The sequence below is a fragment of the Agelaius phoeniceus genome, chromosome 2, assembly GCF_051311805.1.
Source record: "Agelaius phoeniceus isolate bAgePho1 chromosome 2, bAgePho1.hap1, whole genome shotgun sequence".
Classification (NCBI taxonomy): Eukaryota; Metazoa; Chordata; class Aves; order Passeriformes; family Icteridae; genus Agelaius; species Agelaius phoeniceus.
The window spans coordinates 29,801,468-29,873,556 of NC_135266.1; the positions used below are offsets into that span (position 1 = coordinate 29,801,468).

Genomic DNA, 72,089 nt, shown 5'->3' on the forward strand with positions numbered 1-72,089 from the left:
AATAGAGTAACTCAGCTTTAACTGTAGTTGAATTACTTGAACATTTTTTTAATGTACTGTTTTAAAAACTTTCACTCATATATCCATTTCTCCTTTCCTTCTTGTCTCAAAAAGGACTTATACAGACTTTCCAAATTTAAAATTTTATTTGCCCTCTGTAAAAGCTCAGATAATCTTCAATGATAACTGTCACAGGTTTATTGCTCCAGTAATCTCTGAAGTCAGTTTTTGCTGTCCAAGTGCAAGGGATAGCAAATGAACTGAGGGACATCTATCACCTGATACATGACTCTGACTAGCTTTTACTGTAAATTCTGTGTAGAGTCCTCAGATGGCAGAATGCCTGATGAAGTCCCACTTATTTGCCCATCTATATGCCCACAGGCATCGTATACGTGTATTTCAGAGACCTTTCAGCAAGCCTACTCAATAAAATTTCAGTCCATTCCAAGTTTATAAGGGTTCAATCAGGCAGATGTTAATCAGTGAACTATGCATAAAAAAAGGAGCAGCCGTTTCCACCGTCTCCAAGATACTTGCCATAGAATCTATTATTCCAGTACCACAATTGAAAAAGAGCTTAGGTTTCAATTGAATCTCTTTTGCAGCCTCAAAGAAATTAGGGCTCCTCTAGGCTGATACTTACTCTAATGAGCCTGAATACTGTGAAACTCTCCCTTTCCTTCCCCAAAAAGGCTTCTCTGACCATAAACAAGACTGTATCTCTGGAGGATTTCCTATGCTCTATTGATCTAAAGGTATGCTTTATAGTCTCTCAAGAATGGTATTTGTCTTTATATCAAGTTCAGAACCAGTAAAATTGCCCCAGACAATTTTATTAAGCTGATAAAGAACTGCTCATTTTAGGAAGAGAGAAGGACTTTTGCTTTGTTGGCCAGTTAATCAGAAGCTTTTTATTTATTTCCTGTGAAAATTCTTTTTTTTTTTCAGAAATCAGAAAGAATTTCACACAATCTGAGAGTTATTTTGCTTTCTGGCATGTTTAAAACAAGAGCATTCAAAGAGCCCTTTCCATATAGGCTTTTGTATTTTATTTTTAAAAATCTATTATATTTGATACCTAAATTAACTCACATAAATGTCAATGGAGAACTTGTTATTAACTTTACTGGAACTCAAGAAAGCCACATTTCTGGTGGGGGTTTTGAAGGGATTTTGATTTCTGAACACTTGCATAGTTCAATTCTTTGGAAACAGACAGGTATATTCTGGAGTTACAGGACACCTGTATGAATATACACAGGAATCCAAGTTGACTGGAATTTACCTATGCTATCTATCTTATCTGCTTATCTACCCATAAAATGACAGGAGTGATGCTTCAACAAGCATGCAATCTAAATTAGTCAGGTAAAGGAAAAGAATAAAGAGAGAAGGAGTAGGACATGAAGAGTACACAAGGACAATAGAAGCCAGGGAAACACAATTCTCTTTCAAGTGTAACTAAAGATTATCTCTCACTTCCTCCCTGGAGGTGATAGAGGTACCAACAGGTATTAAGAAGACATTCAAAACAAGTGGCATGCAACTGTAAGTGAAGACCTAAAGTTTGCCTAAATTTTGAAGTAGTTTTCTTACTTGCTGCAATGTTGAAAGTGCACTCAAGATGTTGCTCCGCTGAAAAAGGTAACATATGGAGCAGAACTGTGAAATCTACTATGTGAAATCTACTAAGTTGATAGGTTTGATAGATATTGTCAGTATTTGCATGATAGAACAGATATTCTATTAAGGATGAACTGATGTAATTCTGCTAGGACCTAAGTTACTTAAGAATAAAGTATAGAGGTAAACATATTAATGTATAAGAGACAGAAAGAAAGAAAATTCATTGGAATAGGGGCAATTGAAAAAAGAAAGTAGAAGAACAATCCTAATTGCATCTGTATTTACCAGCATATTGTTATGCCCATCATAAAAATTAAGGAAAAAAAGAAAGTTCAGTACAACATAGAAATTGTCCTTACTCTTAATTTCTTCACTGTCCTCTCCTTGTGGCTGACAGGACTTCCTTTAGGTATGAAGAAGAGTAAAGGGTGTTAAATTCATGAGTCCTAACTTTTGATCATTCTAGTTCATTCTAAATATATTTTTTTTTCTGGCATGTCTAAACAGAGATGCTTGTTTCTTATAGGTTTTTAGGATTTTTGGTGCTTTTTTTAAAAAAAACAAAAAACCTTTTCTTCTTAAAATCATATGGTTAATTCAAAAAATTTGGGAAATGCATGAATATGATTTTGATTTCTGTGTTAACTTTTATTTTAAATAAATCTGCTTTTAAATGATGTTCCAAGTATGACTAGTGCTTGCTTTTTGGTATCAAAGTGATTTCCTCCTTTGTTTATTGGTTTACCAAATATTTCAGTTATTTTAGTTCTCTTCACAGTCCCTTTCAGCCAATCTTTCAAGGAAAAGCTCAGGATCCAACCAGCAGGACACCAGCACCACTGCATCCCAGAACCAGCAAACATTCAGAAACTCAGTGGAGAAATGGAATTGCTTACTACAGGTTGTTTGATCATGTGGCATTAAGAGTTTAAATCACTAAAGGGCAAAACACAATTTATATAACCTTTCTCTGAGTGTCTGTGAAGGCAACAGAACTGCCAAATACTGAGTAAAGTGAGCAGTGCTGTATTTTAAAGACCATCTGAGGTCTCCAGTTAATTCCCTGAGTTTTTAGAGAACCATGAGATCTTTGACAGTCCACTGGAAAAAAAAAATTGCTTTTCTGTTATTTTATAAGACTTTCCTTGATCATGGGATAGAAAATGTAGGTTTTCTTTGTTTTCTAGGTTTCGCTTTTTCCTTGTTTTCATTATCTCCACAAGTTGATGAGTTTTGCTGGTGACATTCCTTTTTTCTACTGTGAGAAAAGGACCTGTAAACTGTTTTTTTTTTTTTTTGCTTTGATTCAAGAAACACCATTGTCTTTCTCTTGATGTGATATATCATTGCCAGCTATTTGACCCAACTAAATAAAAAAAGGAAAATTTCCTACAAAGGAAATTTAGCAGGGTTTCAGGACACTTGGCACAGAAGAGGATTGAGCTGCACTTTAAATTTGGAGTTTTACAGATATACCATTCAAAACACAAAAAACCCCATGACATAAACTCAGGAGGGATAAAATAGTGGTCTCAGCTCTAGGCTTCTGAAGCCAGAGCACCAGGGAGGAGATGGCTGACAATTCCTACAAGAGTCAAAGCATTCCATCACTCTCATTGTATCTTACCAGACAGAAACCAGGAAAGCTTTATACCACAAGAGTTTTAGGACTTCTGCTTGAAGAGTACAAACAGAAATACTACAAATTAGGTAGCAAAGCTTGACTAAAGATGACTTCTGGTTGAAGGATGCTGCAGGCCATGGTTGGTTAGCTTTGTTCTTTGGCCACGTTTGATGTTACTTGTCAAGTCTCAGACACAGAGAACTGGGGAGGGGAAGGAGACAGAGAGAGAAAGAGAGAGCTGCAATTAAAAATAGGTATTTTCTAAACTGCAGACTTGTATTTTTATAGCAGGTATATTCCTCAGTTCAGACCTTTCCCAGGGTGAAAGGAGTTGGTTATTTCTTGTACAATTTAGCCCATGTCAGGAGGGCTATTTTAACTGCAAAGAGAAATATGTGAAACTGTCATCCACAGACCTTTAATTCCCAGGCTCATTTTTGTAAACAATGATGCCATATTTTTACGGCACACTCCCTTTCACAGAGATATAAAGATCAAACATGAATGTTTCATTTTCCATAACTCTTCCAGACAAATATAGCTCTTCCAGAAAAATAATAATAAAACCCCCAAAGAGGTAAACAACGTTCACAGAGGGAATATAGTTTAAGTAATTCACACAGTATACAAACATGTAATGGTACAAAACCTGCAACATGAGTTTTTTGTTACATTTTAACAGTGTTTCCTCAAATCTTCAAAGCTTGCTTGATGGTTTGCTGAAGTAATTGAACCACTCTTGAGTTGCTTTATATAGGACATCTTATCTTTCTTTCATTACCCAGTCCGTGGCTTCTTTTCTATTCCCATGAAATCCATGTACACACTTTAGAAGCCCTCCTGAACAAGCTTGCTTCTAACTTTCACAGAGCCCTTAGCACAATTTGAATACGAAAGAGATACTGAATAAAAAGCTTTAATCTCTTGTCTGCTATTCTTCTTTCTTGCCTCTTCATCTCCCCCCACCTCCTCTGCCCCCCTCCCCCTTCTTCCAAGAGCTTTTCTGTGTTAGTAAAGTGAACACTTTCTGTTTTAAGTAAGTGTAATGCTGCAAAAGATGCATTGGGAGAGTGAAACCAAAAGCCTGGCCTGTGAAGCCTCTTTGCCACAATTTAGCAATAATTGTGCTGCATTTACTTGCTCTTGAGCTTTTTGCAGGTAAAAGATTAGTAAAGAGCTCTCCTTAACGAAATCATTCAATCAGTAGCAAGCATAGGTAGTATCAAATGTGCCCTCTACCTCAAATACTGTGGGGCTCTTTCTTCTGATACCTCTTCCCTCAGTTAACTGGAACTGCTTTGAAAGGGCTTTCTGTTCTCTGCTCTCTTGTCAATTTGAATGCCAGGAAATGAGCCCCCTTTGTGAGATTAATTAATAGCAGGAGCTGATCGGCCCAAGCCCAATTGCCACGCAACAGAGCTGTAATTGCTACTTTGTGGAAAGGAAAGAAAAAGTTTTGGTTGCAGTTTAAGAAGAGGGTTTAAGGAAAGTTCTTTGAACTAGAGGTCTCAGTGCACTGGATTAAGGCAAGAAGCAAGGAGGCCTTTGAAGTTTGTTAAGAGGTTTTGGAGGAGAAAAAAGTTGGGTGGCAAATGGGAGCTGGCAACATCAAAAGCATTTAACACCATTCCTCACCTGCCTGTATTCAGAGCAGGGACCACAGGCTGGAAGCATCATTTGCTTGCAGTTTAAATGGTCACTTTGGGGCTCTATTTGTTTTGATCGGAAACTGTACCATGTATACATCGTTATGTGTATAAGGGTTGTTACACCTGGATGTACAAGAGCTGCATGTACCCTGTTACGTGAACATGCATATGCATTACACATAGAGGGATCCGCAATCATGGAGCTGAAGGTAATAATTGACATCTGTCACTTTTCTTCCTACCACGTCTCGAATTGCCACTTTGTTCATTATTTGTGCATTGACATAGTAGTAGTCGTGGGTTACTGATATTGCTGATCCCTCATTTGATTAAAAGACTGAATAGACACAGGTTTTTCTAAATTATTCCAAGCATTACAGACATATATACTTGGCAATATTTCAAAAGTTAAGGTCATCTTCTGACAAAATTTGACCAACAGAGAGAGGACAGAAGTACCTTGCAAATGCCAAGGCCAAAAAGAGGCATGGCAGAAATCTTTTCATGATCTGGAAATACAAACTCTGTGACAAATTAACATCCCTTAATCTTTTTAACATGTAATGGCAAGGGTGAGACTTTACAAGCAGAACACAGCTCTGAGTCCAGCAGGGCAAAGATCCTGGAAAACTGCCCTAATAGAGGCTGGAGGATTACCTTGGAGCCAGGGGATCCTCAAGAGCAGCAGAGACAAGGATCTATTTCAACTCCACTGCACTGCAGACCCCATGGACAGAGCCCATATATGCTGGTAATATTCTCAGTGGCACAAAACTACCTTGGAGGATGCTACAAGCCAGTAGAGCTTAGAGCAGCCTTGAGGTGTTCTGAATTACACAGATGAGCCACTGTCAGCCCTGAAAATGCAGAAAGGGCAAAGCTGGGGAAAATCTGCATTTCTTCAGCATTTGCCATTTACATCACCACAGTCCACAGGTCAAATTCACATCTTGTGGGATCTGAACAAAGCCAGGGCCTTCTGGAGGATGAATTTGGCCCTGTATCTATATTCTCTTAGCAATAGGACAGGGCTGCAAATTAGGCCACTCATGTCTTGTCACAAACTTGGTGAAGTTCTTTAAACCATTTCCTTTTACTGGATGGTGACAGGGTTTTTTTGCTTTCTGTTTCTACAGAAGCCAGTAGAAAGGACTTCTACCACTGAAACAGTGTTTCTAGTCAAACATGCAATCCTCTCAACAAGTAGGTCTTTATGCTGTTAATTTGGGTGGTAGAACGAAATTTCAGAGTGGCATCAGTTTTAAAGTCATTCAGGTCTCAACTACCTTCCTTATAGTTTAGGAATAATAGGAAAAAAAGGGGTTTATTACATTTTTAAAATTCCCAGGGTCTGCAGTTTTGTATATTTTTCCCTTTTTAATCTTGCATATAAAAATAAAACAGAAAACTAAATGTTCCTTCAAACAAATGTCAGTAGGTATTTGAACTCTGTCTACACCTCTCAGCCCAACCCTTTGAGATGGTATTTGATCAGCAATGTTTCTTCTCTAACCTTCCAGTTCACTGCAGTTTTCAAAAAGGTACAATTGAAAGACAATGCGAAATGAAGCCTTGCTAAAACAAAAATCCAGACAGAAAAACAGTTTAATGATGAGGGCTTTAGTAAGATTACAAATGAAATCTTGAAAAACCAAAAATAACAAACAAAAAAAAAAACCCACAAAAAAAACCCCCAAAACAACAATAAAAAAGACAAGCCATTTTAGGCAGGATTCATCTCTCCTAAGCCTTTGCCTTCTCCAGTCTCAACTGGACTCCCGCTGCCTCTGAAGCACAGATCTGCCCCTCTAAGATAGGTGGGACAATTTTCATAGCTGTCTCTTTCCAGTGTCTGTAGAGGCAGCCCATCCACCCGACTTAGGGCAGTATGTCTTGAGGCAGTTAAGGCTGGGCAGTGGAAAGCTTCCACATCATGGCTAAGAGAGAGTTTGCCAAACACTGGCAGATGCACTGGAAAGAGGCATTCTGTGATTTGTCTTCATTAATGGCCAATATATTTTAGTTTATTTTTGTAACTGTTTAGAAGAACACCCTAGAGTCAGATGTAGCATAAACAGTATCACCAGACAGAGCGCAGTAGACCATGTTCTTCATGTTGTAGTCCATTTCCAATGGATCCAGGCATCAGTCTATCTATCTATCTATCTATCTATCTATCTATCTATCTATCTATCTATTCATCTATCTATCAATCATTTTTTACATCAAAGTACTTCACAACATAGGGAAGCCCTCTTGAGCAGCAATGATAATTGGCCCATCTTAAACTCATAGTAATTGTCCCATTCTAAACTCCAAAATATTTATAGTGGGTAGTTGAGTGATTCTACATCATCTCTTCTCCACTTGCTTTTTCCTGTTTTATCATTGCACAGTCTTCCCACTGTCCTGCCATCCTCTCCCCAGAGTGATTAGAATCTACAGCTTCTCTATAAGCTTATCTGCTTATACATCTCATCAGAAGACAGTTTCTTTCTCTTATAATAACCAAGAAGGAAACAAATATAAAAATGAAAGGAAAACACTAATTCTGAGGCTGACTGGATGAGCTGTAGTAAGTATATATAATATTTTGGAGAATATTATACAATTGACTTGTAAATTTATCTGTTGAACTCATTTTAAGCCATCTTTCATCTCACAATTCAGTGTCTCATCTACTAGAGGGTGACTTACTTGGAAGCCAAGCCTTGAAAGCAATTTGCAATTCTGACTATTCTAGGAGATCACAGGGAGGCCAGAAACAAATTCAAGTTTTCAAGAGGCACCAGTTTTCACCTTAGGACATGTAAAATTCTCAAACTTCAATATCCCAAGGTCACATTGCATGTCATAGCAAATTTTACTCACCTTAGGCAAAGCAGTGATGTAGATCTTTATTAAACACACAAATTAATTCACAAAATGTGAAAATGAAAAGATGCCCCAGCCCTGATTTACAAAATACCAACAAGATACCCAAGCCCATCCATATATCATTGTTTTTCAGTAAGGTTTCCTATAATTACATCTGTTAACAAATGTAGCAAATTCAATTAAAATTTAACTGGCAGTGCATGGAAGCAAAACAGGTTCACTTCTATTATGTCAAACACCTTATTTTATGCCATGCATGTTAAGGTTTACCACTCCTTAAGGCTTGCAACTGCAACATTTTAACTGATATCTGGAGGCTTGTAATTGTATGTGTGCACATCAATTATGGATTGGATTCAGCATTTTCAGATAACTTCACCAATCACAAAGAGAGCTCAGTGGTCTCCTGGCATTTTCAGAGCAGTTTGATTACAGGTGTAATACATACAGCCTTGTTAGCTCTCAGTGATGAGGGATTCCCTTCCCTTCTGGGTTCTAGCTGAGGCACTGACCATTGCTTTTCACTAACAATTTCTTTCTGCTCCCAAGAGATGTTTTAATGAGCCCCTCCGACATGGCCAAAGGCAAGAAATGTTCTCTGGGCCAGTGAGGTGAAGAGCCAAAGCTTAGCCTACTAGGCAAGCAATAATTAATAAGGCATTTTTGATTCATCTCAATTCATTAACAAAGTTACTCTTTTTTATTATTATTATTATTATTACTGCTAAGCAACACAACGTTAAGTCTGTCACATTACTCACAAGTATTGAATGAAAAACTCGTGCCAAGGTACACAAAAAAATTTAATTTATGACAAAAATAAATGAATTTGGAATACTAATTGGGAGAAAGCAACTGACAGATAAAGTGAAAGATTGATTTTAGGGGAAATGGAGAAATCTGTTTTCTACTTATTTGAAGGACAGGGAAAGAATTCTGATTAGAAATATATAGCCAGCTAGGTTAGTAGAGGTTTTTAGATTTGTCTGAAATTTTCCTAAAATTTGTGGCTATCTACTGATCAGGCAGAGTGACTGTGGTCTGTCTGGATTAATGGCAATAGCTCTTTGAGACCCTCAGACTGTGTTGCCCCAAGCGAAACAGTTTGTCAGGTTACAAACATTGCTTCTTTCCAGTTAATATCTTTCCTTGCTTCTTTCCAGCTTAATATCAAGGATAACTGATTTACAAAGGACCAAATTTCTGCTGGAATAATCTAAACAAACTGCTAAGAGCTGGTTAAGGGATCCTTCAAATTTTTGTTTTCATAAGTCAGGATCTTGAGAGAGACAACCAGCTTTGATAAGTTCTTTGTCATTTTGCTTCCTTCCTCTTTTCTCTACACTGAGGAAAAAGAGAAAAACATTGCCAGGAAGAGGAGCAATAAGAAATATTAGTTAAAAAACAGGGTGCATCAAAACTGAAGCTCTTTAGAGATATGGAGGGGGCATCAATCACTTCTGTGGGCACATTAAGCTGTTACATATTATAGCCATCTCAGTTTAAGTGGTGTAAGGCTCATCTCATTTGCATTTGTTGTGTTACAATCTTGCTTCAGGCCTGTCTCCACAGTGAATAAGGTGGCTGTGCAAGGCAGCTTGTGGCTGGCATAAAGGATATGTCAGAGTCAAGCTGCTTCACTAATCAGCTTTGCTGGGGCAGATACATGATAGTCTATGTGAAGAAATTTAGATAATAGTATACAGCATCCACTGGAACTGTATATAGTGTATATAGGGCTTTAGAGTAACTTCTAATCCTTCATGGAAAATTTGTAAATACTGCAGTGATGTTCTAGTGACCTCTAAAGGCAGCTGGTTCTCGCTGTGTAGCACTTTTTGTTAAACCTCCGGCTTTGTAAGGCACATAATGCTAATGTTCCTAAAGGCTCTACGAGGAGAATTTCCCCAAAAAGATGATTTCTCCATTAAACCTTCCACGTTTCACTGCCACTTTCCCACTCCTCCCCATTGTCCGCAGGAGCTGCGGGTGAAATTTTCCTAAAATTCCAGGCACCCCAGCCCTCCTGCCTGCATCCCCTCCTCCCCTCAGCCCCGCGCCCTCCTGCCTTGCTCCCCCCCGTTTCGGTCACGCTGCCGCCTGGGCAGGGCCGGCCGGGGCTGTGGGGGCCGGCCCGGGGCTTTGGGGACCGGTCGGGGCTGTGGGGACCGGTCGGGACTGCGGGGACCGGCCAGGACTGCAGGGCCAGCCAGGACTGCAGGGCCAGCCAGAGCTGCGGGAACCGGACGGGGGCTGCGGGGCCGGCCCGGGGCTGTGGAGAGCGGCCCGGGGCTGTGGAGAGCGGCCCGGGGCTGCGGGGCCCAGTCCACAGCAGCCACGGCCAGCGTGACCCGCCCCGGGGCTCGCCAGTGCCAGCCGGCATCTCGTGCTGGGGTCTCGCCTTCCGTTCCTCCTCTAAACAACTTGGCATCATCATCAACTTTCCTGCATCCAGCAGGTCAGGCCAGGGGCTTTATTAACATAGAATAGCAGTGCCTCGCCACAGGCCAGCCAGCATGGGTGCTGCTCCGAGTCGAGTGTGACTGCACTGTTAAGCTGGCTAAAATAAAATGTAAGTTTTATAGACGTTACTCTTCTGTTTCATATTTTCTATTCCTTTCTTTTTCCCTTCGGTGATTTTAAAATTACATTTATGACAGAAAATTTAAAAAAAATTAAAAGGAACAAGAAGAGAAGGCTGGAGTTGAGATTCAACTGCCCTCGCTCAACTCTTTCTGGCACAGCATTTCCAACTCTCTGTAGCACTGCATTCTTCCCACTGCCATTCCCCTTCAGGCTCAAATAGCCGGTCTAGTATGCCATTTTCTTCAGTGTCAGTTTGCAAAGATGGCCAGATCACACAGATCGACCTCGCCTTGTCTGGGCAGGTGTCTCCTGCCATGCACCTCTCCCGTGCGTTCAACTCCTCCACTCAGCAGCTCTGCTGGGGAGCATAAGACGCCGTGCTTTGTTTGCTTTAGTCATGATTAAACAATTGAGCTGGACGTTTGGGTCCATTTGCACAACGGTGCACACACACACGCAACATGTTTAACAGTAGATGATAAATAAAAAGCTATGAAGTGTTTTAAATGCAGGTGAAAACTACAGAATAATAGGTCAGTAATGTCTTTTTTGCTCCCCTTTTGAAGATAAGGAAAGCATTTTTTAAAACAACCTCCTCCTCTTCCTCACAACCACCAAGACTCCCCCCCCCCGGTTACACACACACACACACACACACACACACATGATGAAAGACCTATAAAGTTGAATAGTTGGAAGATAATAACTCTAATGGTAAAGGTCCCAGTGTACGTATACCACCCTGCCTCTGGCAGTAATCCTGGCTTTGGGGATCTGAAATTTCCTAAAGATGTATTAGTGTCTTATACACATGTGCTCTTGTGCACTCATAATCCTTTTCACTAGCTTCTTAGCTGCATGCTTTGTATTTAAATTTTCCTTCTGACCAAGTAAATCCCTTTGGATGAAGTGACAGGAGCTTTTCAGCACCCATAGCTGGGTGACAGCTGGTGTAGAGGCTCTGAAAGACTGCAAAGTGTTCCTTACTAGCTTTCTTCAGGACCAGTGTCAGCCACCAGCTGAGCGATTTGTTAGCTCCCCTTTGGGCATCAGTCAGCTGAAGAGGCTCACATTAAAGGCTAAAGTAATACAATAGATATTAATATAAAAAAATAAAATAAAAAAAAACCTCACACCAATATCTGGTTTTACTGTGCTTTTAATTAGGTGCTTATTCATTATATGTGAATACAGCACATTTTCATTAATTCTGAAACCCTTTATTAATACTGTATGAAGTATGTATGCCTGCCTCAGAAACACACTGTTAAAACTTTGGCTTAAAAGACATAATTGTCAAAAGCTTTTCTAGGAGCAGCACAGCAGTTGAAGCAGTTTACTTACAGATCACAGAACAAGATGTTTGTGTTTATTTTCCCTCAAGTAAAGTTTCCCTGAAAATGTCCAATGTGTAATATATTCTGTTATTTAATTCTAGATTTGAAGGTTTGCTTCTCAGGGGTTCTGGCAAGTTTTGCTATTGGAATTAGTAATGAGGAGCTCTGGAACTGTGGAAGTAAATCGTGCAGCGTAATCAGGTTGTTAAAGGAAAAGCAATCCAAAAATGGGACCGTTTCAGAACCAAACTAGGGCTGGATATAGCGTTGCAGGATCCTGCACTGCACAGACTTTTCTAAGGGGGTGCAGGCACAAAGGCAGGGGAGGAATTCTCTACCATTTCTCCAACAAGTAAAGCAAAGATTAATTTAAAAGAAGTCAATTTTAAAACACAGTGGCTTGTAAGATAAAATTTTTAATTATTTATTGATCTCTAAGGAGATTGAAGTACTGAGCTAGGTAAAACTCCCACAGCATTCAAGTTGTTTTGCTTGAATAAGGACTGTTGGCTTAGACCAAAGACTTATGAGAATTGCTTTACAAAAATAGTAATTAATATTCAAAACTTTGTTACTGTGCCACCCACACACAAATTTGTGAAAGTATCTCAACTTTAAATAATAATCCAGACCTGTGGTAATCAAACATATAGAAGGATTTTAATTGTATTGTTTTACATAATTTATGTTGTAATAATAAAATTCTCATTTACAAACTGAGATATAGGAAATTGTGGAGTTTCTTTCTCTGGGCTGGTATGTTTTAATAAAGTTGGGATGTGTGTGAAAAATGCTTCTCTTTTTTTTCCTTGTTCTAAAAATGATTGGGGGTCCTAAAGGAATAAATCAAAATTCCAAAAAGACATGAATTCCCTCAAAGCTTTGAAACATTATTATTCCTAAAACAAATAGCTAAATTAAAACTACAGATATCTGAGGCAGTTCCCAATTCAAATTTTGTTCCTGATGACTAAAATTAAACCAACTTTGGGTCTTTGATTCATGCTCAGTAAAAAACTTTGAAAGTAATTTCTGGAAGAATGCTCATTTTCAAAGAAATATAACCGTTTTCAAATATCATGCATTTCACTCAAAGTTTCTCTCCATTTTAATCAGATCTGGAGGTTTATTGTCTGTTTTTTTCCAGTGACAGTTGCTAATTGAATAAGATCTATTTTGTAGAAATAATAAAATTCACAAGGTGCTTCTTATCTGTGAGTGATAGATCACAGAAATGAGAAAGATTATTTAAATGAATTAAAATAAAACATTGTTTCCTGGCTCTTCTTTTTACTTTGGAAGCTTAATGAAACCAATTTACAAAGAAAAAGTAAGGGTTTTTATTTTGAAACCTTTTAGATTTCTCTGCAGAGGCAGTTACATACATACCACAAGAACGTACAATGCAGTTTCAGTAAAGAGATAGCATTACCTTTCACAGACCAAATCACAGATGTATTTACAGTTCTCACTCCTCCTGTACCCTTTGAATGTATTCTTGCTATTCATTCTTACATCTGGATTTTGACCCTTCTTTGCATACATTTTTCGCACTTCCAAAATATACTGCTGTTGAGCCAGAAAATAAACACTCACTAAAATCTCAAATTAAGCTTCCCCCTGAATGGGTTGTTGAGGGACCTGATCCTGCACTCGCTGAAGTCTGTGGAAGTTTTAATCACAAATCACACAAGCAAATGAGACAAGGGGCCTTATAGTCATAATACCTGGTCAACCTTCTGAGCTGAAGAACTGAAAGCTTTCTTGTAAGTGTTGTAATTCTAGAAATCTGCTAATAATAAAAACGGAATTTGGGAAATTTTTAGTTTGAACTCAGGCATTTCACTTAGGTCATGATCCCAAGCACTTCTTCAGCATGTTTTTCCCTTATGAATTATTAATACAAGGCTTGTAATGGACTCACAAGTCACTCCAGAGTCCTTATTAGTAAATCATGGTCACAATATCAAACTGAAAAATTCACAGGATGCATAGTAAAGATAATATTTAATGATATTTCACAGAGAAAAAATATACAATAGCAAAATATAAGTGAGTGTCTATTTCCTCTAAAATTGTTGTTTTCCCTAAATGGTTAATCAAAGTTCCTTAATATTTCAAGCTTTTTTGTTTTGTGGCTTTTGTTTTGTTGATTTTTTTTTAATTCTTGGTTTAAGAAAATTTTTTTCTGATTATTTTATAGCAGCTTGTTTTACAGTTTACTAATTCACCCTCTATGAAAAACACTGTTGGTGCTCGTTTTTTTTTTATTTTAAATGTACAGCAACTTAAAAAAAATATAGGGCATACCTTAATGTTTGGTGTCTGTTTACATTTTCTGTAATGTAGTCATTAAGCATACAACGTAGACTTAAAGGATGTCAAAACTGACAACCACACTATGATTGATGATGCTGTGCTAGACTAATTCTTACCAGGTGTGGTGTGATGTGAATTCAAATGCAGCTCAGGGTTCTTATTTGTATTAGTAAAGTTGTGCTTTGTCAAAGTTCTGTGACTTCTTAACCCACTAAATCCATCTTCTTATCCAAGTTTTTCTTCGCCTTTTTGCTGTATACAATATTTTTCTTCCTCTTTCTCAGCAAAGCAATCCTTACGACTTCATCTGCAGCCAGGGTTTCTTAAGACATCCAGTTTCTGCAAATTCCAGAAAATACCAAGTCTGATGAGGTTATGTTAATTAAGTGTAAAATCTACATAAAGGCTTCCTAAGTGACTTGAGCTAGGGTAGGCGAAATTATGAAGGATGAAATTCACTCCATCAGCATAAAGCATAAACAGGAAGCTTTATGTGGAGAAGCAATAAAATACAAGATCTTCAACCAGAAAAAGGGCTACAGCACGGACTTCTTTGGTCCCTACATAAATTGTCTTCATTGTCATCCCTTGTCACTTGCAGAACATGATGAGGGCAGCTTCAAGTTATTATGTCTTGTTAAATGTCAGTGGTAAATATTGGGTGCTTGCACCTTTGAACAACAAATAAACATTTATGAGGTAGCAGAGAGTGTTGGACCTAAACTTTTAGGCTTTTTTTTTTCTTTTTTTTTCTTTTTTACCTCTCTCTCCTTTCTCCCCACTTGCCCTCCTACATTTTTGATTCAGACCTTACTGGCACATTCTCATCAGCTGGATCATTCACTGTCAAGCCAAATGTCCAGCACGTTTGGTAACAGAGAACTGTGCTGACCTGGGGTGGGCAATTAAATTGTATCTTTTTTATTTTCTGGCTGAGTGATCTATCCTGCTTGATTGTGTTTATCTTAATTTTATTTATATTTTATTAACAAAATATATTGATCTTGCAAGCAGAGCCTCAAGAAAGTAGAAAACATATAACAAAATTCTTAAAGAGTCCAATTTACCTCGACAGGCAAATAATCTAAAAACTTATATAATCTGATTGAACAAATCATAACAAACCCCATCAAATGCATCAAATGTTATGCTGCATGAAGTGAAAGCACCTATTACCCCCCACCACTACCTCCCCCTTTCCCTCACCAAGCCCTATTTCACTCAGGTCTAATTTTAACTGATCGCTTTCTCATGCAAATATCCATTGATTTGAATGAGATTTTGCAAGGGTAAGGGCTGAGCAAAGACTTTGGGATGCGATCTTCAGAGAAAAACCCAACCCCTTCTTTTTATGGATACAGAGAGTCACTGTACAGGAAAGTTATTGTACAATTACTGCACAAAAGTAGTGGAAGGAGGGCCAGCATACGGGAAGGTGACATATGCAGTCTGCAAGGGTCTGACAGGCACTGCTTGCACAAGCACCAGAGTGGGGGGGAAGGCAGAGGCTTTGGGCATCCCCTAGATTACTCAGATGCTTCTCTCCGGGATTACTTTGAAATACACTGAAGACCTCTTTGTTGAAATCCACAGACAAAGCATGGGGTAAGTGGAGAGGGCCAAATTTTAGGTTTGCTGGTAAATCACGTAGTCGCCCATACACCAAAACATCAAAGAAAGAGTATTATTTTAATTTATCAAAGTCCTGATAACAAGTTCTGAGGATGGGATAGTAATTTTTTAATTAAAAAAAAGAAAAGAAAAAACAAAGAAAGCTGTTTTCTTGTATTTTAATAATGTTGTGTTGGTTTTTAGCTCTTTCGGATTTCAGCTGTAGTAGAGGCCTGAGGAAGTCACAGTGACCCCTGCAGGCAATAGAGTATCCTCAAGAAAGAACTCAGGAAATAAGCATTATAATTACATACATAAAACAATTTTTATATATAAGATTACCTTTTGTTGTTGTTGTTGTTAATTCCCTTTTTCAGTTTCCTCTGCATTTCCAGTGTTTGGAAACATGCAGGTGAACTTCAGCAAGCTGGAGCAAGGATTTTGATGTACAGAGGGACAGGATAAAGAGGGATAAAAATTCAGTGGAGTTAAGCTTAACATCTTTATTTGCTAATACAATGTGTGCCTGCAAAATAAATCTAAGTTTTTGACAACAGAGCAATAGATGTGAAGAGTGATTCCTAAGTTTGGAGCCCTGACAACCTTCCTTCCCCAAGAACAAGAGAAGTCTTGCTTTCCTAAATACTTATATTAAAGTCAACACAGGTAAATGCATTTCTTTCTGAATCATAACACTTATGAATTAAAATTATAATTCTGTGTACATTTTGAAATTTCTGTGATAAACTCTAAAAAGATTGCTATGCTACCCACTTTAAAGGAAAGGAATTAAAGTATGCCAAGTGCTACTTAATTGACATTCATGGCTAGCTTTATTTGCTATTTTTAATGTACTCCTGTATAGAAATAGTTGTCCAAAGAAGTTCTAATGTCTCTATAAAGACTATTGTCACTTACTTGAGAGGAGTGGGCATCCTGTGCAAAGAGCATACGAGCTTGATCACCTGGCACATGGCAGCCACAGGAAGGAATGGAGATACTTCTTCTTTGAAGATATACTTCTGCATGAGCAGCATCACATCTGGGTGGAGCTCAAGAAATTCTTGGAGGTCCTACTAGTTTTCACAGATCAGTCAGTGCTGTTTCCTTTGCTTCACTCATACTTCATCTCAGTTTACTTATAGGCATCGAGTTTGTTTCTTCCTGCTGGAGTCCTCTATTTGCATTGCATTCTGGCTAGTTCAGTTTTAGTGGGCTGGAAAAGACTTTCTCCACATTATCACTTGGTGTTTGTGGTGGAAATCCGATAAAAGCAGATTTTCCAGGAGGCCTTGCTAGGTAGGGTTATGTACTAATATTGATAATTGTTTGTTGCATCAAACAATTTCAGACTTGACAATATTAGGCACCTCTCTGCATTACTACCATTGTTTTGGCAGCTGTATAGAGTGTGTCCTGACAGATTTGTGAAGGGATGAACTACTTAGTTATTGCTTCCCCTGGTGCTGTTGTTATAGCTATTAAAAATGCAGCCTTTGCTTTAACAGATCGTCTATCTTACTTACTGCTCTTTTTTTTTTTTTTTCTGAGCCAGTAAGATATCTCAGTGATGGCTTAGCAGAACAGAAAATTAAAGCAGAAGAAAAACATTTGGGAGATGTGAGCTAATACATTCCCATTTGCAAGCCATACGAGGTGCTCTCAAAGTGTTCCTCACACCGTTCCCATTTATATGTATCAGCCTTGTGGTCAGTTACTGGTTTTTTACCAACCCTCAGCTGAGCCATAGTAATATCATCTTTTAAATGTAAGGAGAATGTGAATTTATGAAACTTAAGGTAAGGCTTTTTCACTTGGGGCTGCTCTAACACACACTTTCTCACCTTTGTTGAAGGCTGAGAGAGTTCACAGAGCTTTGGTTGAGCTGCCACATTAACTCTTTATGCCATGCAGTACCTTTGATCAAGTGTCAAAGTCCTTAATTGTACTTTTGTAATATATATTTCTCTTTAATTTGCAGCATGATTTAATCTTTCTTGGTAAATAAGTATTACATATTTTTGTCTATTATCATTTCCATAGGAAGAAAAAAAGGAAGAGGCAGGCAGTTCCAGATCCTTTCATCCCCACAGGAGTCACAGAGGTGGAAGAAAAACTGCATGCAGCAGAAAAGACATGAGTGGGTTTAAGCAGAGGGCTCTGAAGAGGAATTATCTCTGAACATTATGTGCTGGCCAACAAAGTACAACTGATAACTTCCAAGGCCATTGTGGACCTAAAATGCCAGCAGTGGTCAAAGCAAATTAAGACTTTTATTAGGGGCCCCTATGTATCATTTTCCTGCTGCAGGATTACACTGCCAGCCCTGCAGAGGGAGATTTAGCTGGGTAATTCTCATTAAGGGGCAAACCTCTCTGACTTCCACAGGTGCTTTGCCTGATTAAGTGCTGAAGAACCAGACCCTATGGTTGGCCCAGCTGAGCTCTAACCTGTCTGCCTTTATGCAAGCAAAAGCTTCATATATCAGCTCCAGCTCATGCTGAGTAGTCTTACTAGGCACTCTAATCCTAAGGGGAAACATTTCATTGCAATGCACAGCAATTTGCATTCTTTCTGAAAACTCTGCTATTACATTATCCATTTTTATCTTGATTAAAAGAGATCAAGAAGTGCATGCTCACACACTACACATGCAATTTTTCCATACAGGAGGCCTGGAACCCACACTGAAATTCTGACTCGAGGAGATCTGGCAACTTCCAACTCTTAATGGATTTATGCTGTTTTAATAATAGCCACAATTTACTGATAATTAGCAAGGAGGGAAGTTACCAGGTTTTTTGTTGTTGTTGGGTTTCTAAGATATTCAATTGTTTTCAGAAGTATCCAATTGCAAAAACTTCTTAAATGCTGCAAGAGCTCTGAGTCTGCGAGGATGATTTAATTGTACTGCAGAAGGTCAACCTATGGTACTTGTTACTGCCACACACAAATAGGGAACTGAAGATATATGGGCACAAGGGAAATTCCAGAAGGTAGGCATGAAATTGGCCAAGTGTCCATGCCTCTAGTTTATAGTCTGTATTATGTAATTCATCTCCAACATCTTCTCTCTGGGACTGCCCTGGAAAAATAACTACAAAAAGCAGGGCGGGGCAGGTATATAATAGCAAAAGGCTCCTTCTGTTCTATGCAAAACCATGGAGAGTCTTTGTGACCCTCTATCCTTACCTTTGCCCTTTCATGAACACTAAAAGATTAGGGCACATGGAGCAAGAACCAATCCCTGCTACACCACTGACATTTTTAGGGAATTGGTGTTTCCCTGTGTTTAGTGTCACACAAATAAAATGTGAAAAATTACACTTTGGCTCATAGGAAACAGGAAGACAAGTACATTGTAGAATACAAGATGGTGAGGTACTGCAAGAGGATTACATAAGGTGCCTAGAACAGGGTGATGGCATAGTATAAAACTGATCAGAGTATGCAAATTAGAAAACTTTTATGCAAGAAGCTGAATGTCTCAACTGATAGCAAGGTAAACAAATGACCTGGAATTGTCAACATTGCCTGTTTTCTAGAATAGATTACTCAAAAAATTTGATTTTGGCTAAAATTCATGTGTTTCCTCAGAGATAAGTCTGTCTTCCTCTCCAAACACTGCCATTCTAGCTCTGGCCTGGATGTTCTGGGTGGAGATTTTTATACATAGGCACATGGAGAAGACATCCAGGCCAGAAAAAAAGGTGGAGAGGTGAAAATCTCAAATTAATTTTACATCTCTTGTTCTACATTTTTCAACCAGTGAGAAGGAGTTTTGAGGCATTTACTCTAATGAAGTACTCAAATCAACAATACCTATCCACACAGGAATTAGTAAATGAGTATTTCTAGAGAGAATCTGGTTTCACAACAGCAGCTTGACCTGCTCAAATGAGCTAGTAAAGAAGGGGCTTTTGTGATCTGTATTTTCTGCTTGCTATTGCCACTTCAAAAAAAAGTTTTGGACCTTTTTGGTCCAAAACTAGCTGTGTGTCCAGATACACAGATAGTAGTTATAGGAGATGCGGTATTTTTTTCATAACATCCAAATAGGAATAAAATAAATTTTCCTAAGTGGAGGAATGGGAATCTATCCCTGCCTGGTTGGATATTTCAGTAAAATTGTTCCAAAAATCATTGCTACAGTCAGCCTTTTAATTTATGACTAGAAAATAAGTAATAGTGCAAGGCATATAAGCACAACTAGGAAAAGGTAAAAGGATTTAGACCAGAACAAGAACAAAATTTTTCAAGAAACTGAGACATCACAAGAAGCCTCAGGCATTCTAGCTCTTTGCAGCTGAGGAAAATTTGCTGTTTGTTGAATCTTGCTTCCCTTATGTCTGTATAAAGAAAAATGGGCCACTAGTTCAGCCACTGAAGAATACATTCACTGGACTTGGAGCTATCAGTTGCTCCTGGAGCACATGGAATTTTATTTGTAACATTATGCTTTCTAAAATTACAGGAGTAATAGATTAATACAATTATAAAGCTCAGGGAATTGCTTCCCATGCCCACCATACTGTAGAGCATTATGTGCTGCAGAACTGATGGTCACAATGGAAACTATTGATTCCAGCTGAACCTTGTATTCTAGCTGCAGATCAACTGGCTTGAATCATGGCAAATTTGCTACCTTAAAATCATTTACAAAGTTTGGTATAAACCACATCAACCCGTAGCATAAACAAGAAATGAAATGATAAACAGTTTGTGATATTTCAGTGAACAAAAATATTAAGAAATAAATATTTTCTTGGAATGTACATAGAATGCATGATCTATGTTTTCAATCCTAATTTCAGCTTCTGATGAGATGAATCAAATATTCACATCCCAGCTGCTTCTGAATGTTTTAAGTGGAATTTCTTGGAGCAGTGTGAGCAGGTGGTGTTCCCACACAGCTCCAAATAAAGTTTATACGTGCTGGGGAGGCTGGATGCCTCACAAACATGGATTCAGAAAACTAGTTTTCTTCTAATCCACATGTTTGGTCATGTTGTCATAAGGCTGAGAGATCTTCCCATGGACAAAGGTACAGATATAGAAATGTTGCCTGGAGCCTTTCCTTCTTCCAAGCCTTAGGTCATAATTTTCTGTACCTGAGTGCTACTTTTCTCTAAGGTGCATATATTTAGGAAGTGGATTGTTTCAAGCCTTTTCACATTTTTTTGTACTCTTTTGTACTGTTTTGTACTCTTTTTGTATTTTTTGTACTCTTGTGCCAAGAGAACGTTATACAGAGTAGGATAATAAGTTATGGAGGATATCTGTGGCCAGGCCTGTTGGAGTACTCCAGAAAAGTAGATCTTGTAGGGCTGGGGTGGGAGAGTTGGGGGCTGGAGGTGATGCAGTGGGGTAAGCCAGTTTAATCACAGCTCAAATCTGGTTTCTGTATAAAGACAAAATGATGATGTGCTATAGCCCATATCCCAGTCCCACATGTCTCCAGAGGGAAATAATTTTGTCTGCTCTGAATTGGAGCCCAAATTAAAATTAATTGTCATGCAGCACACAAGGTAGGGATTTGACACCTAGGAGACACATTGAATGTAAGTGCTCACAAAAACTTCACCTTTAGCAAGTTAACCCAATCTTTAACTTTCCTAAGCTACTCCTTGAGATCACAATCTCCTGTAAAGAGAGATTCATAGCTGCTCAAATACCTGATTTGAACTGCACTTTAGGGCACTCTTCTGGCTACAAGAGGGAATGTAGGAAACAGCTTCACAACATTGGAGTCAGCTTTTGTGACTTTTCATTCCTCTGTGTTCCATTTTGACTTGGATTTTTTTTTAACTAGCTCAGCAAAAGAGCCTGTATTTGCCGTGCTGTGTTGCCTTTTGGTTGGTGTTGAATTTGGTTTTCTCTAGTCTGTTATTTCAAGACTATTTAAGACTCTGCCAGCTGGCTACCATCTTATGCCCATGGAATCATGCAAGGGAGTACAAAAGGGCAGAAGAAAGTTAAGTTTTGTCCTTTTCTGTCTTGCCAAAATCACAGCATTCTTCTTAGCAGAGGACACAGAGTGAAGCAATAAGACAAAACTTCACATTGGGCTAGATAGGAAGTCTCAGTCTGGAGAAATTTTTCTGTGGTGAGTTGTACCACTGTCCTTTCCTTCTGTTTTTTGAAAGTGATGTGAAACTTTTTGAAGTGACTCAAATATGTGGCTTTTAATCCCCAGCATGAAAACTCCATCTAACATAACTTTTAACCTTGCAAGTTGCTTCACTGGCCATGTGGATGCAGTGCCATTTTCAGTGTCAACAATTGATGCTTTGACAACAATGGTATTGGACTTCCAGAGCCCAAAGCAGGAGTTTCTTCTTGAGAAGTCTCACTTTGTCTTTTTGCTATAAGTTTTGCTATGCTACTGTTTGGCAGTGGGGTTAGGAGATTTGTCACCTAAAGAAATAGAGCCAAATATTTGCTTTGAATGATTACAGCTAAGACATCCTTCCACAACTGTGTGCTTAGATTATTGTATACTCCTTGCTTATGAACACTGAACATATTTCAGTGAACAGAAAATATACTGTCCTGGTATTCTAAAAAAATAATTTACATTCACAAATTAGCTCTTATGCTGTATTTCTCTGATATAAATAGTAAAACACACTTTTCTACTTTTTGGAGTTTTTTTACTGCTGTAGCACCTAGAAGCCTTTAAGCTATCTCCCACTGTGGTAAACTTTCTTAGACAGCATCTGTTAAGAGATCTCTTACATTTTAAATAAGCAAGTTGTGGCTATCTTTCTTACCTTTGTATGTTTAACTGTATTTTCTAGAACTATGCAATTAGAAGGAGGGTATGAGAATTTTAACATTCAAAATCCAAACCAGAGAACCACATCATCAGACGAGACATCTGGACAACTTAATAAAAAGATGAGAGACCTCTCTACTGATTTGCTCCTGGACTACATTATAGATCTCTTAACACTTTCCTAGTGCTTCCAGAAGAACAGAGAATAAAAAATATTCTGTTGTGTTTCAAAAAAAGGTAATTAAAAAGAAGGGTATCTAAATATATATTTTATATAAAAATTTTCATCTGTATGTGTAGGTATCTATCTATTTACATATCTCACCCACAAGATTTTCGCAAACACAAATACATTGAAATATATTACTTCCTTAAAAGAATTATTTTCTTAAAAGTGAAAGTTAATGGAACCTGAGCACAAACATGCCATTTTTCTCCAGTGAGAGGTAGCAGCTTTCAGTAAAGGATTAAAACAGATGCTAGCTTGTCCTGACTTTGAACCATTTGAGGTGAGTTCTATATCTCCTGATCCACAAGCTACAGCTACAGTTTTAGTTATTTCACATCACTTGATTATTGCCACTTGGGGATACCACCAATGTGACAAAATGAGCTTCATGCACAGAAAATTCTAACACCTACATTTTAATGTGACATCTGTTCTAATACCTGATGAAAATCAATAAGAATAACTCCTCAGAAGTCAACAACCACAAGAAAAAGAGTATCTGTTGCAGGCTTTTAGAATTTTTTTTATTTCCCAAGACTGGAGGCACTTGAAATTTTTTTTGTTTTGTTCAGTGGAAACTAGTAATAAAATGTGATATTAAAATACATGTCTTCAACCACTCTGACTGAAGGAATTAAAAAGTTATTGGGCTGAATCTCAAGACCAGGTGGACCAGATACATCAGCACAAATACACCAATCCACATAAAAAGACATGTAAGTATGATTGAGATATAGGACAAAAGACCTATTCAAGATATCCAAGACACACAGAAGTGCTACTGTAATAAAATTCTTATCTGATTTTCATAGAAAAAAATAGATGTTCATTTAAAAAAAGATTGATTTTTACCAAAGATACAAGAAGACACTACATTTAGCATCCAGCATGTTTTTCTGGTAACAGAGCAATCAAACATGACCAAAAAGGTCTACTCTCTTCTATTTTTTTCTCTTGAAACTAGAAATATTTTCTTTCACTGGTGTCTAGAAGATCCAAAACACCTCTCTGCAGTCAGTATTCAGGAGACACACAACATATGGTTACTGAAAACTGGCAAGAGAACAGTTTCTCATTCTCCAGTCAGGCATTCATTGAAGATGCTCAGAGGACTAACAACACAGCAAATACTTCTTCTTGCTGATGCACTTTTTTGCTGTAGTGGCCTAGATAATCTTCTGATAAAAAAGGCATTTTAATCACAAAGCTCATTTTTTTCAAAGTCAAGTGTTCAATATGCTTTGTTTAAATTACTGTATATAACAGCAAAATTGAAGAAGAGTCTTGTAAGCATTATCCTTGCTTTTCTCTTTGGGATGTTTTTTTCAGTCATTTCTGTATATTTTTACAGATGGTGCATTTTTGCATCTTTACACTCACTTCAGTCTAGTAGTTGAGGTCTTTCTAGAAGCTCATGTGATATTATGATCTGCAGAAAAAAAAGCCAAATATAGTGTTTCTAATTCCACAAATTGAATATATATATAGAATTTACAGGAAAAGATTCCAAAACAAGAATCAGAGCATTAGCCACATGTTTTACTCTCTGAATCTACCAGTCCTTGCCTGCCTTTTTCTGAATCCAAATAAATTAAGGGTTTTTACTGCTATCAGAATTCCTTTTGTTATGCGTATTTACATAATTTCGAGTTATAGCCCTGTCTTCTTGTACTATAGTCCATACAGTACCTTTTTGGTAACTGAATTCCAATAAAAAGGCACTAGTACATCCTAAAAACAGTTGGTAATATCAGAAATTCTTAAAATGGTCTTATTGCCATTGTTGTAGGCTTAAAGGTGAATAGTGACCTAGACAAAAACCTGACCAAATGAAAATTAGGCTACCCTTACACTGAAATACAGAGTGGGAAAATTACTGAGATTCTATCATCTTGGAAGTATTTACAGCTTTTTAAGAAATGGCTTGTAACACACTTCTTTCCTTGAATAATACCAAAAAAACCCCAAAACAACAACAACAAAAACAAAAAAAAAACAGCAAAACAAAACAAAACAAAAAACAAACAAACCCAAAAACAACTTAGGAGGAAAAATACTTTAGTTTCCCTAGACCTGATATCTTCAAAGACAAGACTGTCCTCAGCCCTTTAGCAGGCACACAAAGGAGTGAGCCAGGACACAGGCCATCCCATGTATATCCTCAGGGAAGAGACATTGGTGACCCACTAACTGACATTCAGTTGGCAGATCCATGAAGAACTCACTGGGAAAATGTCTGCAAACCTACCCAAGGAGCTTGTGGATTCTCCCAGACTGGACATACCCAGAAGCCATCTGGAGAGGGCCTTGAGCAACAGCTCCAGATAGATCTGCTTCAGCAGGAGGTTGGACCCGATGATCTCCAGAAATTCCTGCCAATCTCTGCCACGCTGTTTTGGTGTGATTCAGTAACTGTTAAAGCCCTGAAATATCTTACATCCACAACCAATGTAATGTAGTATAGGAGGTTTGATAGGCTCCTGTCAATGGCCTGAGATTTATGCCTAAAAAGAGAGGGTAGAAAACTTGAATGAGTAGAGTAGGTCTTTATGGCTGAGATCTAGAGGAATAGCTTTCCTACATCTCTCACATTTTATAAATGGCAGTAGAAGAGCTTTCTATCTGCTCAAAGGCAACCTGGTGGAGTTCATTTGCTAGAGTACACGCTCAGACGGGAAAGAAATGTTCACGCGGGGTGATAAAAGAGGTAAGCGGCAAATTCTTTAACCACTTCTCAAACAAAACACAACTGACTTCAACAGTGCAGAGAGATTTAATGTTTGTAACAAATCAAACATGAACACTAATCTGATGTGTTAGCACGCATGGTGTCTACAAGCCTGGGATCATCTATTTTACTTAAGACTGCCTAGTGCTATAGATGTACTTTCTAGCAATTTTCCCCCCTTTAAAACAAAGGAATATTGTTCCCATTGAATATTTGGCAGATGTTTTTTCTTTCAGTTCCTAAAATGAGCCACCTTACAACATTTCAGAAATAGAAGGCTGAGCTTCTTTGTTGACTCTACAGAAAGATCAGACTTCAGAAAGACGCCTTTATGTAAGACTTTGTGTAATGATTTTCCTTCCCACTTCTCTGCTCTGGAAAATAACAGCTTTTCTGTCAAGGGTTTTGTGTAGTTTTGTGAGTAAACTTATGCCTACACTGTAGAAAGATTGCAATGCCTGTGTACAATCATAAGCATTCCCTTGTGAACTCACAGGGTAGGAAAAAAATGTCGATGAAAGAAATATAGAGGAATAAAAAAGATAAGAAGATAAGTCTACTGTATCTTTCCAGATCTCTCACAGGTGTACATTAAATTTCTTTGGAAACCAAGGTAAAAAATAAATATTTAGTACAAGACAAACTATCAGAAAATAATATTCAAGTAACAGGAAATGGGAAATTTTCTCTCAGGGATTTCAGAGACTCCAACATTTTTTATAAATTTCTTTTTATTTCTTGTAAACTGAACAGAAGATACAAAAATTACATGTTACAGGATAAGTGGATGCTAATGTAAGCGGTCACTTACATTAGCATGCTGAGCAGCAGGTCCATTTGAATGACATAAATGGTAGCTTAACAAAACCTGGCACAAGCCCAGTCTTTCAGAAACAAGGTGCCTACTCCACACGTGGAGTGAGGACTTCCAGATGAATCATCAGTGGGAACTGGAGATTCTGAGAAGGGTTTCTGCCAAGACCTTTCACCTTCATTAATAAAAGGTTGTTGTTAAATTGACAAAGATTGAAAAAAGAAATTATCTGAGGCCTGGAAAACCTACTTTATAGTAAATGGGTAAATCTGTTTCCTTTACATAAAAAGGTTAAGAAATGACATGACAACAGTCTAAAATTACCTGCATTATTTCTTGTAATGGAGTCTTTAATCTAGTAGATAAAGGCATAATAAGAAGGAACTGAAGCTACATAAATACAAACTGAAAATAATCTCTGATTTTTAAGAGTAAATGAAAATTACTTATTGAAACAGATGTGGTGGTTTCTCTGGAACCTTTTAAAATCAAAATAGATATTGTGATTTTTATCTTAAAGTCTGACACATATATAAATTCAAAGGCTACATAAATAGTAGAATAATTATATAATATATATATATGTAAGTAAAGATATTGTATATTAGAAACAGTTGTTGATATGGACTACATGAAAAAAACACTGAAAATTGCCACTATTTAAATTGAGTGATACAAAATTCTACATTAATATCAGTGTTAGTACTATCTGTTCAAACTGGAGTTCATTTTTATTGCAATTCAGAGTTGAACAAAGAGACTGTCTTCTGTGGTAAAAACAGAGCTCTTTCAATCACTAGGGGATATGTGTTAATCAAGACACCCCTGCATGATGCAGCTCTATTGATCATTTATTTGCATGGATGTGTATGGTAAAACTCCATCAGTCCAGATTTTTCCTCTCTCTCAGCAGTTACACTATGTCAATAACCAGGGAGCTGGGAGGAAATTAAAATGCTCCATACATTTTTATCCATATGTGAAGGGGTGGTGTCTGACCCTTGCAGGTGCCTGAGATGCCACAGGACTGTTCAGGCTAGGGAGTAGTTATGTTCCCTTGGTGCTCTAAAATGCTCCTTCCTTAGCTTGGACTGGAAGCTCATGTGAGGCCACCCAGTCAGAGCCTGACAGCTGAGCCTCCAGACTGCAGTCCTCGCTGATTTAACCTGTCAGTTTGTCTCTTCACAGCCACCTTCAACATAGACATCACTCAATTTTCAGTAGACCAAGCTGCAATCTGAGCTCAACCAAACACTCTGGAAATCAAACTGATTTGATCAAACCTGGATGTTTGGCAAGTCTGAAATAAACAGACTGTTATATTGGTAGTACAGAAGAAGAAAATATAGACTAAAAAAGATGAGACAGAACAACTCTCAGGAGTTGTAGTACTGGCTTTTAAGCATTTGCTACATATAAAATAATGTGAAAAGTCATACAGTCCAAATCCCATTAAAAATACTGCTTCATCTGACCCATTTGGAGTGCTGAGACAGTGAATAGATCTGACTGCTTATTTAGAAGTATTACAGGCGTTGTATTGCAACAACTGATATAAAAACACGCTATCCCACGCTCCCACTTTTCCTGCTATTTGCCAATTCGTAATTACAGTATGTAAATACACAGCAGAATGGGTCTTTGGTTAATCAAATTGATTTAATTGCTGAATCCCTACAGATGAATGTGAACAAAGTCTTCTCTTTTCTCATTTTTTGTTGGCAAAACATAGCCACACAAATGATAAAAATTCCACCAGAAATGGGAATGGGATTTGAATAACTCTCTTACTGGAGCACTGCTAGAACACCTGTAGTCAGATTCAAAAGACTTCAACAAGGTAATTCCTCATAATTTTAGACCTGTAAATTATGACATACCCTAGAGAATTAATTAGGCCTTTGTAGATTATCAATGTGTTTATGTCTACTTTTTATGGAAACCTGGCATTGTTTTTAATTTTATGAATTACATAATTAAAAATGCAATACCACAAAAAAAAAAAAAAAAGTTGCAAAGGGTTCACCAGATATTCTCAATTGTCCATAGTCTGGATATAAGCTCTTGTGATAGTAAATATCACGTTTAGTACATGGCATATTTAGCCATAACATTATCCTGATTGCTTTTGGCAGGTAACTGATTCATATAATCTGAAGAAAGAAAGCCTGGAGATATCCTTGACAAAATAGTGGGTCATTAAAATCTGATGACTTCATGAGCTAGTGGAAACACATGTAAATTTCAGAGTTTTGGACCTGCATTGGATGTATTCATACTACAGACCCAGGAATTTGAAATTTCCCCAAGCTGGGTTAAAAGCTTTCCCAGGTCCAAGCACTACAGAAAAGCCAGACACATTCCTGTGTAAGCTTTGGTAAACCTTTCTTTATGTTAAGAAGTCATGAGTGCACACTTATGTTAGGATGGTAGCCTGAAGGATTTGGGTACCAAAATCCCAGACCTATTGCCTGCTATAAATGAGAAGTGAAGCCTCAAACCCGATATTTGTGATAAACTAACCCCACTTTATATAGAAGCTTTGTCTCAATCCCATCCATCAATTCCATGGATGATGAATGCTGTGACCATTCTTGTACATTATACAGAGGGAAAGAGGAGTAGGAGTAGTAGTAGTAGTAGTAGTAGTAGTAGTAGTAGTAGTAGTAGTAGTAGTAGTAGTAATAGTAGTAGTAGTAGTAGTAGTAGTAGAAGTAGTAGTGGTAGTAGTGGTAGTAGTAGCAGCACATATTTTTCTTCAACTGTTCTTTGAACAAAGCCAGCTGTCACTGCATACTGGGTCCCATTCCACAGGCAGCTGAGTGGGCCTGTGAGAGCTTGCTCATCAGAGAATTCTGAAAGAATATTGTGCCTTGATAAGGTTTGGCACATGTAGGGTTTAGACTTTTCTGCCCTGCTAATTTACTAAGCTGTTTCTAAGAAAATATATGTTTTATAGATCTTTAAGGTCTGGTTCAGTTCCACATCCAGAGACCTGCATTTAGATGTCTAAAAGTATCTGCCTGCATGTGAGGTGGAAGACTGGCTTCCCACCATATTAATTCAAAGCCTAGTAAACATGGTCAGGTGAGTCTAGAGTGCTCTTTGGTTTACCAAATGAGATGTTTCCTTTACACTGAGTTAACTGAGCCTTGCTGACTAACAGCTCAGTTTATTTATCTAGACAGATGCATTTGAGGTGCCCTGATAGCTTTCCTGGCCAGTTGCTATTAGTCCCATAGACCTCAACTCCTCTGTTATACCAGTCAGGTCTGTGCAGACATCTTAGGTACTCTAGGATGCCTAAAAATCATTAGCTGAATATGGTTTAATATTTGAGCTGTACCCCAGGCTTATACTGTTAAAGCGGCTTTGTCATAAGCATACTTGTAAACACTTGCATCTAGGTAAATTAACCTAGATTTCTGACTCTGAAGGTTTACTCTACTGGTAAAACTCAGGGGTTAGTTACTAGCTGACACAGTTTTCTAGTTAGGCACTGATAAGTCTTATTCCAAGGCACCTATTGCCCTTAGTCAGCTCTGTCCATAAATCCTTGGAGTAAGCTCAATCAATTCTAGACTACCTGAGCCTTGAAACAGACTCACAAAGGTCACTCATATTTCACAAATAATGCCATTGCTAACTTTTGATCTCAGCAGTTCATGGGTACACTGATTTAAATGCTTATTATACATTTCTTTAAGACTCAGGATAAAACCGCTGCCAGATTTCAATTCTAAACAAAATAAAATCCTTTACATTGCTTTTGTATTTGCTTTGTGTGATAACTACCTTTTCAGCCTATTACTAAACTCAATTAGAAATTCTTACTTGTGCTGCAGTGCTTTGCTGAGGCTAATGAACAAAGTTTCATAAAATCAGCTTGTGACCATGTGATGACTATTAAAACTTATAAAAGCCTTAACAATTATCATAAGGAAATCAGCATACTATGGCATTGTTAGAGGGTGCATCGTGAACCGAAGTACTTCTAGCTCATCAGAGCTTTGCCTGTTCATGCTGGAGCACAGACCTGGTTTTAAGCAAACAGATGGAAATACAAACCTCTGATATTCCTATTCCACCTTGTGCAACAAACATGTTTAGAAAGAGCAATTACATTGACCTTGAAAAACTATTGCACTGTACTCTGCACTCAAATTCCTTCCTAACTCCCTTTTCTATCACATTTTATCAGTGCTATTTATGAAAGCAAGTTGTTCACATTTTAGTTTTTAAAAACTAGTAAAATAACTGCCACACACTGTTAAGACAGTTTTATTTCAGATAAATTAGCAGCTTTTAGAAGGCTTTCATAATTTTCCTCCCTTCCACCCTACTAGTAACACTATACTATTACCTGCTGCCAGCCTGGATACTTATCCATTCTGTTGGTGTTTTCTGCCTTAGTGTCTCTTCTGGCAACAACCAGAGTTGGCCCCTCATAATTGTCCTTCTCCTTCAGATTCTGGCTAGAAAACTGAGAGTGTTGTAGCCAGGCTGATAATTATTTCACAGTGGGACCTTCCAGTACTATTCAGAGATGCTGAGAAACATTTGCTTTGGAGAACACCAGACATGCCTGGAGACTTACACACGCTATAATTTTTCAGCAGTCAGAAGCGTTCCTAACATTCAAGTCTTTCTGAAATTCTGTTTTTCCTGCTAATATCCAATATTTGGTTTATGTCTTATTCCCTTTGTATCTACATTCACAGACTGCCTATTTTGTGTATTGTAGCAGACAGTGGGACCAGGATAGTTCTTCATGTAGGTCTCTACATGTGACCTGTTCAGACTAGGCTTTCCTTAGAGAAAACAGATATCCATTTTAGCTTGTGCTTCACAAAGTCCTCAAAGAAGGTCAGATGAATTGCAACTTAAAACTATGAATTAGTCTCCATTGTCACGAATGTATTTATTTTAACTAACAGAAACATATATATACATACTTCAGATGTCTATATCTATGCAGGAATTTGACCATAAAACGAGCATAAGCTGTCCAGCAAAAATCATATGACCTTTAATAATAAATTTTGCATATAAGTAGATAGCATAATAAAACATACAAATAAAAGCAGCAAATTTACTGTCTAGTCCTTTATATTGCTTTGCTTTCTCCACCCTGCCACAAAACACCTGTAACTTCTCTGTTGTTTACTTTTTTTTTTCTGGTGTTGAGCTTTCATTGTCCACTGAATACTTCAACACTGAAAGTATTGTGCTGAACCTAGCAGCCACTCAATGAAGTAATCCAACAGCATATTATAGGTGCCTACAGAAACAGAAACATCCTGGCCATAAAAAATAATGCCCTTGAAAAGCTATTTGGAGAAACATTTTGTTCTCTTTAGTCTTTCAGAATGAAGATGTGTTGTATGAGGTATTTTATACATGCAAATGCTTCATTTTCTTTCTTTAAGTCTTTATAGTACTATTTGTTTTCAAATGAGTTTTGTGGTTGTTTCATACAGGGAATGTAAAACCCAGAGCACATGTCACTGTTCTGTGGTTTGCCATATACTTTTCTTTAATAAATCATCATTGAAGATGTGAACAAGTTTAATTTCACAATGTAAATATTTCCCTTTCCAATTTGTGTGTTTGTATGTGTGTGCCAAAACCAGATTTTTCTAAGAAGCAATCATCTAAAAACCCACAAATTCGGCACAGCATGAAGCTGTGCCAAATAATACTCCCATGGAAAAACTGCAAATGATACAGACCATTTATATTTATGAATCCTGAGCTCGATGTAATACCTATGTTTTTATTTAACTTTGTTTGGAAGCCATGTTCAGAGATTTCTGGATTCTTGGGAACATAATGATGTATATGGATCATAAATGACCCTCCTGCTGTTTGTCTGCCCAGAACAGACCTTTGGGTAAATAAACAATCTCAAACATAACTAAAGTATTGGTATATTCCAAACTTCAGGGAAACTTTGAAAACATGAATACTGGAAAGACTATCAGTTATACAGAGTTATAGAATAAATTAGTTTGAAAAGGATCTTTAAAATCAGAGAGTCCAGTCGTTGACCAAACACTCACTCACAACCATGACATAGTGATTGGTAAGTGGAAATGCTAGTGGAGCCCACTGCCATCCACCTTTTGAACACAGCTGTGCCATGTTTTACAGATTACAGCCATGTTAACCAGCAATAAAAAAGAAGGGCAGTTGTCAGACATGCTCCACAGGAATAGTTGGAAGAGACAGGCTCTAGCAACATGGATATCTGCTATGCCTCATCTTCAGCTCATGTAAATTAGAGGTGTCTCTGCATTGTGCTTATCTGTGAGAGTGGCAAGAAGCCATGTGATTTTTGGAACTGCTTTCACTGCCTATTGGACTTCAAGTAGAGCACTAAATGGAAGGATTCTGTTAGTGCCCACTAATCCAGCAGGGAATCACAGACTTCTGATTCAAGAAGAAAGAGAATTCATCAATTGGGTGATGAATTTTACTGTGAAGGGGTTATGATTACACATAAAAAGACTCACCTTATTTTTATTGAGTTTCTTTCTGTTGTGTCTGAACCAGTTTCATCTGATATTAACTGGATTTATGTCTCAGTTACTTGCTAGAACAAAAATTCTGTGGCATAAATGGCCTTCCAACACACTAGAAAAAATGGATTAGAAAATACAAATCTACTTTTTTGAAGGTTCAATGTAACAAAAAAAAAATCTTTAATCCTGCTTGCTTGTTTTATGTGCTGGAAACCAGTGAACCTTAGACTGTACTAAGTTATACACCTCAGTCACAAGAGCAACTACACAGACTAAAACAGCTTTTGTGGGATCTGTACAGCTGCAGCTCCCATTCATCTACTGTCTGAAGTCACCTCCTTTATCACTAACTTGGTGTCTATGCACTACCCTGACATTGTGTCTCTACTACTTCTGTGACAGCAATAAAGACATATTCTAGAAGGAACACAGCTGACATGCTCTAAGTGTGTTCCAGTTACTGTGTCCTTTCAGACAGTACAATGGAACAGCTAAATAAAGGCACAAGTTCAACCATTTCCCAGTGCTGTGCATCCCAGCTTCCTCAGGAGCAGAACCTGTGGTTCAGTCTGTGCTGGTGACTCTCAGTTCAGCTACATCGGGGCAGGCCAGACCCTTTAATCTTCAGGGCTCACTGTCATAAGTGAGACTTTAGTCACAAAGTTTTTCTGAAAAAGACCTCACACCCTTTCCCCCCAAATTCCAGACAACACTGGTCTCCAAAAGTCTAAGAAAAAGAAATCACTTTGCCAGTTAGCCAAACAAAACTTGAAGCTTTAGGAGAATATATATCAGGGAGATTTCACGTTTTCATTCTCTCAGTCATACTTCTTCACTCTTGCTCCTTACAAATTGTTATGTTTGGCCACATTGCTGGATCTGCTCTACTTCAGCTCTTTTGGACTCCAGGAAATCTATAATTATTATTTAAGAACCAGAATTTTGTCAAAACAGTACAGCCCAATTAATCTTGTTTCTTGTAATAAATCTAATAAAATTGAGGTTTGGAAAACATATTCATGTTGTGAGCAGTAGAAATAAACCACTGAGGTAGACTTAGATGTCCTCTGACTAGTTAAAGCTTTTTAATGATCTAATTTGCCCTAGAGCGAGCAGTTACCACCATTTTGGGACACTGTGATTTCCAGAGGTAGTAGCCACAGAAAAGGAAAGCTCCAAGAACAACACAATTTGTTTGGCACACTGATGTTTAGGTGATCAGTTTTCATTATCAGACTTGGTGATTATTTTCAGAACTTATACCACAGTTACTAACATTGTTTTTATTAAACAGAAGACTGCCAGAAGCAAATTAATAGCTAGGTTTTGGGTTATTCTCTGTTCTTAAAAGTAGTTTCATTATCAGATAATCAGCTAGCAAGCCACTTGCACTAGCTCTACACATAGACCCAGATCTTCCTGTGACTGGCTCATGCACCGTCCTCCCCAGAGATCCGGAGTGCCCCTTGCAAGAACAACATTTACTAATCAGAGTAAGGCACCACAGGCCAAGTCTCAGCATAAAGCTCTGAATTCCCATCCTGTGAAACAGTGTCAGACATATTGTGTATGTATTTTACTGAATGGAATTCCACTAAATCCTGTACATCAGGGTGTGGCTCCTCTTAATAAAAACACATTAACTTCACTTGTGTTTTATCCAAATAAAAAGTGCAAGACTAGGGGGCCTATTCAACAGAAACAAAAAGTCCTAACTCCCCCTTGCCAGCCAGAAATCTGCCTATCAGAAATGCATTGTTATTAGAGGTAAGGAGAGAGCCTTGGCAAGTGCAAATACACTGTAACAGGAAGTCCTTTAGCCTCTTAGAAAAGAAATTTCAGTACTGACAGAACCAAGACTACAAGAGCATCCACACAGATTCTTGAAATTAATCCTTCCTGATTTAAAGTGGAAGACAGCAAAATTTTTATTGAATCGTCCTACTGCTCTCAAATTATAATGTGCTCTACTAGATTGCAGGTCAGTCACACCAATCTGGAGGATATTATTTTTTTTCCCTTTCCCCCCCACTTATTCTTTTCACTCCGACAGCACTATTGATGAAGACCTCAGGAAAAAAATACCAGTGCCCAAGACACTTTGATGGCCTTTCCACTGTGTAATTATACTTACTCTTGATAACACTAAAGACATGCCTTATTGGTAGTGGCACAGGCTGCTTTCCTTTTCACAGAGAGATGGATTGTTTCTGCAGGCCTTGATGGCCTTCAAATTATCTGAGCACAGAAAAGAGAGCAGAGTGAATTTTATTTTAACTCATTTTATTTCTAAATTTATTTCCCAGTAGCTAGAAGGTGATGACTGCCCCAGCAGTCAAGTCAATTGTTATCTGTGGGACTTGATTATGTTTAGACCCAGTCTCTCATTTTGAGCAAGACACAGTTAATGAGGAGAGAAATGAAAAGTGCATTGAGTCACAGTGTGTTTGTGGTAATTTGTGACACATTCACTCCACTCAGTTCTTTGTTTATTCCTTCCCCCCTCCAAGCAGGTCCTGTAGAAAAAGGAACAGATAAGCGAATTCAGTGGTAGACAGTTAAGGGTGTTGAAAGTAATGAATCTATATCTCTCTATCTCTTTCCCCATTGTTGGCAGTAATTGGAGCAGTGTTCATCTATACAGTAAAATGCCAGTGAAGCCCATCTTAATGAAACATCTTTTTTTCCATTATTTTGCAACACATTTTTCATTGACACAGCTAGTTTTTATTTTCACTATATGCCTTTTTTTTTTTTTGCAAGCTCTTTGCCACTCTTCTAAATAATAGTCCATTAAACAGTTCACAGTGTGTGTTCTGTAGAAATGTAAAAAAGTGATTGGATGATACTAATTAAGGAGAGATTTTGTTTCCACTTACTGCAGATCAATGGTGGGTTACATTAAAGCTGCATTTTTGTGATGAGTTTAAACACAAAAGAACAGCTGTGCTAAATACATATTTCAAGGCTTACAGGTAGGTCAAATAAATCTTTCTTTCTTTGCTTGTCTATTTTAAAACTATAGCAAACTGTATGCAAAGAATAGTAGGAAAATAAAAAAGGCAAAAATTTCACTGCAAATATTTTTCACTTGTTGTTACAGAAACAGCTAATTCAGGAATGCCAGTTGCAATGCATTGAGATCCTGTTGGCTTTTAATTTAATCTATAGACTACTGTGCATTAATTTTAATGAGACTTTTTTCCTTCTGTTTTCTACAGTTGCCACTCTAAGGTATTCCCTCTCTGATTTATGGCAGTGCTAGATACAGGAATAAAATATATTAGTGAGAAAACTCTTCCTGTATTTCAACCCACAATTCTTCCTTTAATCCTAAATTATTCTGAGCACAAAATGTAACCAAAATCTCCATACAGAGATATGTTCATATGCAAAGAAGAGTGGCAGCTCATTCCAGTCAGATCAATTAAAATAAGAATTCACTATTCGCTGGCATTCCTTGATCAGCATGAACAACAGTCAGAGGAAATTCACCTGGTTGCCTCCAAGTAACGTAATGAATCCTGGAACATATATGACAAGGAACTAAAAGAGAAAATGCTTTTCAGGCACTTGCTCTAAATATTAAATGTACAAAACTGTTTTAAAATCAGTTCACTCTATTTTAGAAATGTATTTTCTTTAATATAGGATTCTATATAAGGAAACTATAAGCACCCTGGTTTTATCCAGTTCATTTCAATATCAAAAGCACAGAAGAATTTTTGTTCGTACTTTCCTTGCATTTCAACAGTTTACATCCCAATTCTAAACCACTATTAGCAGACTAGAATAAAATGAGTAGGCTTTGTATACCATGGACTAAGGAAGGTGCCTGATACCTTTGATTTTGTAGAAACCAAGGTCACATCTAGATTTACTATTATACAACCAAAGTTTGTATGAAACAGATAAAAAGGTCCATCTTTACTGGTTTAAGTTCAAAGTATCAAGTTAGAACTGCGTGCCTTTCATCAAATCAGGTTAAATCAAAAGTTAACTCAGAATTCATAATACCTTTGTTTCATGTTGAAATCTGGGTGGTCTCAAACTCTTGAAAGGAATCATATATGCTAGAAATAGACTACACTCTGGATGCGCTCACTTTTCAAAGAACATTAAAATTATCACTCGTGATAATTTTAAGAAAGTGTTATTTGTGTGTACTGTGCTTTACATTTTCTGCACAAAGACAAGAACATGCATGGCTAGCGTGAAGGCCTGCTGTGAGTCTGAAGACTGCTTGTCTATAAACATATGGACAGCAGCACCTGAGCTCCATGCCTCACAGTGGGTCAGTTACCTGCCTTTTCCACAGGTGGTGTTTTCCTAACATTGTGATTGAAACGCCTTTATCTTTTACACACCTTGAAATACAAACAATGCAATTTTACAGCACATTTTTGGTCCAGAAGGGTGCTCTGTTTAGTTTGTGTATCAGCTGACTGATTCCATGATGGAAATGGCTATTCATTCATACAATGTGAAAGTTTGTAGGATGTGTTATAGAATTTAAAAGCTGTGCTGGGACCAGGCGAGGTTCAGCAAATGCCTATTTTCAAGAGTGACTTCCACTCCTGAAGTGAAAACAAAGACAGTGGGAAAGCATTCTGCTAGTTACGGGGCACACTTCCAGTGAATAAAATGATCTTTAAAACCTGCACTACTGTGCGCCCCACGCTGCTTTTACTGCTGCTATGAACTGGATAGATTAGGGCGAGTAGAACAATTTTTAGTTCAATTTTGCTCAGTGTGTCTGTAGTTGTAGGATCCACATGTATAGAAACTCTTTATTTAAGCATGGGTTATAACTGGTATTCTCACAGCAATTTATAAAAGGAAGCTTCTCCTGGTATAATTCATTAAAAATTAATCAACCTATTTCTGTGCAAATCTCTGTGACATGTGTTCTTTGATGCAGTGAGTGCTGAATAGTCTTTTCTTTATTATGAAATGACACAAATGGAACTTTCTAATTGGCTGTCAGTGATGTCATATCCAAGTAAACGCACAAGTTGGCTTATTTCTCTTATTACGAACATTCTCCATGACAGACTCTGAGTTTCTGGAGAGCTCCTGTTCCTCTTTGGTAGTTAACATCACTTTGCTGGAACAATTACAGTTATGCCTCTGTAATAGGATAGAAACTTGCCAGCATGTTTTCATGTGTTTGCATATGGGGGATACTTTTCTTTCTTTTACTATGTTCCCCTACACAGGCCACCCTACAGTGCCCACAGAGGCAATGTGAACTTACCAGTTGAAACATGCAACAACTTTCTTAGCCATTCTTTCAGGGTTGTCTTTTTGGGTGGTTTCATAGATTGTGTCAAAATCAACAAGAAATGTGGTCATGCTCATATCTAACTCATAGTTAACAGACTTCATATAATATGCAGCAGTTTCATCAGCACAACCACAAAATGTTCATAGCCAAGACACATATGGAAACAGTGAGATTTTGTCCTTGTGGTTTCCAGCTTATTTATGTATTTGGTTAACAGTGCCTCGTTAATGCAGAAGGATTGCCATATCTCCAGCCCTTCCAGGAGGGCCAGCTTTCACTGCAGGAGGATTTGCTCTCCAAAGAATGTGCTTTGGCAGGAACAGTCCAGCTTACATTTGTTTTTCTCTGTTACCCATGTTATGTACTTACAGAGCTTAGATAAGGGCAAATGTTTTGCTTCTAGGAGTCACCTTTCAAAATCATGGGGCAAAGTGCCACATCCTCTAGCTATACAGCTCTCCAAACCATGATTACAAATCCATAACCTTACTACCTCAGCTCCTAACTACATTCTTCCTACTTTGTAAGCAGCTCTGCTTTCACATGGAACCTTCAGCTTACACCCTGTCAAGATCCCTGGTGCCCAGGCCTCTGAAATTTGACAGGACAGCCAGGACCATGCTCTTGAAGACCACGGCCTCTCTTGCTCTCTCTGATCTCACATGAACTCTCATCACCTCCTTCTGATCAGTCCCAACCAGGTTTGTCAGGAGAGTGAGGCACTGCAGACCCACACTGTTGCTGGGGGGAGTATAGAGGTGGGCATCCTCTAGGATGCTCTGCTAAAGCCAAGGCCATAATCTGATCTTCAGCTCTACACTTTCCTCCTCATGTTACCTAGTGCTGTGTTTATAGTATATGAAGTAACAGAAGATAAATTCACCAGGAGACTCCAGCTCTTCAGGTGATTTGCTTACTGGATGCTCTCCCAGTTCTCCATGATTATTATAAATCACATGCACAACAACAACACAGCTTTGGTAATACTTAGTATCCAGGGCCTTGAAAAAAGTTATGGAATACAACATGCAGTAATCCCAGCTGATAGAGCTATCATGGTACTGCTCTAAGTGAGGCTGGAGCTTAGGAATCAGAGCTACTTAATTAAAATATCAAAAAGAGTGAAGGCAAATTATAGCTTTAGAGAGAGATGTATGTGGCTTTAGCCAGTATCAGGTTGTCCCATCTTCCAGTCTCTGAATATTCCTTGGTTTGTTTTGTCTTGTTTTAGGAAAAATAGACTACAGGGGGGTTTTCTGTCCTTTTAATTTGTCCTTTTTTTTCTGTCCTTTTAATTCCTTTCTTTCTTTTCCCCTCATTTCTGGTAGACAATGGCTTAATCTAAAGAATAAAGACACCATATGATTATATAATTTTCTAATCCAATTACAGATCTTTGATATGGCTCCTTATCTTTTTTTCTTCATGCAGTGATATACAGATCCCATGGTTCTTTAAACTTGAAAATATCTTTACTTTTCAGATCATGCCTTTACCTTTCCTCTGCATTTCACTAAAACACAAATGTGTAATATTTAATTATTTGATTCCTATCTTGTGAAAGGAAGATTAATAGAGACATTAATGAATACAGTAATGTAATCAACAGTTAACTTTCCTAGAATAATTTGATTGGGATTTCATTTTACAATATAGGTGAAAACCTGGCTCCAGTAAAATTACAGCATTCCCATAAGATTTACTAGGACCAGAATCTTATTATCTACTTTCTGATGACCTGAAATTTTTTGGTTTTTGCCACCACAGTCATCTGACACCAGTGGAAATGCCTTCTTGCTTGAATGTGTGCTAAACTTCGGAAGAATACTCTCCCAGCTGCTCTGCCTTGGAAAGAGGAAAAGCCTTTTCCACAGCAAGGATCCAGAGCACAGCTAGGCAGCAGCTGTTGCAATGGTGTATATAGCAGCAGTCATAGCCACCATTAGGGCTATTAAATGCACTCCCATCACTTCTTAAAACCTGCACATGCCCATTGGTGACAAAAAGAGTATTAATCACACGTACATTTTTGCTAAAAATCATCCACTTCTTCATCTATTGTGCCTCCCCATAGAAGTTTGAGATTTTCCTATAGGCTAAATTTAAAAGTTGAGCCCTCAAATCTTATGCAGTACTTATGGAAGGAGCAGAATTCTTTACAAGACACAGAGGAGGCATAAAAAAAGTTTTGTGATCCTTGGTTTGATATTTTATATTTACTGTAGCTCATTATTTGATTCAGGAAACCCTGCCTTGTTCACTTATCTTTGATGTTAACAGTGTCTCAAAGTCTAATATAGATGTTTCTTTTTCTATTTTTTTCCCCACCTGTTGTTTACATATTCTCCCTCATGTGTAAGTAATGGAGCTACAGTACTGGCCCTCCTAAAGCTGGTTGCTGAAGTTCTTGATGGTTTAATAAAGCAAATAACAGTCTAGATCCTTTAGCTCTTGTCATAAAGACAGCAAGAATTAAGGCTTATGATAGGGATCACAAAACAGATTTTTTTCCTTGCCTTTTGCATGGAAGCTTAACTTCTGCTTAAGAAGAGAAACAGAAACCCTGCACCTGGACTTTCAGATGCACTGTGAGGCATTAAAAATTTTGTCTTGTCAGAAGGACTCATCAAAGGGACTGAATGGCCACCAAGGCTGTGAGCAGGAGCAGCCTGGAGAGGAGAGAAGGTTGGTAGTCATCAGTAACAAGATGATTCTGAAGAGTTTGCTGTGCTGTGACTGCCTGTCTTCCCTTCCATGGTGTACTTCCTTTCTCAGCCCATCAGTGCTCAGTTAACTGGCATTCACAGTGGCAGCTTTCATGTGTTTTATCTGGGATAGTAGCAGATAAAAGTGTATAGTAGAGTTGTGTGAACTTGTGTATATAAGTGTAAAATAATGGAAGTTCAGAACAATATGGAATAAAACAAAAAACAGTAAAGTACCGAAGACAACACAAAGATGAGAATGCTTTGTTGGTGCACATTGGAAATTCAAAAACTATGGTCATTGTCCTGGAGGTTTTGAGTTTCTTCTGTGATTCCCATTACATTCTCAGGTCAAGTTGCTGTATGTTATCTCTGCAAGCTTGGGGACAGACATTGATGCTACTGCACAGGCAATTGAATGAATAGGAACTGTGTAAGAGTTGATTATTAGCAAACTAGAAAAGAAATCTCTAAATATTAAAATATTTAAGATATTTTTTAGGTATTTTGGTTTGTTGTTCCAGGTTGAGTCTCATTATGTATTGGGAATTTCACTGAATATCTTCTGTTGTTCTTGGTTTGTGTATTTTTCTTTTAAACCCACTGCTTTTTATCCCTGCTACATGCCACTATTAAAACTGGTCTACAAAAAAAAAGGTTTAGCAAAGTTTATAAACTGTGTTGAAGATGGGGTCCCCTAACTCAAAGTGCTCTTGAGTATAAAATAATTTATAACAGCAGAATAGCTTCATTTTTGCTTAGGATGAGCCCTTACCCGTACGTGCCATGAGACAACGTGGTCATGAGTTTTTGCAGTGTTTCTTATCTCTGAGGCAAAGCCTTCTCCCAAGAAGAAAGATCTTGATGGAAGGCCCACTCCCTGGGGCATAGCTGCCAGTGTCTGGGTAGCAAACTGCAGGGTGGGAAGCAGTTACAAGCTGTCCTGTGATAGTCACAGACAGGTTCAGTCAGCTCCCAAATGGATGTGAGCAGCACCAGGTGTCCAAAACTGCAGCCCTCCAAGGGAGCACTCCACACCCCAGCTCCAACATGTGTGTGAGAAAGCTGCAGCCATGAGGGGCATGAAAGACATGGGGAGATGTCCTTGTGGACATGTGACTGGGGACATGCAGAGACAGAGGCTGCTGAGGACACGGCTGGACATTTATTCTTGGAAGGAGGCATTCCACAATGGAGGGCTCCCTTCCAGGGACTGCAGCCATGGACAACCACAGCAGGGAAGGGGCATTCCTGAGGTACTGCAGCTGTGGGCAGGGACATCCTTGAGAGCCTTTGCTACAGGGTGGCTCATGTCAGAGTGAGGACACCCTTAGGGGTCATGGCCATTGCTGACCCATGCTGGGGCAGAGGAAAACCATTAACAAGCAAAGAGAAGCAGACAGAAACCATTAAGCATACAACCCAAAACCTTCTGGGCCACACATTTCCTCATTTTAGGAACTGGGATTGTCTGAGTGTAACCCATGGCAAAAACACAGGAAAAAGTGATCAGGAAGGCAGAGAGGAGAGATTTGGCTTAACATGAGCCCAGATCAGGAAGGAATCCCTTTACTTTTTTGTAGGTGTTTACTCTAAATTTTCTCACTTGCGAATGGAGTTTTTTCTCAATCAATAAGTCTGCATAACAGGGCAACAAATTAAAGTTAGAAAGGATAAAAACTACTGAGTCCAGATTGTTTACCCACTACAGCCACTGTGATGATGCTTGTCATGAAAGACATGCATCAGTTTTAAGATTTTTTTGCCTGTTTCCTTGGCTAATGTTCATTCTGTATTTCAGATGTATAAGCAAAACAGAGATTTTCTTGTTGAATAAACTGTGTTTGAGCTTCACTAGTTTTGTAACATTTTATCCTTCTCCAATACTGTATTTACAAAATGTAAATGGAACAAAATAATAAGTTCTGAAGACTGCAATTTTCTCTCCACCAAAAAACACAGTAATTCTGTAAGAGGGTAGAAGAACCACAGTAAACTGGGTTACCTTACAGAAAACTCACATGCTGTTAATGAAAGGATTTTATTGTATCTTGAAGTATTTTTCAGCTTCCATGGACATAAAATGCCTGAAATCTTAATAACATCATAAAAAATAGGTTCAGATTCATAAATCATGATCAGTTTCCCTTATCTGGCAAAATTAAGAGCTAGCCTTAAAATTCCTCCACAGTCCACATTCAGGAAATAATCTCTACTTATGGTAGTAAGAGTCAAACATCAGTTTATAGTTAAGCACCTGCTTAAGTGCTTTTTTGGGTCATGTTCAAAAATGAAATGTGTTCATGTCCCTCATGTGTAGATAAGGGTCAGATATAAAATTAGAAGATAGATTTAGATTCCAGTCACCTTCTCTTTAATTAGTGAGTACTCAGATCAGAACTTCTATATGGGACCATCTGGGCAGTGCCATTTTTAATGCTGTCATTTATTTTTCTATTTCCTCACTGGATCTCTTGCATTACAGGTCTGTGTTTTTAAACAGCATCAAAACAATAATGACAAGCCTATTCATTTACTGGCTCAAGTTAGAAAAATTATAACTGTGGAGGTGTTAAATGAAGTGCATTTACTATTTTGAGTATTTCTTGCACACAAAGTTTTGACTCTCAAACTTGTTCTGCTAAAAATCCCTAATTATTTAAATAAAACATTTTTATTATATTTATATTTTATATATTTTATTAGGGTATTATTTTATTAGGGTATGTTCCTTCAGTGTAATACAAATTAATAAAACTTTCTCATTCTCTACATTAAATTGTTTTTACATTATGGTTTTCTAATGGTGTGAGGTTCATTTTAAATATCATTGCTTCAGTTGTCAGAGAGATGGACAGAACATGTGAACTTTAACAGAACATCTGCTTCAAAGTGCATATGCTGTAATTTACGGCCATTTCAGTACCACTGAACTGTTGCCAAATTTAACAGGATTCAGTACTTCCATAAAGATTTTAGCTTAAATAAATATATGGTGTTTAAGAATAAAATTACACATGTGGTATTGTTAATTTTAAGAGACTGAACAAAGATCCAGGTAAAGTGCCCTCAAGACAGCAAACATCTTAAACAAAAAGCAAAAGGGTTGGGTGTTTTGTGGAGAGGGGATTGTTATAAACAGGTCATTCTTCAACAGAAAATATTTCGTAATCATAGGGAAAAAAATGAACTTTTAGACATATTTCTGCAAAATTAGCAAACATAGCCTCTTCTCTCTTGCCAGTTACTGGATGGTGAAATCTCTCAAAAAGTTTCAGAATTGAATGAGGAAGTGTCAGAACAGTATGGATTGACATCTGCCTCTGTCAGGTTTTTTACAGCTTGCACAAAGGAGGTTGAAGGCACACTATCACACAGGGAAACCTACCATTTGACAGAAGAGAGCATTTTCTGACCTGACCAACAGTGCTGGGACTTAAGTGAAGGCTCCCCAGGGTGGATGGTCTAAAACATTGATTCATTAGTCTGTTTAATCTTTATGGCTGCTAAGGGAGAGATCCTCCTTGATTTACAGTCTGACAGACTGTCATCTCAAGAGGTCCCTGATCACTGTCCCTCCACCAAACTGATAAAACAAAAATATAAACCCTAGTACCCATGATGAATAGAATTAACATAGGGTTCAAGTGGAAAATAGAAATAAAAAATCACGAAGGACTGAACTCAGTATAGGGAGAAGTGGCTGTCAGGGAGCTGCTCATAACTCCCTACTTTGGGAATACATGTGCTGTTTTCCAGGCTCCATATGTAGTGCAGCCTCAAGTGACTGAGGAAAAGCTTAGAAGAAGCAGCATGGAAGAGCTCAGACCCTCTATGTGCTGCCCACTCACCCTTCTACCAGCTACACCATACTGCACTGTGTGTACCAGTGTAACCTGATGATATAGGTAGATAAATGAAATATTGTCACTGAAGATGAAGGTAATCTAGAATGACATGGCAAGGTTGGAACAAGATGATTTTAAGGTCCCTTCCAACCCAGGCCACTCCATGATTCTATGGTTCTATGACCAATCAAGATGGAGACAGCTAACTTTTAGATGCAGGAAGTTAAAAAGGATGAATTTCATTTTGCATGTATGCCAGTATTTGGCCATAAATTACTGCTGTGGCAATGCAATGTGTACAAAAGGAAAGATGTGAATAATAGAAAAAAGCAATGTGATTATATTCACTGGGGGTGAGAATAATCTCTTTCTGGGGCAGCAAGGGCCAGCTGGGAGACCAGGTGTCTGTTGTTATTCTATTATTTCTCTGGAGTCCCATATTGTTGTTCTATCAGATTTCAAAAGTCCATAGCTCTTCAGTGTGTTCTCATGGCTGCAGATCTTCACAGACTCCTTCTGCTGCATACTGTTCTCTCTCAGCTCAGGGCTCCCCCAAGGCTCTCCCTGACTGGCTAACCCACCCCCTTTTATCCCAGTTATCTTCATTGGTTACAGCTGCAGCCCATCAAGGGCAACCAGGACCTCTGGGGCAAAGCCTCTATACAGAAATTCAAATACAAATATTCAAATACAATACATTCCTCTGCAATATTTCCCCCTTTTCTTTTACCAAGTTAACAGTTGTACAGATGTTCAAGTACAATACATTCATTTCCCCATGACCCACAGGCCATGTACAACACCCATATTTTCCCATGACTCACAGGCCATGTACAACACCCATAGCTCCTTGCTCAAAGGCCATACTCTTTCACAGCTCCTTGAGCCAAAGGCTATGTGCTGCCACATCTCTTGGCTGCCACAGCTCTCAGCTGTCTTATCTTCTGTTAACTATCACATCAGGGTCACCAATTGTTGTTGCGCTATTATTTCTCTAGAGTCCCATACTGTTCTTATCAGACTTCTAAAGTCCATACCTCTTCAGTGTGTTCTCATGGCTGCAGATCTTCACAGACTCCTTCTGCTGCATGCTGTTCTCTCTCAGCTCAGGACCCCTCCAAGGCTCTCCCTGACTAGCTGACCCTTTTATCCCAGTTATCTTCATTGGTCACAGCTGCAGCCCAATTAAGGACATCACAGCTGCAGCCCATCAAGGGCAACCAGGACCTCTGGGGCAAAGCCTCTATACAGATATTCAAATACAATACATTTCCTCTACTATAGGTGTCAAGGTAGATCCAAGGGTGAGGCTAAAACATCAGCTGACAGTTGGTGATCTGGGGGTCAAGATGAACTTACTGAGGTAACCTTGGGTCAGACACAGCCCAGGAAGGGCAGGCATGGCTGTGGGGAGGGGGCAGGACCTGGGGCTATGACAGGAGCTGGCTTAGCAGGGACCATGGCAGGGGTATGGGGACCAGCCCCACTGCAGTGACACTCACTGCCCTCACACCTGGGCAGGGTGCAAAGAGCTCAGGGGTGGTAGGCAGGACCACGAAGGGCTGGTGGTGCCCTCATAACCCTGGCAAGCTACACAGGTACTATTACACCCTTTTGGTAAGCTTGCTGGGTGGCTAAGATAGAACAGGAGTCAGAATGAAAAGGTCATGATTCATGGGGAGATGTCCACATGGAGAGAACAGGGTGAGACTCCCCAAGAGGCTAGAAGTCCACTCAGCAGAAAAAACAGCAGCAAGGCTTACAGTGTTACCAGGCGGAGAAACCTTAGGGTGGCTTCTGACACAGCCCAGGACTGATCCTCACTGAGATAGCCCCAGAAGAAGGTTATGTGAAGAAAGAGTATACAGCAGTATAAAGCCTCCCTTGTTCAAGGACAACTCTTTATAAAAAGCTTTTCCACGTGGTGGAAAACTACCTAGAAAAAGAATATAAATGCTCAGAAAAAGGCAACACACATTTTTGCGTAACATTTCCTCTCACTCTTAGTAAGTGTCTTCTGTATGACCAAAGAATGAGGGACCCTGGCACTGACATTTTTAACCATAAAAAAATTAAATCATACAATCTGAAAATCCAGAGAAAATTAATATTCTTCATTTCCTGTTAAACCTTGGTGCTTTTTTGCATTTATCTCTCTGACTGTGTTTCTGATTCTCAGGTACCATAGCCTATTTTAACAGTCACTTTGGGTTTAACATCATTAAATGTTCACTGCCAAGTCACCACAAATCCCACATTCCCCTTTTCTCTCAGGCTTAAAAAACTCATTTAACACTAAGGGCTAATTAATTAACTGGGTTTTCCTATATTTAATGGAAACTACCCTAAACCATAGAACCAAACCCCATTGAAATTTAGTTCACTGGGGCAATATAATTATTGCCCCTATAATTATACCCTACCAGATTTAACCACTGTTCTAATTCATATTTATTATTACAGTAGAAGTATGTATTGTTATTATTATGAATATGCTCATATGGAAAATTGCACATGCTACAGTGTACAAGAATATTGTATCATGAATGTACAGCAAGAACTGCAGAGGCAAATGCCACAGTCATTAGAACTGGTTTTCAATCTGAATGAATAAATGTAAAAAATTCAGGGTGAAAAGGAAAGACAAATGTATTATTTAACAAACTAGTAAACTCAAGGAAAAAGATCTTGCTCAATTTTTATACCACATTTACAAAAATTTTCACACACCTCCAGATGGTCAATTAACTTTTTTTAGTATTGGCAAACTCTTTTTCATTTTTTTCATTGTCCATATTGGCTTCTGTAAAATTCATTTTTGTTCATGATCCTTTATTTATAGATGATTGCTAGATAAGCACACAAGTTCAAAAAGAAAATCAAAGAGGTGTGTGGCTGTTACTTGATGTAGGGTGTGTTAGAAGACAAAGATGACTGTGGGGAATCAGCAATGAGACACAAAAGGTGCATATAGCACTGTATGGTTATTGAACATCTTCTTCAGGTGTGTTGGTAGGACACAGAGCACTGGCACCTGCTCCCTCTATGCTCAAGGGGAGCTCTTCTACTGACCTAAATAGAAACTATTTCTGAGCTTCACACAGCTAAAGAAGAAAACATCCAGAGAAAACTCCCACTTTTAAAGATCATTTTTTGGTTTTACAAAATTAGTGAAAATTTTTTGCAAGTTTTTAATTTTTTTCCAAGGACAAAACACAAACAATCAAATTCTCACCCATCTTTACTCTGCAAAACTTTCTTTTAGAAGAGTGAAACATTTCAGTATGTTTTATAGTGCCCAAAATCTCTAGGTATTCCTACGTCCTCTATCATGGCCTATTCTATGGCATGTAGAAATATGAACAATCTTGTCCCATGACCTTCTGCATCTTCATGAGTCTGCAGAGAACAGTGCAGAGATACTGATGTGGATTTTACAGAAACCTAGCTATAGTTCATGATGTATACCTCTGTATGATAGTTTTTCAGGTGTGGAACCCACCTTTATATCTCTCCACAGTTCAGCCTTGTATCTTTAAAAATCACTCAATGGAGTAGTAAGGTAGTGCATCAGAGATACAAATGTACATTCAATTCCTAAAACTGATTGAGAATTCCATCTCAACAAGGTGGACTCAAACACATCCGTGGCAACAGTCTGTTCATCATGAGCAGATCACTGGACACAACACTCTACAAGAACCATCTAACTACTATTGTTGGGAAACAGTAATCATATTCAAATGATAATCATATTCATTGGAATAATAATCCAAATAATTTTCCACTTGGGCTCTACAGTGAAAAAATTGGTATATACTGCATGTATTTCTGCATGTAACTTTGTGAGTGCATTTAGTTTTTTGCTCAAGGCAAAAAATCTTTTGGAGCACATGGAAATATTTTAATCCATTGGGAAACAGGTTGAGGGTGGAGCATTCAGACCCCATTGCTTGTAGGCAGGTGCATGGAGTTAGCACTCCATGTCTGACAAAAACAAAGGAGCAGCAGTGTTTAGAATAGGCAATAAGCAATAATTAGTAAGGAAATACAGACTTAAATTCCAATATGGGGTAACCAAAGCTATGGAAATGTTAATGAATTGTATTCACCAGAGGTAAAGTCAGCAGGGAGGAAAACACCAGTACCTGGCTGTGACTTAATTGTTACTTTACAAGTGTTTATGTGCTCTGTGTTTAATGAGTGCAGATTGGGAGTCCAGGACTCAATTAAAAATACTATAAACAAAATAGAAGAGTACAAAGGCAAGGAGAAAGCATGATGAGCCCACACTCTAGGGCATTGTGACTGGGAAAACATCATACCACATATAAGATGTCTCCAGATCTAAAGGAGCAACAACAAATGTTCAAAGGGATCATCTAAATGACTCAGGAGTAGATTTGAGAGAGTGTGTGACACAAGGAGCAACTGCAGCCAAGGAGAAGATAAGAAGACCCTTTATCTTAAAGGCTGAAGTCCCATACACCTGATAGAAATTTGACATGGCTAGCAATATATATTTAGTGTTGAAAAGTATTTACTTCAAAAGTGTAGTGCACTCCACAAAATGTAAAGATTCCCTCAGAGCTGTCATTTTTCCTTTTTTAGTACTATAGGAGCATCAGTACTCAACTGAAGACATGGTTCAAAGGGCATCATCTTCCAACAGGTCTCCCTCTGTGCTTCAAATAACTCACACATACACACAAATCAAGTCAAATAATCAGAAACATGAAGTGAGCAATAATGATTAATAACAGAAATGGGAATCAATGAATTACGTGCCACTCTTTGAATTACCCAATTAGGATTTAGATATTATTAAATTAGTGGCTGTAAATTCTGAGAACAAGGTAATTTTGTTGTCTCTTTTAGAGCCCCACAACCAGCACAACAGCAGCATTGTATTACTCAAGTAGGATGGAATTACCAACCACCTGCAAGTCCCTACCCTTGGCAAACAAGTTATTGTCACTTTTGATTCTGACTGTTAGCAGTATCACTGGTTTCATCTCACAAGACAGTTGGTGTCTGTTAATAAAGCCATTATAATTAATATAATCAGTTGTTGCTTCTGTTTTGATTTAGCTGCAAGAAAACAATAGTTAGAGATGTCAACTTTCTAAAAACAGTCAAAGTTGACACGCATATTCAGAAGCAGAACCTGGACACCTGAGAAGACTGAAGTACTTGGAGGATTCAAGGTCCTTCAGCTAAACAGAGACCTCCTAAATGTAGCTTTAAGGATAAGGACTGCATCCACTTTTAGGCATTTATGTCTTCACATTTATCTTTGTCTGCTTTTATGGATGATGATTCTGTTTCCAAGATATACTTTTGCCTGCAGGACTACCTTGTGACCACACTGTTGGTGTTTCCAAAGGAAGAAAACTTCCACTTCTCAAAACACTTGTGCATGGACTCAGGAGTTCTCTCACACCCAAACCTGTCTCAACAATCTCTGTTGTGGGATCTCCTCCTGTGATGGCCTCACATACCATTAACACCAAGGGGGCAAGATGACCCTCGTTAAGAAAGGCCATGCTGCCATCAGCCTCAGGGCAGATGAGAGCTGTAGGCAAACTGAGTTCACAGAGTTTTCAGGCTGTCAGCAAGGACAGTATGGGTGCTGGGTACTCATGATGAGATATCCAGTAAGATAATAATAACTGTTTCATTATTATGTTGTGTTTAAAACTATTCTCTCATTGTTCTTAATTAATGTTTGGGATGCACATGTGGAAAATGCTATAAAAAGAAGCTCTCCATTATTATTTATTTCAGCCTGAATTTGTTACAATGCTTTGAGAAACTGTTCAGAGATGCTACATGGTGATACTAATACATTATCCACAGACCACCCCCCCCCATATTCTTGTATTTTACAACCTGCAATTGCATAGGATCACTTATTGCCAAGTGGTCATTTTCTCACATTTGTTATGACAACAGGATAAATGCCAACGTTTGTCAACATCTTGTAAATGATGAGTCTTAATGAGGCAATCTAGTGTTTCACCCCTCTGAGGAATCTCATAATAGGATGAGCAAAATATCAGGTTAAAGGAAGTGGGAGGTAATCCCAGGGGACAGACCTTTTCTTGTACAATATATTCCCCAAGGTTTTGCTTGGAGTGGGTTCTAGGATGCAGGCCAATTTGGCGTACCCCCTTGTACGAAATTTTAATTGTATTTTTATCAAATCCAGCAGAAATGCAGTCTGCATGTCGAATCTGTCAGTAAGCAGTGCCCTGGGAGAAAATAACAATATGAGCTTTGAGAACTTTCACCTAAAACATGAACTTAAAGTTACTCTTCCTAAGCTGAAAAATATACCTTATGTGCATTCTCTTGATCTGTCCTGCTTTTTTGATTTATTTGTTTGGGTTTTTTTTTTTTTTACTTTGATTTTGTAAAATATATTTCTGCCTTTTGTGCTTGATAATTTATTCCAGGAGGTTTCTCTGTTAAAAATGCAAGGCACATTTCAGTCCAGCATTTTCTTTTTAGTTATAAGCCAAAGTGGAAGAAAATTCTTTCATCTCCTCTGAGCTTCTTAATGTGTTGCTTTTTTAATATATATGTTATACTACTCTGCATTTCAGAATGCCATGCCTTAAAAACTTGAGTAAATAAAGTGTGTAAGAGGGCCCTACAAAGGTAATACTTAATTAGAACAAGGCAGGTTTTTCAGAAATAAGTACTGTCACTTCATGACTCTATAAATGATACTATAGATAATCAAGAGATATTGTGTTTTGATAACAAGAAACATACATGATTTAGAATCCAGCCAATTTTCTAGCAGAATTAAAGTTCATTAGAATTATTTTTTTTTATCTTGCAGGTTGTTATTTATTTGGGTCAAACTGAAAACTCAAAGAATGTCAGAGATTTTTGTTTGGAGAATTCAAAAATAAGGAAGCATTAAGTTATAGCACTGTTTTGGCCTTTTAAAAACATCCACTGGAAATTACTCAATCAAGGCAACACATTCTAGTGGAAATATTGAATATCATTTAAATCATTCATTAGAAATGATGAAAATTTTAGAATTTCATTAAGGTCTTGTAACTTCATTTCAATATTTTATATATCATGTAGAAATATAGTAAGGCTAATAATGAAGTGCTTCTGTAAACTTACATTCATGTTTTTTAAAACAGAAGTGTATGTGTGTGGATGTTAAAAAAATTAATTTCTTAAAAGTCTCAAAAATTTCAATTCTTTGATTTTATTCTGGCTGAAAATATTTATGAAAATTCAATATTTCTTTTGGGACAGACATTTCAGATATTACTACACCTCACTACAAGTGGTGAGGGACCCACATTAATTCTCTGAGATATTTGGCTTCAGAGCACCCATTTCAATCTACAGGGTTTTTTTCTCACCATATATCTTTCTTCCTCATAGTGCCCTCTGCATCTCCTGGGATCTTCTCTGCATCTCCAGTGTCTTGAGAAAGGCAATATATTGATATATTCTCATTTTCCCTTTTGCTGTTCATCTGCATACTGGAGACATGGTTTAATTGGATTGGATTGGCCATGATTGTGCCTTCTCCTGCCAACAGAACTGATGTTGTAGTCTTTTCCTACTAATTGTTTTTATAACAACTGCTAATGTTAGTCAGAACAACTGCAACTGGCTCTGGTTTGCATCTGTTTTGTTTTAATCATCATTTAAGAGTTAACTTAGAGTCCAAGAAAGGAAGGGAGACCTGCATTACACCTGTGCATTGCTAACAAGCCCCTAGAGCAGCATACTATTTTGAACTTTATTAGCCACTGAATTTTAAGTAGACCAAATTGTCAGTGTTTGCATTTGTAGGTTCCTTCACTGAGACTGTTTATATAAATATAAGTGAGAGGGAAAGACAGGGAATTCATGCAGGGAGAAGGACAGGCAGAGGTCAGTCCAACCATGAACCTAAGTGGAACAGAGTTTTCTGATTTTCAATGAGACAAATCGTGTGAGGAGACACAGACTTTGGTACTCTCCTTGAGGCAGAACAGATTTTGTGACTTGCAAAATTTATCCACTGAAGTCACACTGAAAAAGGGCAGGTGAGTGGGGCTTTTGCAGATGAATGGTGAGGAGGTGCAGCAGTGCTAACACCGATGCTACAGTAAACATCTATGCAGTAGTCAAGGACCTAAAATAGCTTTCACAGGAAATTAAATAAATTATTGGCTCCTTCCTTAACTTTGTAGGGCTCAGAGGTAAATGCATAGGAAAAAATTCATTTCTTGAGGCAAAAATCTAAATTTCAGATGACAGTAAAGAGTTTTGATACAAATGAAACCATGACACTGCAGGATGTACTATCTAAAGGCAGAACATACCCTTTAATCCCACTGTAGCTCTTTCTCCATTAAATAGAAGGGGAGAGATTTCAGGAATAATTTAGAAAGGAAGCTACAGTAAGACTTGGCCTTCTGATAGTCCTCCTCAATCTCTTCATAAGCAAAAAAGATAAAACATTTTTGGAAGGGGACCAGTATGAACTACCAGTAACAGGCCACCCAGCCTTTCTAGCACTCACACTTTCTTTTGCTGATATATCTATAAATCTTCTCTAATCTCATAAATGCAAAGTACTTTCACACATAAAATATGTATTTATAGTAAAGATTTGGGAGGAAGGAATAAAAGCAACTGGGATTTCAATTGAACCTATCATAAGTGCTACTTTCATTTTGGTAAAAGAAAATAATAAATAAATATTCAGCCATTCTTACATGTTATCATATTGTATTTTCTTTATTTAAACTAAGGCAGGATGGGAAATGAAGAGTGTCTAGGTTATAGCAGACTAAAGCCACTTAAATTTATTCCTGTATAAATTGTTTCCTAATATTCCTGAGACCTTTTCTCTCCTCCTTTTCTCTCCTGACTCTTCATTTCTTCATTAGTAAGAGCTGAAAATTAAACAATTCATAAGCATATTTTTAAGGAAACTCTTCATTATAAATAACATTCTCCTGAACCATCAATATGAAATTATTGATTGACTAGAGAGCAATTACTAGCAAATAACACTAGATTGTGTTGAATTCAGTTAGCTGTACAGCCAAAGGACAGCTCATTCCTGACCAATGCATGGCAATTTGAATGTCCCCATCCAGAGGAAGACAGTTTAAAGAGAGGACATGTGGGAAGAATCATCTGCCCCACTCTCATCTGATGTGAGCATATTCTTCCTCTCCAAACGGAGCTGCATCATCTTGACACTTGAACATTTCTGCAGAAGTACAACCTTCTTTTAAATGTGTAAATAATAAATAATAATAAAAAAAATTGAAAAGAAGCTCTGAAAATGCATTTTATTGCTGTGTAATGAATATCAAGCTTTTACCATGATCTGAAACAGCTGAAGAAATTATAATGCCAAATGTCTGTATTCCTTAGAAGTGATTGGATACACAATACATATAGTTACCTATGACAATGCAGCTGTATATAAGTGAACAGTTTCTTGCTGAATGACTGTAAGCCAACACTAATAAACTATACTATAGTAACCTTCTCCACAGTTCCGGCCTTGTGTCCATGTTTCTGTTTCTCACCTGTAACCAGCATCACTCCTATATAGCTGTTGGGGTTTAATCCCAGACATCCTCACACAGCGACTCACCCACCCTCTCACCAGTGGGATGGGAGAGAGAATCAAAAGGGTAAAAGCTGGAAATCTCATGGATTGAGATAACAACAGTTTAATAGGGAAAGAAAAAGCCCCACACACAAGCAAAGAAAACCAAGGAATTAATTCACTGCTTCTCACGAGCAGGCAGGTGTTAAGCCATATCCAGGAGAGCAGGGCCACATGATGTGCAACAATTACTTGGGAAAACAAATGGCATTATTCCAAACACACCCCTTTCTCTGTATACCTCCCCTATACACTGTGTGTCATGTCACAGGGTTTGAAATATCCCTCTGGTCAGTTGGGGTCAGCTGTGCCTGTTGTGGCTCCTCCCAATTTCCCATAGACCCCCAGTCTCCTCACCAACATGGCACTGTGAAAAGCAGAAAAGTGTGAGCATAACAAAACATCTCTGTATTATCAGCCCTGTGTTCAAAACACAACCCTGTGCTAGCCACTGGGAAGGAAATTAATTCTACTGCAGACAAATCCAGCACAACAACTGACCAAAACACCCTCAGTGCAGCAGTGTCTTTAAACCATTGTTCAATTACTCTTACACATGACAATACCATGAATCCTTAAAGAATATGGCCTCCAATGGCCTCCTTTTCTCAATGGTGAGTTCACTGAGGTTCTCCATGTGAGATGAGATGCTGCACATTCCTTCACTTCTCCATTGCAAATCTGGTCTCTCTATGTTACAAGCTTATACATTTCCGACTGGTAAGGGAACACTGTTGGGAATATTAGCGAAAGAAGTCATGTCTTTATGTTTTTAAATTTCCAAAAGAAAGCCAGAGAACAGACCCAGACCCTCACAGATCCACTTTCCACTGAGGCAAAATTGTTAGGCATGACTTCCTCCTAACAAATAATTCGATCAGGCTCTATCACCTCCTAGCGAGTCTCAAGTGACAACAAAAGGTGACAGTGTTGAATGATTCCACTTTCATCTCTTCCACATGATTAAGGGGTTTAGTCTAATAAATTCCACTATATAAAAATAAGTATAAATTATGACAGAAAAGATGCAGCTTAGTCCCTGCATAAAGAGATTTGTTTGGGTTCTTTCCCCCTCACATAAATAGAGGTCTTTCTGGGAAGGTGAGTTTGTGTATACTTATCTTCAATTAAGCTCATGAAGCTTGCAGGGAGGCTGTAAAGCTCTGTAAGCTCTTAAGACTGGACGGCGCTACCCCATGAGCACAGCATTTAAAATCAGTGGAGACAGAGAACCCCTAAACATAACTCCCTGTAAATAGTCAGACCTTGTTAATCCAAGCTTAGTTTAACCAAATACCCGAGTATCTGAAATGCTTAAGCGGCAACCTGTCTCCAAGTCTGAATGTACCTTTGATTTGTTAATCTGATCGTAAGGGTGGGGGTATCCTGTATGAAATGAAGTTTGCAAACAGCTTTGGATTAATCAGTCTTACATGCTACAAAACAAAGTAGATTCCTGCCACTGTATTTATCATCAGGAAGGGCTGGCACCCTCTCTCACTGGCTGATTTATAGAATTGCATATTTGGCATAGCAGTATAATATTCAGATGGCAGAGTTTTCTAATAAGGATGTGCAATGAATGGAAATAAGTGGAATGTACCTGAAATTATGCACCTAACTTTTGAGTACATTATGTCCTGGTAGCTTAAAAAAATAAATAAATCTTTATTGGAATGCATTAAGTTTCTGGACAACTTAACTAATACATCGCAAATTTGTCACCTTTAAAAGATTCATTTGTGCTTATTTGGCCTCTTAGTCATGTGTTTATTCTGTTATGGTTCCAAGGAAATGCTACACATTAAATCTACTAGATTTTGATATAAGGCTGCTTGTCATTTTGGTTCTATTCAAAGAATTTCTTATGTTTGATATCTACAGGACATTATTGCTGGGGCATCTGTCCGTTTCCAAAAATGAGCTATCACACATCTGGCTGCTGGTAATAATTGCTTTATCAATGACTCCTTCTCTGACTCAATAACCTCATTTGGACTGTAGTGGGACAGGTTTGGTGTACAGCCTAACTTATATTATCTAATTTTGTAACTCTGTGTTTCTGTAGTATACATGAGACTGTCAGATAGACCCAGAGCCATGTAATTTGACTTCTTACCAGAATAAAATACATTTCTGAAGATGCAGTCTCATGTTCTTTTTCCAGAACGGGAAAATAATTCTTCTGTAGATTTAATATTTTAACAAAATTCAAAATTACAAAGGACTATCATTAACAAATGAAGGTTTGCTGTATTTCTTTCTTGCCTTGAATATACTCTGCATGTATATTTGCATACATATACAAATACTGTGCCTTCTTTTGGTGGCATGATTGTTGTCACCTGAGTTAAATGCAGTAATAATGCAAAAAGGCCTTGTGACATTGTCAGAGTATTAATTTAACAGACTATTTATAAAAGAATTCCTCCCCAAATAATGCTTTTCATATATTTTTCTTCTATCACATTTATGAGGTTCAAATGTTTCTCATTATGGAGAATTATTGCATTGAAACCATTGTCTTGACTACCATGTAGTCATTTGCTTCAGTAAAATAACACCACTTACTTAATTTAGACAGATAAGGCACTAGGCAGAAGTTTTTCTGATTAATGGTATTAGGGAATCCTGGTGAACTTACTTGGGTTTTCAGAAGAATGCAAATAGCATAGGTTACATATTGTACCTACCATTATTACTGCCAAATTCACCACAATCACATGTGAAAATGCTTATGATGAAGCAGAAGTGTCAATGTAACCATGGGACGTGATCAAGACTCATCTGAGCAAAAATTTGGGCTTCCTGCTCTACTATCCTGTGCCATGTGCTCTGGGTGACCCTGCCTGAGCAGGTTGGACCAAATGAATCATGGTAGTTCCTTCCAACCTGACCCATGCTGTGATTCTTTGAAGCCTGAGGGTATGCCATAGTGCTAAGGTCCTCAGAGCATCACTAACTCCAGCTGATAAATTGAGCCACTTTAGAATATCAATGTGTGGGTGAAACTCAGAAGTCACACTCAGAATCTACTGTGCCCATTCTAAAAACTCCACCTGTCTTTTCAGGTCGGGCACATCCTTTACAAAACCAGTCATGTGGCTCTGAATTGAGCTGACTTAAGACCACATTTAATGTTTAATAGTTGGGGTGTTTAAGGCTACTGGTGATAACTAAGAATCATTACTAACCTGCTCTGGTTGCTTGCAATTCAGGAAATTAACTTGTTTGGGTCTTTGTCCCTCATCATGTTAATTTTTGAGTCTGGAAAAGAATATTAGAGAAACTTACATTTGTCTGTTCTGATAGTATTGCTGTGACAAAAGTAGTAAAGATGTGAAACAAATGGCTATTGACATGACTGATCTTGTCTTCTTTGAAAACTTAATCTGCACTCATCCATTTTACTCCTCTTCATTCCACTACCCTGACTGATCTTGCCTTCTTTGAAAACTTAATCTGCACTCATCCATTTTACTCCTCTTCTTCCCACTGTCCACACTGCATTCATTCATGTCTTTGAGAGCCACATGGTGAGACTAGCACCTAAAGTGTAAGGTAGCCCCCAAGTAGATGTTTACACAAGCTGTTTTCTTCAAAGCACCTACAGTGTACACCCACATCTGTAGTAAATTAAGGCAATATAAAGTAACTGGTCCTCTGCTCCTCCCTGAATGTTGTTTGCATGAGCATCTAATCTCTTCATCCACTTTTGCCCTCTGCTTTGCCCAAACGTGAGCTATTGCTATGAGCCTGCTCTTTCCTGTTTGATGCACTACTCATCACATTGTGCCTGCCATGTCTCTGGCACTACCCATCTGTGATATTGATGCATGGGAACTAATTCCATTAACAAGCTTGCAGGCTGACAAAAGTCTTACACTGAAAACACATCTGCATTCTCCTCCCTCCTTCTCCATTGCATAAAACTCAAAGAATTGATCTTCAGGGCCTACCCTGCAACCTCATTGATATTAGCAGCTTGATGACACACCCTATGTGTCTGTTAGCACTGTTCTGTATCAGTGTCAAGCAAAAGAGATAACTGATAATATCTGACACAACTAGGCAGGAATTCATAGCTTCACAAAAAACAGTGTGCTGCTTTATCATCCTGCTGGTAGAGTGGCCTGGGAAATCTTGTCTTGGGATGTAAAAGGAAATATGCTTGAATCATGGAATTCTTTCCCTAAAAATTACTATGCAATAGTGTGCACCTATTTGTTTAAGGTATCAAGCTTCTGTGTGGCTATTGCTAAAATACAGAAATAGCTATTTTTAAGAACACAGTTCTTTCTCTGTTATGGTGCCTCACAGATGCCTTGAAAACCAGTGGAAAAATCAGAATCAGTTCTGAGGCCACAGAAAACAAAAAACCAACATCACCCTAGCAGTTCCAGCACTATAGCATGGACAAGAGTAAAGTAGCTGCAGCCTGAATTTAAGCTGACAAATAATGTCATTGCACATCACCTTCTGGAGTCAAGAATGTAAGTTCACTTTAAAGGAGCCAATTGCACTGGAAATATAGCAGTAAGTAAAGAATCATCTCATTAAAAAAAGTACATCCATTAAAATATTAGACAACTTTGTCCCAGCCATGGAGCTGCAACATACCCATCTGAGAAATTCCATATGCTCTTTTTTGCTATTTGTTATCCAAGAGAATGTTCCTATATGAGCAGTCAGTTACCTAACAAGCAGAGAGGGAAAAACCAATTTTTGATGAAGTGGTCATTGAGATTTCTGAAGAAATTAATTTTATTATATCCCTCAGGGCTATCAACATTGAAAAAACTGCTGGAGTTACAATGAGGTTTGAAGAAAAGGGCTTCCTGAAATGCGCACGTCCTACTGATCCAACACATATCCTCATTCTGTGCCTGTGATGTATTACCAAAACAGGATACTATTCCACTGGCAGAAGGTAGAATACTCATGGGTACAAACATGGGATGCATAATGTGCAATGCCAAGATATTTTTTAAATGTGCCTTCTTTCAATAATGGCAAACCAAATAACCAAATTATTTGGAGTAAAGCTCCACACCATTGTACAGCTAAATTTATTCTGGATTTTTCTACTTGGTACACAGAGCTAGAGAAGGACTGGATTTATTTGGATTGATTCCCTTTTTTTCATTTTTACTGGAGATCAGTAGTGTCGAAAAAGAAAGACACATCTATGCATAAATGTCACTGAAAATCATGCAAGCACTAGTTGGAAAATATTTTCCCTCATCCACCTTATGAAATTCTTAATTAATTTCTCATGTCTCCAACACTGCAGATCAGGTGGCTGCTGATAATTTGGGATCCTTTGGTTTGTCTCTAAGAAATGGAACAGTATATTGTACAGCTCAGAGTAACTGAGAACAAGTTCTTGGCAGCTGAAATATGACCTTTCGGGTCTAAAATAAGTCTCTTAGAACTTCATCATGTTCTGTTATCTCCTCTTCTCTTTCAGTGCTATGAAATTCCTCTCAAAGTAATTCAGCCATCATTCTCTGATAGTCTTCAGTTTCATTTTCTTCTCTGTTTAACCTTACATTGATTACACTGTTCTTCTGCTTCCATTTCTCTACATTCTTGCATTCCTTTGTTGTTTCCTTCTTCTTAACTTTCTGCTCTTCTCATCACTATCAAAGTACCCTATCAAATTCAGAATTCTGTTACTCTGTTGGATGGTCTTCTACGTAACAGATTTATCTTTAGTTTTTCAGACACAAGTTGGAGTTTTTCCTGAAGAAAGGAAAACAAGAAATTATAGAACACTTGTGTTCTGTATATTCCTTACATATGGTGCTGTACATGAAGTTTTATCTCTAAAGACTGTTCTTTCTCTGGGTTTTCCATTTTTGCCAACAGGCAGATCCCTATGTGTCAGACCTTCATTAAAGAGGTGATGAGACAATTTTATCTTTAAAATTTACCAAGAAATCTGTCCATGCAGGAAAGAGGAGGAGAAAGAATTACAAGGCACAACACAGCCAACAGATAGGATCAGTAGTGGATATCTTGAAAATTGTCTACACCATTATTGCTTTAGGACATTTCCACAGTTTCAGAAGTTTCAGCCTCTTCATGATAAGAAGAAGAAGGGCAGGCATTTATCTCTCCTGTACAGTGGCCAGCAAGAGAACTCAAGGGGATACAGCATTGTTCTGTGTCACAAGCTCTTGATGCAGTCTGGTGACTGTGCACAGTCTGTTGACTGTGTCAGGGAATCTTTAAGTTGGGTATTAGAAAAAATCTTTCACCCAGAGGGGGATTGGGCACTGGAACAGGCTCCCCAGGGAAGTGGTCTCAGCACCAAGCCTAACAGAGTTCAAGAAGTGTTTGAACGATGCCCTCAGGCACATGGAGTGATTTTTAGGATTGCCCTGTCCATGGCCAGGAGTTAGAACTGATGATACTTGTGGGTCTTTTCCAACTCAGCATACTCGATGATTCTATGACTCTATGTCAAAATGGAAAGGAAAGCAATTAATCAAGCCTGCTATCATTCCAGCTATGCATCTATGAAGAGGAAAATCTTTACATGATAGATCAGCTTCTAGAAGGATAAGCTAAAAATACTAGGAAACTAAAACAGTTCTAATTTGTCCTGAATATGTTAAACCAAGAATTCTCTCCATTACAACCAGGCAAAAATTGTATTCTTTGTACACTTTGAATCAACATCAGGTCAGGAAATTTAGGGAGATATAAAGTTTCTTTATAAGAATTCATGACATCTACTATTTTGACTGATATATTTACAATCCTCTTACAAACACAATTTACTTTTCTAACATACTGAAGAGCTAGAGAGTATTACTTGAAGTTGGGGCTTTATTAATTAATATATTTATTAATTTAAAACCCTCCATAGTTTTGAGGTTACTAGTAGTAACTTAGAGAAAGGAGAAATGTGTTTGTGGATAATAACAGAGGCAACTGCAGCCAAATCAAGTAGAGAAAGCAGATATGTAAGAACCCACTTAAATATTTTGTAATAGCCATTGTAGTAAGACTGAAGATGATTTACCTCCATCCTAGGCTTCTATGTTTTCTGTGCAAGAAAGCTCTTCTGCACTCCCTGAATGAGTGAATAGCTCCTAAGAGCTGTAGATAAATGTCTCTTTGGAGCTTTATCATATTTGTGAAGAGATTTTCTTATAATCATAGGCATTGTCTTCTGCTCATATTGCAGATCCATACCCTCAGCTGTTCCTGATACATTTAAAGTAGAGCTTCATTAACAAAAATTGAGTTCTTTCATGCCCTTTCAAGGTCATCTCTCAGACATGGATCCAAAGCAGCATCTGCACGTGATTTTCACATATAGCTGCACCACTACTTCATTTTAACCTGCAAAATGATTCAGTTAGCATAAATTTAACAATCATGCAAGCCAGCATATTGCTTCCACATTGTACTGGGCTTACATAGCAAGGCTTTAGCATTGGGTGGTCTGCAGGTGTTGTCTGTGAGACGCCAAATGGCTCCAAAATGGATTCCATGTTGTCCAAAGCTTAGACCATAAGTGATGCTGCTAAATCCTCACATTTAAGAAAGGGTAAAAAATGCTGCATAACAGCTGTGAGGCATAGAAGTGAGAAAAAAGTGAGAGAGAAACAACCCTGCATACATCAAGGTTGCTGGAAAAGGAGGGGGAGGAGGTGCTCCCAGTGCTGGAGCAAAGGTTTGCCTGCAGCCCATGACAAAGGCCATGACAAAGAAGATTGGCCCCTATGCAAAATGAAGAACCATGTCTGAACAGATATCCACCCAGCAGCCCACAGAGGATCCCACACCAGAGCGGGAGCAGTTATCTTTTTATCAACTAGGTAAGATTCAAGTGTCAATCTTAGCATGTTCTCCCAGGCAGTGGAAAGGCTAGGCCAGACCTATGGCATAGCTGTAAGGATGAATTCCATCTTTCACATCTATGGGGATAAAATGACAGGGAACCTAAGAACAAAACTTACAGAAATGGTAAACATTAGTAGAGGAATGTGAATCATAATGAAGATAAAAGCAGTAAGAGCTCTGAAACAAGTAAACGTTTTAAAAAGTTTTAAAAGAAATGAGATTCAATATATAAATTGGACATAAATTAAATCCGTTGTGCTTAAAGGACTTATGGTGATCAGAATAACTTCAGGATCTGATGTGATCTCTCTTGCTAGGGCAGAAGGAAGAGACAAGCCATTATAAACTGACAGTAGTTCTGATCTTCCCTATTTAGATAGCCTTATATGACATTTATAAGTAGACTCAGTTCAAAGAAGGCTGAAGGGTGACCTGACCTCAGGCTCTCTGCAGCTTCCTGAGGAGGTGGAGAAGGAGGGGCTGATCTCCCTAATGTCCAGTGTTAGGACACAGAGGAATGGTTCTAAGCTACACCAGAGGAGGTTTGGACTTTGGAAAAGAGGGTTGTTAAAAAATGTCATAGAGAGTGCCCAAAATGTTTCAGTGTTAATGAAGCAATTGGACAATGACCTTAATAACCATCTTTGACTTTTGATCAGTCCTGAAGCAGTCAGGCAGTAAAACTAGATGATCACTTTAGGTTCCTTCCAGCTGAAATATTCTATTCTATTCTATTCTATTCTATTCTATTCTATTCAAAACTGTACCTGTTATGAACCCATTTTCTTTACAAGTAAAGTAGTCCTACTTTCAAGTTCTTTGCAAATTGCAACTAAAATAATTCCTTTCTCCAGTATATGATCAGTATTCTCTGGTTTCCACAACTCTGACCCACCCTCAAGATATGAGAGTGCTGTATTCCATTTTCCTATACCTAGTAGGCTACATGTCTGTGTGCCTTTGTGTATGGTTTCTCTAGACTTATAAGGCTCTTTTTGTTGCTTTCGTATTCATTATATTTTATTTCTTCAATTCCATCATTTCCATACTCTAATGTCACTAATTGCTTTCCATAGTTTCTTCAAGTTCTTTCTCTTCATGGTCAGATTAAAATCAGTGCAGTTTAGTGATGGATAGAAAAAAGTTACAGAGATGGTAAGCCAGTTCAGACTGTGTACGCTCCCATTTATGCTGCAAGTCAGGATTCAAATTCAAATTCAGATCAGAAAAAAAAACATAAAAGCTACTTTTTAAAGATACATTTCTTATGGTGGCATGTGTTTTCAGATTGTCCTCTGAATGTGGCAGAGGTGTGGATGGGGAACACCAGCTCTGCCCCATTCCTAATCCACATTTAAGAGTATTTGCAAACAGATATTATTTCACAAGAAAAACAGATTAACAGATTGATTTATTTTCCCTCTTTCCAAGTGCTACTTTTAAACACAAAGAAGAAATAGGCATTTGGAAGCAGGAAAGCAGGAAAAGAATGATCAGATGCTTCTAGGCAGATTTGCCACTTGAATTTTCCATGTTGCACCCATTTCACAGCCATTCTTTGAAAACATTCACACTCTTTTGTGGGGCTGTGAACGGCCCAAAATTAAACAGAACTGAATGCTTTAGTACAAAACAGGAGCTGGTCATTTCCTGCAATATCTGGTCTATCTGCCTTATGCCTGGAGCGGGGAAAGAAGGAAGAAGGGAGGAATGTCATGGTGGAAGTTCCATGGTGCTGAAGTTCAGAATAAATCTGTCTCCTGGCAACTCTGAGCATTTGCTTTCCCTTCCCTCTACCCACTGTTGTGGTACAGCAGAATACAAAGTCAGCAACAACTTTGTATCTTCCTGCTGAAAAAAAAAGACTGAATGCAAGACAGAGTAAATATAAAAGTAAATTGGAAAATGGAGTCTCTCCTACCCAGACATGTCCATCCTTCCATGTAAAAACATGATGAAAATACTACTCCTGTATAACCATCTGGCTTTTGAATCTAGAGACTTGAGGAAGAGGAGAGGTTCCAGTGTTGATGCCTGAACAGCACTCCTGCTGTATTGCCCAGTGTTCTAGTAACAATACCAACTGCTGAGGGCTAAAACTAGTCCTCTACCTATACCTTGCTCTCCCCATCTCTTCCTAACTCTGTTTTCACTCTTACCACTTCTAAATTTAAGTCAGATATCTTAAACTAGAACATGAATGTTTCAAGATTAACATTCAAAAGTCAATTTTACATGAGCTTAGTATTCACTGAGCCAGTCTGGTTCTGGCTGCAGATGGAGCAGGTCTCCCTTTATCATTTCTTTACTTCTTTCATCTCAGGAAGAAGTGAAGCAACCAGGAAAATGGTTTTAACTAACACATGATTGTTATCATGGCTGGGATTAAGGAGTTAATATCCAGCTCAGTGGTGGTAGCCTCTGAAGATGAACTAACTCCCTCTCTTGCAATTGTGGTATTGAGTTCAAATCTGCATATATGATGGACAGGCAAGCCCTGCTTTTCATCGGCACTGGCCTCAACTTACAGATGGACAAGGCCTCAAATGACACAAGAAAGCTCCCTGCCACACTCCATTTGTCTAAATCACATTCTGTCCCTGATGATAAAAGAAGAAAATCCATTTTAAGAATGAACCTGCTCATAATATCCACATTTCCTAGTAAGGATTTTTTCAGGCAGGAAGTAGTCCAAAGGAAAAGATTTAAAATATTCTTAAATTTCTTTTATGAGCCAGTCTATTAGCTCCTAATTTCATAGACCTTTTGACACAATCAAAGGCAGCTTTCCCTCTTGTCTTACAGGTACTCTGTTCCAAGCTGGAGCCAGAAATAAGCCTGTATGTAATGTGACTCAGGTGACTGATCACATTAAAAAGAGTAAAAACCAGTGACAGAAAATTTGCAAAGAACGAGTGGCCTGCTATGTTTTGCATGATTCATTGTTGGCCAGCGAATAAATTTATAAAATGACATCTCAGAGACTGGGAAAAAAGAGTGGGTGGCAAAGAATACAATGTATTCCTATCACATCTCTCCATCTCTATTAACAGAATGGCAAGAAGTGGGGGGGGTACCTGCTGCCCTAAAAGTTAAGCCAAATGCAGAATTTCCTTTGCTAAAGGTTACTTCAGCAACTTGCAGTGTGTGCTTGTTATTCCCCAAACTTTCTTTCTGCTCTGAAATCCTGTGCTACCCTCCTGTGACATTTTCTTGCATGCGCTCCACTGAAGTTTGGGTCTATTGTTTCACAACAAGGGAGCTGATCCTTCAGCAGTTACTTATTTATTGAGGTCACTCGAGGTCAGTGATGTGGGTTTTATGGGGTGCTTTTTTTTTTTTAGAATATGGTCCGTCTGGTGTGCTGGAATTCCTTTAATTTTGCAAAGAGAGAGGTATATGGTGGGGGAGTTTCATTTTGAAACTAGGTACATATCAATAATCACGTAGGTCTATACCTGCATTGTATGCATAACTGCAAATTTTCAGTGTGTCACCCTCCTGTCCTGATTTTGGTTTGATACTAATGGGCTCATATAGCTTTTCATGAGCAGGTTCTTAGTTTTTTATTTTTCACTGAGGGGTTTTTTTGGGTTGTTTTTTTTTTTTTGTGTGTGTGTGTGTGTTTGTGTTTTTATGCAGCAAGGAAGGGCTACTCTGCCTTACCTCTCACATTTCCTCCTTGCCTGGGTGACAGGGGATTTGTTGACATTTGCTGCATGTCCTGTCGCTATTATAAATCGGAAGCTACATTTCAAGCTTCAGCACACTCAGAGTTAAGCTGCACTGGAAAGTGACAATGAAAAATATAAATGGAAGAAATTTGAAGATGTGAAAAGGGAATTATTTGGGGAGCCTTTTATTTTAAAGCATTTTAAAATGGAGTGAGAAAAAAAATCCTTGTAAGGACCTTTTAATGTAAACTTTTTTAAGTTGGGTTGGGGCTTTTTTTGTTTTGTTTTCTAAGCGAGATGCTTAAAGTTATGGTTCTAACTCTTTGTTTAGTCACCAGAGTTTGCCACTCTCAAATCGTCCCCTGAAACAATTCTCATTACAAAAGAATACAGGTTTCGTGATAAAAATTTTCCAGAAATCTGAAAGTGCCCTTAAAAATAGTGCTTGTTGTCAAGATTTTAAGGAACTGAGAAATTTGATGAAAACCCCTCACATTTCGGCTTATGTAATATACAAGAAATGAATACCAACTATTCAAAAAAATAACAAAGAAAACCCAAAGCAAATTTTACAAATCATGCCAAATAAAATATTTCTTTTATAATTTCACTTTATGGGAAATTTCTAGAAAAATGTTTGTTCTTTTCTGTTCTATACCTAAAGGGAAGGGGTGTTTTTTATCAGGATATTTCTCCTAAAACTCCAATGGATTTTCTTGTTATTTATGAGTTTCATGTGGCCTTAAAAGGAATGTGAGTAGAAATCAGTTTATTTATCTGGGCTACTTACAATGATGTCTGTTTAGTGAAGTGTAATTCAGAGGCTCAATTTTATAAAGGTGGCCACAAATCAAAACCACAATTCTTAAAAAAGTAGAATAAATAGAAGGCATAAAATAATAAAAAATATGTAATTCAAAAATGTTTTTCTTGACCTATTTTAACTTATTTCATTATGGTTTTTTCTTTTTCTTGGGATAATTTACTGCATAGTTCAAACCTGCAGATAATTTCAACCTCTTTTCCTTTATTATTAGCTATTAAATTTTATTTAAGCTTGATCGTTTTTAAAGGGATGGGTGGGATAAAGTGAAGCTTCTAATTTTGCGTCCTGCTCTAATCTCCGATTTGAGAGTGCTGTACTCTGGGGTTTTACATAGTAATATACGGGCAGCAGATAGAGAGACGTGATACATACCCACACCTTTGCATATCAACCTCGAGAGGGACCTGCACGTTTTGCACTGGTGGCTCACCAAAACGCTCCCTTTTGGGCTTCAAATCAGCTAATCGCCCTGTGAGGGAACCTCCTAAATTTTTTTGTTGGGACGGGTTTGGGGTTTTATTTTTTGGGTGGGGCAACGGGTTGTTATTCCAAAACGGCAGTCCTCCTGCCCAAGTTTAATGCTATTTTCAGACTTGGCCAAACGTTTGATTTTTGTAATTATTGTTGGGATTTCCTCCCCCTTCCCCCTCCCCAGACGAAAACTAAAATTGTGATTTAGATATTTGGTCCCAGCGGCCCTGCCTGTGCTCAGCAAATGGTTCCATGTCACTCGCTGCATCACAATATCGGAGTGGCGGCGCTCGGTGGCAGCTAATCCTCTGAGCCCGTTAATAAGCTTAGGAGCACGTTCATTGAAGACTGACGCGTTAGTCACAAACAGGGAGAAAATATCTACTGGGGGAAGCTGAATTGGTTTTAATCATCTGCTAATCACCAGTAATGAGACCTACTCTGGGGAAGAAAAGAAAAACAGATAGTCAGAGGGAGGTTTTGTTCTTCACAGCGGAGTAACAGGGAATGAGAGGGCAGCTGTTATTAGGAGAGAAAAGATGGAAAGAAAGGAGGGATTTGGCCAGACCAGATGAAACTTCTTCTGTGGCGCACTGTTTTGTTAGCTGAGTGTTTCTTTCATTCAGCCTCCAAAACTTCAGATCTGTCAGCCCCTCTGAAAGCCCCGGCCCACCTCTCCGAGCCGCCGGGGAGAAAAGGCGCCGCTACCCCGCCCCGCAGCCCCCGGCCCGGCCCGGCTCCCCTCCCCCGGCCCTGCCGCGGCCTCTCCGGAGCCGGGACCCGGCCGCCGGGCCTGGGAGCCGCGGGGCAGCCCTGCCGGGCCCCGAGGGCTGGGGCGGCTGCACGTGGGTCTGGGAGCGATGGCGACTAGGGGGATGCTCGTCCTTGAAGGTGCCTTCCTGCCCCTCTCCTCACCCGTACGTCTCGGGAGGTTGGGCATTAATGTGGCTGCTGGGAATAAGCCAAAGAGAGGGACACATCTGCCTCTGCCCGAGCGGAGCCGGGCTGGCATGTCGGCCCTCCTTCCTTCGCACCGGTGACACCTTGGCATGTCGGCCCTCCTTCCTTCGCACCGGTGGCACCTGAGGAGAGCCCTCGCTTCGAGGAGCAGGCATCACGTTCTGCAGCGAAAGGGAAGCCATGGGCAAAGCCCTGGTGCTCAGTCAGAAAAGCAGTGATGTAACTGGGCCCCATGCGCTGTGCACATCGCCGTGCTCACTGAGCCCCACGGTGCTGGTGTGTGCACCTCTGCAAGACACTGGATGTGGCAGGTCACTCAGCTCCTTAACAGTAGGCCCCAGGTATCTCCTTCAGCTAGATCATGTTCACTTCTTTTTAAATTTTAATTGGGCTTAATTTTTGGCTTGTAATTGTGCATCTGGCTCAGAGAGAGAAAGAAAGCCCTTAGCTACATCTTTAAAAATCCAATCTTGGATGAGCTCTTTAAGTGATTATAAAGTTGACTAAGTGTAAAAGCTTTGCAAAGGCAGTAATTTCAGACACACTTCTGGCTGCTAAGACATGTCTGTGTTTCATTTTCTGTATATTTTTAGGGAGCTTAAGTGGGGTGGGTAGCTCACTCATTGGGAAAAAAAAGGGGGTTTTAAATGTCATGTTTCATTTGGCTGTATGGAAAAGCTGAGTATCAGATGTCCTGTCAGGAAATAAGATACACTGATATACAATGTGCAAACATTTTATTTTGAAGAACTCCTTCACAGTCTCACTTCATGGAAGTGAGTTGCCCAACTTAGTCACACAGCAAAGAGAAGTCTACATCCTGATTTAGGTTTAATTTCTTGGTTTGGAGCTCATGGCAACAGGATATTTGAAAGGGAAAGTATGCCTAAGTTTTTTTCTGTGGTTCCAATAATTCTTTTTTTCACCATCAGGAAACAGATCCCAGTACACCAGGATGTGGAGAGAACCTTAGGCCAGATAAATTTTTTAACCTCTTCTTTATAGCTTATTAAGAATGGTAGCAAGAATTACTATCTTACTGAAGATCATCACAACATCATGTTTCTGATTTTGGAGAATGGCTCTCTGGTGATCTGGGTGGTATCAATGAGAAACAAAACACCATCAGGCAGTTTTCCTGGTTTTTTCAGCAGAGGGGCTTGAGAAACTTAACATGTAGGGAAAGACAACACTTCTCTAAATGCCTGTTGTTATGATATGACTTTATTTTAGTACCATCCAAAGTCCTTTGATTTATAGTGAGAAGACAGAGCCACTTACTTTGTAAAGGACTAATAAAATCAGGAAAATTTAAGCTTCTTTTCCTGTGTCCTAAAAGGACTGGCCCATGTGTTGCCATTTACTCCTGTTGAGTTACTCCTTATTGCGCAGCTCATCTTGAATGAAGAATAGATTGATTCTTGAAAGTGGCTATTTATTTTGGGGACCATCATCCTCATTTGCTTCACAGAGATAGCCTGAAAGGTCTCACACAAAAGAAAAACAGCAAAAAAAAAACCCCAAAAAATAAAAAAAAAAAAAAAAGGAGGGGAAATAAAACCCCACACAACTTGCCATAGGAAACCAAGACTCCTCAGAGGTGTTCAAGGGAGAAAGAAACCTCTTGCCTGCCTGTTCAACAGCTCTAGGATTCTCAAGCCATAAAGTTATGGATTGTTACATACCCAGTGATCCCCAGCAGGAAGGCAATGTGCAGAAAGTGGTGTTTCAATATGGTAGATTAAAATTTGAGACTGAAAATGAACTTAAAAAAATGCCTCTCTATTCAAAAGAAAACAATCAGAGATGCCAGCTACAGTCTTAGTGATCACATGTATACACTCCCTCCAATTTGAAGGCAACTTTTCCCTGATAGTGAGCATGTCATCAAAGCCTTGAGGTAATGTTTAATTGCACTCTTTTTCTTTTCTTTTTCCACAAGTATATTCAGCATTGTACTGATGTTTTCTCAGTTAGTTCATCTGTCTCTGTATTTTATCTTTCTGTCTGTCAGGCTTATTAGCATATTTTGACAGATTAAAAGGCTAAGGTCAAACAAGCAAATCCCCAAAGAAATACTGCTAATTATTGTCATATGTTTTTTAAATACTTTTGCTTCTTCAAAGAATTTCATAAGGAACTAAATTCAACTTTGCAGTCTGTTTCTTTCATGAGCCCCTCCTCTCTTTAACATCACTTTTCCTAGCCACCCTCCAGTGCCCCCTCACTCTCATTTCTTTAGGCAAGCAATTAGCTTCCTACAGAAATGCAAGACTGTATTTCAGGTAAGTTACATTTGGTGGAAGTGTACCTGGAGTACATACTGATGCACACCCAGTGTGTTCAATGAACCAGCAAACATGAGTTTGGATGTTTCACAATGTCTGAAGAAGTAAAAGACCCCTTTTTATTGCTGACAAAGCAACATGAATGCCCTTCTTCCAGAATCCTGCTCAGGGACTAGTGGGCGTTGTACACACCTGTGGTCAGCAAAGGGGTCCTTCACACCATAGCATTTTCCCTCTTTGTATGGTGAGGAGCATTGGTTGGGATCTGGAGGTGGAGTCAGAAGACCAATGAGCTGCATGCTAGTACTAGATGTAGTACAAACTTTTCTGTACCTTCAACTTCTTAGAAAACAAATCAGAGCAAGCAGATGGTCTGAGAGTGAGCATAAAAGTTAAAATAAAAAACAAATACGGAAGTCCAACATACATACATTCAGTAGGGAGGAATGATTGCAACCACAGTCAGCTGAATACTCTCTGGATTAGTTGTTGGCCAAGGTAAATAATAAGGTAGGAGCTGGTCAGATAAAGGATGATATTGGCTTCTTGTGAGGATGAGACAACAGGTGGCTAAAATAAATAGAGGGAGAGTGCTTTTAGAACAAGATAAGCAACAAAACAATCCTAATTAACTTAATGATCAGACATGTATTTATCTTATGCCTCCACTTTTCTATTAATTTACAGACACTTCTGTGTTTCAAGACAATATACGTGGTTTTTAAAGGACTAATTTTTTGATGGGTATGCAAAGGTAGCATTGCCAAGCCTTGTTCATGGCAGGTAAATCATTACATGGCCTAAGACAGTGTTCATTAGCAGCATTGTCAATCATGTAGGAGTTCTGCCAGAGAATTGCTGATGATACGACAGGGTCAGAGACAAAGATATTCAGTCTCTATTCATTCATCAGATTTTTTTTTAAATCAATTTACAGCATGATAATTGAGTCAAGTTTATTGTGCTGCCCCTCAAACAATGTAGGATTTGGTGATTATAAATCTCTTGGTACTGAGACCACACAAAAAAAAGAAAGGAAGGGAAAGAGGTAGGAAAGTAGGAAGGAATTTTGGGGTAAGGTGGGGAGATGAAAGCTAATTGCTAAGATAAATATTTTAAAAAGGGAATGTTTCAAATGGAGAAGACATCTCTGTAAGGTCAGAAAAATAGTTGAGAGATGAAGTCCGCAGTTAAAGAAATTCTTCTTAAGGTGAAGGGCTAAATTGCCATTCATGTATCTGTAACATCTGAAATTATTTCACTGATAAAACCAATGTGTATCCATCTCAGGGGTACCATACTGCCTTAAAAAGTGTTCTTTCTGCTGTGTTGGAGAGCCCTTCTGTAAAACACCTTCCCCTTCATACATGCAGCTATGCATGCCTGCGTGCACATGTGTGCATGAAAGGTCTGTGTGCTGAATAGGTCTCTGTGTCATGAGATTTAAAAAAGAGGGAAAATAACATGGAACAGGAAAGTGAAAAATCTCTTTCTAAAGCAGAAACAGAAGTGCCTTCTACAGGGAGGAAAGCCCTCTTATATCAAGCTGGGGATCACTCTGATTTCCAGCACAAATGTTCAGTGCTGAATTTCCAGCCCAGGAAAAAGGGTTTTTAAGCCTCCCTCCCATGACCTGCACCCTCGTCACACTTACACCAAAGACTTAAAATGAGTGCCATTGCCATCATACACAGGCTTTCTGTAAACTGATGTAACTGGTAAACATGTGCTTGCACATCTACTTTCCTCAGTTTGCTGTTTGGCTGATTTCAGACACATGATAAGTAGATCATTCCTAAATTTTCGT

At 38.4% G+C, this 72,089-nt stretch overlaps 2 long non-coding RNA genes across 2 annotated transcripts; one reads left to right on the forward strand and one right to left on the reverse strand.

Annotated features, from left to right (window-relative positions):
- Nucleotides 1-12,161: 12,161 nt before the first annotated feature.
- LOC143693323 (uncharacterized) lies at nucleotides 12,162-17,088 on the reverse strand. The gene is made up of 3 exons (XR_013180866.1): nucleotides 16,551-17,088; nucleotides 15,975-16,059; nucleotides 12,162-14,360 (listed from the first exon to the last, which is right to left on the reverse strand). It is a non-coding gene; the product is annotated as an uncharacterized LOC143693323 (long non-coding RNA).
- LOC143693324 (uncharacterized) lies at nucleotides 15,446-20,409 on the forward strand. Its single transcript, XR_013180867.1, has 3 exons — nucleotides 15,446-15,626; nucleotides 16,190-16,298; nucleotides 17,676-20,409. It is a non-coding gene; the product is annotated as an uncharacterized LOC143693324 (long non-coding RNA).
- Nucleotides 20,410-72,089: the final 51,680 nt, after the last annotated feature.